This window comes from Spea bombifrons, chromosome 2 (genome assembly GCF_027358695.1).
Source record: "Spea bombifrons isolate aSpeBom1 chromosome 2, aSpeBom1.2.pri, whole genome shotgun sequence".
In the NCBI taxonomy this organism is placed as follows: Eukaryota; Metazoa; Chordata; class Amphibia; order Anura; family Pelobatidae; genus Spea; species Spea bombifrons.
Genome location: NC_071088.1, coordinates 119,449,542 through 119,521,287, shown reverse-complemented (window position 1 = coordinate 119,521,287; position 71,746 = coordinate 119,449,542). Strand labels below are relative to the sequence as shown.

At 39.7% G+C, this 71,746-nt stretch overlaps 4 protein-coding genes across 6 annotated transcripts; all 4 read right to left on the bottom strand.

The window, feature by feature from the left end:
* Nucleotides 1-5,033: 5,033 nt before the first annotated feature.
* On the bottom strand, nt 5,034-12,060 carry LOC128474021 (keratin, type II cytoskeletal cochleal-like). Its single transcript, XM_053456261.1, has 9 exons — nt 11,606-12,060; nt 10,762-10,970; nt 10,540-10,600; nt 7,967-8,062; nt 7,464-7,628; nt 6,967-7,092; nt 6,462-6,682; nt 6,082-6,116; nt 5,034-5,878 (listed from the first exon to the last, which is right to left on the bottom strand). Exons 1-9 carry the CDS (start codon nt 12,023-12,025, stop codon nt 5,760-5,762), a joined length of 1,452 nt encoding a protein of 483 aa, XP_053312236.1. The 5' UTR covers nt 12,026-12,060; the 3' UTR covers nt 5,034-5,759.
* A 6,137-nt stretch (nt 12,061-18,197) lies between these two features.
* Nucleotides 18,198-25,700, bottom strand: LOC128474023 (keratin, type II cytoskeletal cochleal-like). Its single transcript, XM_053456264.1, has 9 exons — nt 25,253-25,700; nt 24,200-24,408; nt 23,849-23,909; nt 23,673-23,768; nt 23,010-23,174; nt 22,500-22,625; nt 19,072-19,292; nt 18,777-18,811; nt 18,198-18,531 (listed from the first exon to the last, which is right to left on the bottom strand). The coding sequence occupies exons 1-9, from the start codon at nt 25,640-25,642 to the stop codon at nt 18,428-18,430; spliced, it is 1,407 nt and encodes a 468-aa protein (XP_053312239.1). The 5' UTR covers nt 25,643-25,700; the 3' UTR covers nt 18,198-18,427.
* A 4,195-nt stretch (nt 25,701-29,895) lies between these two features.
* Nucleotides 29,896-33,791, bottom strand: LOC128474011 (keratin, type II cytoskeletal cochleal-like). Its single transcript, XM_053456251.1, has 9 exons — nt 33,318-33,791; nt 32,941-33,149; nt 32,774-32,834; nt 32,594-32,689; nt 32,033-32,197; nt 31,793-31,918; nt 30,998-31,218; nt 30,242-30,276; nt 29,896-30,152 (listed from the first exon to the last, which is right to left on the bottom strand). Exons 1-9 carry the CDS (start codon nt 33,789-33,791, stop codon nt 29,896-29,898), a joined length of 1,644 nt encoding a protein of 547 aa, XP_053312226.1.
* A 4,245-nt stretch (nt 33,792-38,036) lies between these two features.
* On the bottom strand, nt 38,037-63,039 carry LOC128474009 (keratin, type II cytoskeletal 5-like). Of its 3 annotated transcripts, none has more exons than XM_053456247.1 (9): nt 62,469-63,039; nt 62,091-62,305; nt 60,971-61,031; nt 60,795-60,890; nt 60,071-60,235; nt 59,564-59,689; nt 59,053-59,273; nt 58,885-58,919; nt 38,037-38,602 (listed from the first exon to the last, which is right to left on the bottom strand). In XM_053456247.1, the coding sequence occupies exons 1-9, from the start codon at nt 62,961-62,963 to the stop codon at nt 38,352-38,354; spliced, it is 1,665 nt and encodes a 554-aa protein (XP_053312222.1). In that variant the 5' UTR covers nt 62,964-63,039; the 3' UTR covers nt 38,037-38,351. The 3 variants fall into 3 exon arrangements, with proteins under 3 accessions (XP_053312222.1, XP_053312224.1, XP_053312223.1); XM_053456249.1 differs by lacking the exons at nt 58,885-58,919; nt 59,053-59,273; nt 59,564-59,689; ... (3 more) ...; nt 62,091-62,305; nt 62,469-63,039 and adding exons at nt 38,695-38,729; nt 38,863-39,083; nt 40,106-40,231; ... (3 more) ...; nt 41,676-41,890; nt 42,075-42,547; XM_053456248.1 differs by lacking the exon at nt 38,037-38,602 and adding an exon at nt 58,190-58,783.
* Between the last annotated feature and the right edge of the window lie 8,707 nt (nt 63,040-71,746).

The following is a 71,746-nucleotide window of genomic DNA, read 5'->3' as shown; positions in this document are numbered from 1 at the left end:
AGGCAGAGGATGTAAATCCATTTACCTTTGCAGAATAGACTGAGTGATCACTTTGGACCTGTGTTTTTTTGGAGTTTTGTTATTATAGAAAGAATTATCTGCTCAGTAAATATTATTTATGAAATACATTTTTAATTTTAAAGTGTGGGGGTGTCACATATAGAATTAACCCCAGGTGCAAAATACTTTATTTAAGCCACTGTGCCCTCTGTCGCTGTGCCAAAAAGATTTTTTACCTTTAAATGGAACTCACACCTTCACCCAAGATGGTCTAGGGTGAAGGGATGGGCCCCCTGTCTCAGAAGACCCATCAACCCCCCTGAGCTTCCATGACCCCTCTGCAGACTCAATTCTTCGCTCAAGACAGTCCAAGGTATAGGGATGGGTCCCCACGGGAGTCATGGCAGATCAGGGAGTGATATGGCCGCAATGCAGTGGCGTCGGCAGGGGGGGGCCAGAGGGGGCCATGGCCCCCCTACATTATGCTGTGCCCCCCAGTGTGCCCCCCCAATTGAAATGCGATGCCGCTTTGACCCGGCCCACCGCCGGGAGACTGGGACATTTCCCGGTGTGCCGGCAGATTGAGCTGAAATTGCAGCCGATGCGGCTGACAGTTTCAAAGCGGTTTTAAAACCGAAGCGGTTTTAAAACCGCTTCGGTTTTACAGCCGCTTTGAAACTGTCAGCCGCATCGGCTGCAATTTCAGCTCAGACAGTTTCAAAGCGGCTGTAAAACCGCTTCGGTTTTAAAACCGCTTCGGTTTTAAAACCGCTTTGAAACTGTCAGCCGCATCGGCTGCAATTTCAGCTCAGACAGTTTCAAAGCGGTTGTAAAACCGAAGCGGTTTTAAAACCGAAGCGGTTTTACAGCCGCTTTGAAACTGTCTGAGCTGAAATTGCAGCCGATGCGGCTGACAGTTTCAAAGCGGTTTTAAAACCGAAGCGGTTTTAAAACCGAAACAAACTGTCAGCAGCCGGCCGTTTAATGGCTTGCCAATCGCTGAGGCTCTTCGTCCCGCCCATTTGAAGATGCACCGTGATGCTCAAGGGGACGGGCACTTTCGGAACTGATGCTCTATGACAGGGAGCACGCGGTAGGAGAGCAAGAGCAGCGGTGTTAAGGCGGAAAAACGAAGACTTCAAAAAAGTAATTATTTCATTTTATAAAAATAGTTGAGGGTCTTCAAATGTCATTTGAAATTAAAAGGAGAACCCCCATTAAATATGTTTGGGTTAAAAATGCCATTATTTAATATTTGTGTTATTTGCTCTAAGTCAGAGCAAGGAGCAGTGCACTAGAGCAAGTACACCAGATCTCACTGGAGGTGGCACATTAACAAGGGGGGGGGCTGCCTTGGGAAAATAAAATACATAAAGATGGTGGCTGGCAGGCTGGGGACATAATTACACATCAGGGGGGGTTAATACACATTTGTATGGGGGCCATTATAATAACCATTACAAGGGGTTGGTGCATCAATACACAAGGGAGGGGGGCAGGCTTGGGGCATCAAATAAATCAATACACAAGGGAGGGGGGCTGGCTGGGGGCATCAAATAAATCAATACACAAGGGAGGGGGGCTGGCTGGGGGCATCAAATAAATCAATACACAAGGGTGTATAGCAAAAATGCACAAAGGAGGGTGGCTGGGGGGGCACAAATACACAAGGGGCAATACACACAAACAGAGCAATGTGGAAAGCATTTTTATACTAGTAGTAGTATATACTTAATAATATTAGTAGGTTATCCCATCCTGATGTGGGGGTCCATGTGGCAGCAGAGCCTGCCCTGGGGTATGTGTTTGGGTGTCAGTGTGGCAGACCCTGTCCTGATATGTGTTTGGTCATCTGTTTCCTGGCACTTTACTTGCTGTAGAGGGTTAAATAGAACTTTGTAATTTGTATTTATCCAGATTTTGTGGTCACTTCAGAGGACAAAACTTTCTAGGCCTAGAAATCAGTGAGAGGAAAAGTAAAGGTTTTGTGTTATTTACTCTTATTTCAGTCTGAATATATTATTAAAAGGAAACGTAGATGTTGGTTCAGAGTTTGTGAAACTCAGTTCTTGATTTCATTATACAGGACGCTATTCCCCTTTGGTTTCACAGGCCTTCTCAGACCAAGTGCTACTCAGTTTAGTTATATGCAGCTGCATGCATTGTGTTATCTGTAATGAGGTGTTCATTTGTTCATTTGGTGACGCAGTGCTAAGATGGTTGTGATGCATTAATGCATTAATATTGTTAAGAATAATGCTATCACTGTTTTGTTGCGCTGAATAAAACTGGACTTTTTCATCTAAAATTTTTTGCAGTAGCAAATGTTTGATTCCATTATGTCTAATCTTAATTTATTTGGGCCTTTTAACTTTTTTGATTTCTGGGATTTTAATAATGTGATAAAAATGATTTATAGTTGTTTGGATGTCAAATAGTGTGTATAATTCTGTTGATCTGTATCTGCTATGTTTCCATACATTATTTATGTATACATGCAAATACAGGGTTTTTTTTGTCTAATTCAGTTGCATGTGTTGTTTCCATGTGTTGTTTATTTGATCTATACCTGAACTACAGGGTGTAAGTAAAAGAGCGGTATGGTTTAGTGAATGAGGGGACAAAGGGACTCTGGGGATGATTACAGGAGAGTGGACCTCTCACTGTCACGGTGCAGGACTGACTCTCACTGTCTTCTCCCGATCTGCAGTCAGTGTGGCAAATATATTTTTTTCGGTGTGGTAGCGGAGGGAGTGATTGCATGCAAGGGAGCGCTGAGCAGGACCCAAGGAAATGCTTGGGTAGGGTCCAATTTTTTCACTATAAAATATATTGGCAACAGGGTCTAATGTTTATATATATGTATATATATGTATTGGCAGCAGGGGCTAATATTTATTTATATATTGGCAGCAGGGTCTAATATTTATATATTGACAGCAGGGTTTAATATTTATATATATTGGCAGCAGGGGCTAATATTAATATATATCGGAAGCCGGGACTAATAATATATACCGGCAGCAGGGTCTAATATTAATATATATCAGCAGCAGGAGCTAATATTAATATATATCGGAAGCAGGGGGTAATAAGTGCATATTATGTAGTTAAAAATGCACGTCTAACGTGTATATATATATATATATATATATATATATATAGTGTATATGTACCATTTTAGAATTGGCCCCCCTACTTTGGTCCCTGGCCCCCCATGTGCCCCCCCTAAATATGAAAGCTGGAGACGCCACTGCCGCAATGGGGGGTCTAGGATGAGGTTCAGGGGTAATGGGCCTTCCAGTTGGTGTCTAAAATGCCTATCATAGCCCTGAGATGCCACAACCCCCCACAGCGCCATGCTTTCAGATGGAATGGGATGGGTACCCAATGGTTTGATGGCAGCTCATTTGAGTGATGTGCCCAGAAAATCGCTTGAGAGCCCTTCACCAACTGAGGCTTTCCAAGAGGAATCTGAAGTTGTTGTCCTACGGAAATGTCATCACCCCCTTGCATACCAATTCTTTTACTGGATTGTCTGGGGTGAAAGGATATATCGTTTAGAGGAGAGGAGGGTGGCATCTCTAGTTGTGTGGACGGGCCTCAAAGGGGTGTTGAGATAAAATCATCTTTACTGGTGTGAATGGATGCGTATGGGTCTTAAAGATGAAGACCTATGACCACATGAACCCATAGATATTCACTGTATTCAGGACAATTTAGCCCATTTACTCTGGGGACCCAGCTCTTTGCTCCTTCTGTAAATTGTAGGCCAAAACATTAGCCAAGTCAATCTAATGTTCTTCTCCTGTAAGTTTAGGGTAAACATTTATGTTTATTATAGTTGGTGAATTCGTATTTGGTAAAACATTTCTATTTGAGAAGACCTTTTTTGTGTCAAAATCTTAATGTGCTTTTGTACTTCCTAGTTTTTGTTCTTGTTTATAGTGACAGTAAATATATTATTTTGTTTTTCAGATTGAGTTTCTGTATTTATATATTTATGTATTTAATATTACTTGTGCAATATTGATGTATTTTGCAATTGCTGCCCATTTAATGATAATTATATTTTTGTAATGTTTTATGCAAACAACTAATTCATTTTTTTACACTGTTTAAAAAATATATTTTTTTATTACTACAAATGCCGAAAAATTTGAAATGTGAGGGTGTAACCACAAGGGTGGGCTTAACCAGGAAGAGACCTGGTCATCATAGTGCATGGTTAAGGGAGGAGAATTGCCATTAAGAGCCCATGACTTTTTGTTGCCTGGAGCCCTGAAGGGTTTCAGTCAACCTCTAAACATAAGTGTTTGATTTTGCGCAAATCACTTTTTTATTATTAATTTATTTATAAACCAGTTCATTCGTGTTTTGTTTTGGAACGTTGCTATAATTTTTTAGATAATGATAATAATCGAAATACAGCTACTAAGAAAAAATATGTTTTGAAAACACTTAAAACACGCTACTTATCAACCTCATTATTCATAAAAACTTAGGGTGTAGTGAGGCTAACCTGCAGTTTGTTTTGTTAATATATTCCTTTTTTTTAATTATTTCACCAAACTAAAGATTCTGTTTTGTATTTCATGTTGTTTTATCCAAATGTCTTTTAAGTCTCAGTTAATGCTACCAGCTCCTTTTTTTATTTAAAGAGAATTGAAAGGAGAAATTTGGCACCAAGACGGGTGTTTTAGGTACAGAGGGATGTTGGAGCAGAAAAGGCTTTCTGGTAGAGACCTATGCTCAAGCGAAGGGTATTGTAATTTTAGGATTTTCTGAAGTGCTGACGATCTTAAATGACATTAAAATAGCCATAGTTTTTTCCCAATAAAAAATCAATTCGTAGAGAACTATACAGGTATTGAAATAAAGCAGGATCTTACCAAGTCTAGTCTTTTAATTATGCTAGAGTTATATCACATATATATTGATATGGAAGCAGCACAATTCGTGGTGTACTGATTTGCTAAATGGAGTGAGATAGCCCCCAATATAGGCTTTGTAAACATGGCTGGTATCAAGTATTTAGATATGCCGCTTTTAATAGTCTTTAATTGTGCAAATAAAGTGTTAATTGTTGTTAGCATGAAACTAGTAGTTTATTGAAGTGGCAAAAAAAAATTAGTACACATGTACATCAGGTAGGATATTAAAAATTTTCTACATAGCTGACATGAAAAATCCAAGCAAATTCAAATTATAAACCTCATGTTTGGGATGCTTTTGTTAAGCAAGGTTTTGGTTTAATTTTGCTTTCTTAACAGCATTGTGATATTTCTTCAAACCATGGATAAAGTGATGTTTGAAGAAAATTAAAAATGTCCATTATAGGAAATTAATAAAAAAATAATTAATGAAGTCCAGAAACGCTGTGTACCAATCTCTATGCAATATGTCTTTTTTTCAGAGGGCACCCAGCAGCTGTTAACTATACTCCTATGACATTCAGTGTTTGGTTTATGAGATTCATGGACATTGTAGTTTAACAACAGATGAAGTTACTATGTGGGAAGGGTTTCTTGGGTGGCTTCAGATAATGACATATATATTCAAACTATTAGGAAAGGAACATGGAAACATAAATTAGCATAATCTGAAAGTAAACTAGAAGCTGCAGATTTAGTCTTGAATACCAACTAAATTAATCAAAGAATGTACTGTTACTTCTATTGAGTGCCAAACTGTCCACATCGCATGCACACAGCGAGCTTAACTACTTGGTTATGAGAAATAGCATTCACTAACACATTCTAGCAAGGGTGTCCATGGCCAGAGCTATATTTTCCCATCGAGATACTTCCAGAGCTAAATCCGCCTTTGTGGTGTCTGCTACCTCTGTGTGATCCTCCAGAACTGGAGTGCAGTACAGCTAGGGAGAAGAACAGTCACATATTTGTTATGAAGCATTTTAACATGGATATTTCCACAATATGTGTTTTTAGGTCAGTGTTTTCTTTCTCCTTCACTCTTATTCATTCATGTTTATTCTGTTTTAATGTCAAAAATAATGCATAGAATAAATAAATATCTATATATATATATATATATATATATATATATTATAATACTTACAAATGCTAACAGAGCCACTTCCCTCACCAGCCAACCTGTAAAAAGAAGATGTACTTTTGCAGTTACCAATGTACTATTCTTTTCTTTCTAGTGAAATAAATATGTCATGGTGCGGCTGTTATAATAGTTTATACTTGTAATTAAAATTGGGAGTTAAAAAGCGTGGAGAATTAGGAGACATGGACCCTACCTGTACTGTTATTGCAATGCTATACCTTTTTATTATATGTGGGGGATCAAAATTAATTTCAATTAACTCGCAGAAACACACACATGTTATATAGCAATGGATGGAGGCTGCTTTGCAAGTTGCAGCAAAGAAACATAACCTTAGTTGTGCCACTTAGTGAATAGACTCTATTAATGTCACATGTATCTACCTGCACTCCTCTCCTTCCAGCATCTTCCTGTAGGTGGCGATCTCAATATCCAGAGCCAGTTTCACATTCATCAGCTCCTGGTATTCTCTCAGTTGCCGAGCCATGTCCTGCTTGGCCTTCTGCAGAGCAGCTTCCAGCTCAGAGAGTTTGTTCTTGGCATCTCTGACAGCGGCTTCTCCGCGTTCCTCTGCCTCATTTATAGCGCCTTCCAGTTTAGCTCTCTGTTGAAAGGCAAAAATATACATCGTACTTATTGAGGAAAATGTGGAATTTCTGACATAGCAGTCATACCTGAGAAATTTTGGTTATGTTATCCAAGAGGACTCCGTATATGCCAAGGAAGGGCAGAACAGGTCTTAGGCCATGGGTGGAAGTAGACACACAATGTGGACGTTGGAAGTTAAACTCTCTACTTCCACATAGAGCTTAAAAGTACTGTTCCCCCCAGTTCCCATTTATGATAATGTAGTTGATTCATGAAAATTGTACTACAAACCAAATTTACCTGTTCTTTTACGCTTTCAATTTCTCCTTTGAGTCTTTGGATCACCCTGTTAAGCTCAGCAATCTCATGCTTAGTATTACGAAGATCATCTCCATGTCTGCCTGCAGTCATGCGTAGCTCCTCGTACTACAGAGAAAATATTAATAGAGTATGTAATAATATGTTTTTAAGCTCAAAGTGGGTTTCAGTAAAGGTCACTCATACATTTTGTAATAAACTGATGTAAAGCTAGAGAAGCTGTGTAGTTAATTAATTAATTAATGGTATTGCAATCATTTTTGATGTATCTGTTAGTAAAACACCACCTCCCTCCTAAGGTCCTACTTGGGCTGATGAAGACAGGCATTTTTCCTTGGGGTTCCATAAATTGAAATAATTCTAACCCAGTTCATTTCTTGTAAAGTTATTACAAATGTATGCATATGTCTTTCTATAGAGTTGTCTTTGCTTCATCTACATTAAAATGTATATGGTGAATCTCTTTCTATGCAACTCACTCTTGATTGGTAGAGGGACTCTGCTTCAGCTCTGCTCTTGTTAGCGATCTCCTCGTATTGAGCTTTGACTTCAGCAATAATTCCATCCAGGTCCAGATCCCGGCTGTTATCCATGGACACAACCACAGAGGTGTCTGAGATCTGAGCCTGAAGCTGGGCAATTTCCTGCACAATAACACACTCTTTTAATATAACATTGAGATAACCTGTTACTCTTGCTGTATCCTACATTATCATATCATTAATCTACAAGGAACTTATGAGGATGGCACAAAAGGGCATTTTTGTTTGTTAAGAAGAGTAGTGAATACTTACACATGTGACTTAGATGTGACTTAATGACAAATATACCCAAATGACTTGTGACATTTTAAACATATGTCAAGTAGCATTTTAAAACAAGAATAATAGGAAACAATTTTTGTCTGTGTCCTACATATAACATTGCTTTAAACAATATAAATTACTTGATTGTTACAATAATTTGTTATGAAACTATGTACCGCGTCAAATAGAGCTCTTAGGAAGTTGATCTCATCTGTTAGCGAATCCACTTTAGCTTGGAGTTCAGCTTTGTTCATGAAAGCAGCATCTACGTCCTATACAGAGGGTACGAATATGTTAGTTTATTTCATATGAAGCACTGGAATATTATTATCATTATTTATTGATTTACTTAGCCCCATGATATTCTACAACAGGACATAACAAGTAGTGTGTCACATAACAATTTGGAATTACAGAAAGAAAAGATGAGCACGGCTTTGCCCACATGAGATCTAAACTGTTTAGACTGCTGCCTATGCCCCAAATCAAATTATAGAATAATAGAAATATATGCATTTATGTATATCAAAAATCTAAATGTTACCTCAATCCAATGTCTTTTACTGAAGGCCCATGAAAAGCTAGGATTTCAGATGTATTATTACCGTATTTGCTCGATTATAAGACGACCCTGATTATAAGACGACCCCCAAATCTTAATATTAATTTAGGAAAAAAAGAAAAAGCCTGAATATAAGACGACCCTATAGGAAAAAAGTTTTACCAGTAAATGTTAATTCATTTAAACATTTTTTTTAATAAAAGCTATGCTTGAGAAAAATATTTTGGTTTTATTTCCTTCTATTTTCCAACCTGCCCCCCAGTTATGCACATCTGCCCCAGAAGTGCCTTATACCCCCTATATGCCACTGTGCCCCATGATATGCCTTTTAACCCTCTAAATGCCACTGTGCCCCATGATATGCCTTTTAACCCTATATGCCACTGTGCTCCATGATATGCCTTTTAACCCTATATGCCACTCTGGCACTTAGAGGGTTAAAAGGCATATTATGGGGAAGAGTGGCATATAGGGAGGTTTAAGGCATTTCAGGAGGCAGAGTGGCATTAAAGGGGTTAAAAGGCATTTCACAGAGCACTCTGCCTCCAGAAATGCCTTACACTCCCCATTTAACACTCCCTCCTCCAAACTTACCGGTGCTTCTGAGTTGGGGGGGGCGCATAACACAGGAGGGTCCAGGTCCCCTGCATCTGAGCCCCAGGTGCTTAATCCGGGCAGCATGTAGAGCTCCACGCGAATAGCGTAGAGCTCTACACGCTGCCTGGACTAAGCACTGGGGACTCAGAAGCACCGGTAAATTGGAGGGGGGGGCATAACACAGGAGGATGCAGGTCCCCTGCATCCTCCTGTGTTATGCCCCCCCTCCAACTTACCGGTGCATCTGAGTCCCCGGTGCTTAGTCCGGGCAGCGTGTAGAGTTCTATGCGATTGTATCGTGTAGAGCTCTACGCGATTGTATCGTGTAGAGCTCTACGCGATTGTATCGCGTAGAGCTCTACACACAGCCCGGACTAAGCACCGGTAAATTATGTCGGGGGTTAACACAGGAGGATCCAGGTCCCCTGCATCTGGGTCCCCAGTGCTTAGTCCGGGAAGCGTGTAGAGCTCTACACGCAGCCCGGACTAAGCACCGGGGACTCAGAAGCACCGGTAAGTTGGAGGGGGGGGGTTAACACAGGAGGATCCAGGTCCCCTGCATCGCTGCGGGGGATCTGGATCTTAGTCTCATAATCAGACCTATTTGAGGTCTGATTATAAGACGACCCTGATTATAAGACGAGGGTTATTTTTCAGAGCATTTGCTCTGGAAAAAACCTCGTCTTATAATCGAGCAAATACGGTATTAAGATTATAGATGTAAACAGCTTTGGAGCTCACGCACTTTTGGATATATATATATATATATATTGTGACAGTGTAAACCCCAGGGAGATGATTAGCATGGCATCTGGGTACAGCTGCTATGCAGATTATACATATGGGTCCCTGAGGTGGAGTAATTGGAGAGCAGGGTGGGCCAATGCTCCATTCCCCCATTTTGTGGAAATCCCATGCCAGGTTTTCCAGGAGGCAAGAAGTCTGCAGGATCCGGTCCGGGATTCCTATGAGGCCGGCATCAGGCACAGGTGCTTGGCATTAAAAACCCCTGGAGCCTGATATTCAGGGAGACTGTTGGGGGAAGAGGAAGTTTCCCTGCGCTCCCAGGGCAAGGAGAGGCCCTGAACAACACCATCCCTGAGCCAAGTGAGGCAATACCTGCCTGGACTCTTTTGTGTGCTGTCTGGAGGAGGTTTTCCAGAGTCTGGCGTAGCTGGGTCTGGCTGGGAGGTTGAGGTAGTGGGTGATTGGGCTGGTCAGTCTGCACCAACATAGTTCAGGTAGAGAGGCTCCAATTGGGAGCTAGGTTTTCTAGGTTAAGCAATTAAAATAAAGTGCTGTTCAAAGCTGGTGTTCCTGACTCTGATTGCCCTAGAGGACTGTGCTTTGGACCCCTAAAAGTGACATGTATGGCCCTCATGCAACAGGTTTTGTCACAATATATATATATATATATGTATATTTCTCTCAGTACAATTCATATGGGTAAAGTTGGGGGTCCATGCAATTGTCATTCCTTAGTATAAAATGTCTATGGATGAATTAAAATTAATCTTATTAATTGCCGTGGCCACTTGGCTTGGATCATCTATGAAAATTAGTCTAATATTGGTATGTATCTTTACTTACTCTCTTAAGGCTAACAAATTCATTCTCAGCCGCAGTGCGTCGGTTTAGTTCTTCTTCGTATCTATTGAATTGAAGTTAAAATTAATGTAAATGATACCCATTTTAATGAGTTGTCTTTCACTAATGTCAAGAAGAAAATTTGGTGACACAACATAGTTTCATGAAATATAAAATTGAATGTGTTACATTAATACTGAGTGCATATTATTATTAGTGCCTTACTTTCCCTTGAATTCCTCAACTGCGTCTTCCATACTCCTCCTTTCTGCTTCAAGACGAGCTCTATCACATCCCAGACTCTCTAGCTGTCTGCGGAGGTTGCTGATGAAAGCCTCAAATAAAGGTTCAATCTGACACCTGGCAGTTTTTTGATCTTGGAGAAGAGACCATTTAGTCTCCAACATTTTGTTCTGCTGCTCCAAAAATCTTACCTAAAATGCAATAAATCATATTGTCACCTGTGTAAATATTTACAGGCCCCAGATAAATCTTTTTTATGGCAGGCAACTTGGCCCTTGTTACCAGTCTTTGTTTGCTGTGCTCCCCCCTTGCCAGATTAGATAGATGGATAGATAGATAGATAGATAGATAGATAGATAGATAGATAGACAGACAATAGTCTGAATTTATTGGCTTATTGTTTGTGTGATAGAATATTCCATATTTGGACAGATTTTGTAAAGTTAGTTGAAATCTAGTTCTATGATAAATATGTGTGATAAATTCGACATTTTTGGAAGAAATACCCACATTTGAATTAACATACCTTATAGTAAAAATCAGGGTAATGTATTGTTAAAGTCACAAAGTGTATCATTATTATTTATTACGCAGCACTGTGCATTGGTAAATAGGACATTATAGAACAACATGGACTTGCAGGCAAAACATTTTAGGTGGTCAAACAAGCTTACATTTTAGAAGAATATCCTACACTCTAAAGCTCCATACATATTTGGAGGCGCATCAACATTCTTGCACATACCAATGGCAGAGGTTACAAATGTCATGGCTTTACTCCATTATTTCCCTCGCCCAATAGAAAGTGCGGTTTTGATTATCTCACCTTGTCGATGAAGGAAGCAAATTTGTTATTAAGGCCTTTGATTTGTTCTTTTTCATCTGTCCTCACTCTTTGGATGTTTGGGTCAATCTCCAGATTGAGAGGGGCCAGGAGACTTTGGTTCACGGTAACTGAGGTGATGCCTGGAGAGCATACCGATCCTCCAAAACCAGAGCCACCAAATCCATGACCAATACTAGATCCATATCCATGTCCACTTCTCGCTGGATAGCAACTTGCAACTGACATCTTATGCCCTCCTGATCCACCACTGTACACACTTTTGCTACCAAAACTTGGAAATGCTTTGTGGTTCTTTGTAGTGAAATAACTAACGCTGTGTTTGCTCAGAGCTGGTAAACAAGCTGAAGAAGAACTGAAATTCTTGTGTCCAGAACTGCCATGAGTGGATTGATGGGCCATGTTGCTTCAGATAAAGAAGGAAAGATCCAATTTTTTAGTTGTGGCTTTAGCTTTTGAGAACTTCCTCTGAGAACATAACAAAACCTACCCCTTTATATATTTGTATAGGACTGGGTTTGGCTACTTTGATGTATAATAAGACCCTTTAATTACTTCTTATGAGCTTGGATTCTTGACATTATTATAGCACAGTGTTTACGGTTTAATAGATAGTAAAGCTTCAACACACCTAAAATATTTAAGATGAAAAGCAATTTATGTATTTTTTAACTATAAAGCATCCTTTGAGCTTTAACTCCAAAATACTGGTTTCAGAATAATAAAATTCATCATTTTCAAAATAGGTCATCATCATACTTTTATGACAATTATATACCTTTAATATGTTAATGAAAATGGTATACTCCTTACTCAGCTAGATTACTATATTTCATTAGTTGACCGCTGCACTTGTTTTATTTTTTTTATTTTAATAACTAATTTACAGACAGATTTTAGTGAAAACTTAAGGATTGATTGTAGAGCTGAATGCATAGGACAAATAAAATGTTCTTTAAAAAAGAGATTGCAAGTAAATGTATAACAGTATTCGCCTATTGGTAGACAGACAGTTCATTTATTCATTGTTATAATGCTTTTAGTTCAACTGTGGAGAGTTATACACACTGAAATATATAATTTTAATATATATAGGGCAGCAGTTATACTAATTTACCAGTGAAGGTAACCACAGAATATAAGCATGATCTTATGAAAATTCCTTATGGGTGTCTTCATGTGCAAATGGTCCAAAAATGATTTGGACACATTTTTTCTTTGGAAATACATTTACTTTTCACACTCTCAATACCTTCTCTGATTACCACTTCTGTGATTTGCAGCTCCAGTTCCGTGTCCTGCATCTTCTTGGTTTCCTTTCTCCTCTCCTCTATCTTTTTTTCTTCTCTCTTGTTTCTTCTTCTGCATCTCTGCAGACATAACCTTCCAGTGAACTTCTGCCAAAATGGTGGAGCTTCCGGTGAGATCATCTAACCCGACACACCAATCATGGAGAAGCTCCATCATTTTGGCAGAAGTTGGGGGGGTCATGTCCGCAGAGACAAAAGGGTATCTAAGCACATGTCTAAGGACCTTCAAGTTCTGGGTGTCCACAGTCCTTTACTGCATAATCCAGGCAGACAGTGTCTATGCTACTGTGCCCAGAAGGCAGCACCAAGGGCATGTGTGTTGACCCTGCAATAAGATACCAGCAGCCCCGCTGTATGCTAGGAGAAGTGGAGCCCAGTGGCGTCAGCAGGGGGGGCAGAGAGGGCCATGGCACCCCCTACATCAGGCTGTGTCCCCTAATGTGCCCCCCAATTAAAACGCCATTCATTATTTTTTGTGCAGGGATGATTGATGCGGAGGAGAGAGAGGCACCAAGTGGTCGCTCATGAATAAGTTTTCAGCAACCGCTCGGCGCCCCTCAGTCTCCTTTGCGAGACCCCTGTCTTGGTCGAGGTGCGAATTGTGTGAATGAGTGAGAATTAATGAATTTGAGAGAATGTATTAATGAATACGTGTAAATGATTTGTGTGAATGAGTGAGAGAGTAAATGATCGTGTGAATTATTGTGTGTGTTTGTGTGTATGATAGATGTATAATCGATTTGTGGAAAGGCAAAAATGGCACAAGCAGGGTGTTTAAGCCTTGGGGACCAATGTGGCACAGGCAGGGTATTTGTGGGACAAAGGTGGCACAGGTAGCGTGTTTATGGGACAAAGATTGCACAGGGCCTGCTGTTTGGGGACAAAGTTGACTCATGCTGGGCTGTTTGGGGACAAAGATGGCATGTCCTATGTAAATGGGATGCTGGTCAGATTCTATGTTGGCAATGTGGATGCCAAGGCTGGCCTTTGGGCTGTGCAGTGCAACATGTGATCTATGCCTGTAATTTAGGGGGTTTTATCTATACCTTTAATGCTGAGTTTTTATGTGAATTCCAATTGATCTATACCTGCAATGCTGGGTTTGTGTGCTCTGTTGATCTATACCTGCAATGCTATGTTTCCATAGATTAGTTATGTATACCTGCAAATACAGGGTTTTTATGTCTTATTCAGTTGATCTATACATGCACATGCTGTTTACATGTGTTGTTTGTTTGATTTATACCTGAACTACAGGGAGTAAGTAAAAGAGAGGTGTGGCTTAGTGAATGAGGGGACAAAGGGACTCTAGGGATGATTACGGGGAGAGGACCTCTCAATGTCACGGTAGGGTCAGAAAGAGGGAAGACTGTGAGAGTCAGTGCAGTCTAATCTGCAGTCAGTGTGGCAAATATTATTGGTGTGGGAGCGGAGGGAGTGATTGCATCCTAGGGAGCGTGGAGAGGAGCCCAAAATTCTTTCCTTGGGTCCAATTTTTCAATATAAAATATATTGGAAACAGGGTCTAATATTAATATATTATGGCAGCAGGGGCTAATATTAGTATATATTGGCAGCAGGGGCTAATATATATATATATATATATATATATATATATATATATATATATATATATATATATATATATATCGGAAAAAAGGCTAATACTATTAAAAATGCATGTCTACAGTATTTATATATATATATATATATATATATATATATAGCATATGTAGCATTTTATAATGCTGACGTTAATGGGCGTTCCCGCTGACGTCGGCGGCGTTCCCGCTGACGTCGGGGGAGTTCCCGCTGACGGCAGCAGGAAACACCCCCATTTAAAGGAAAAATGTGTGGGGAGTGGGGCATGTCAAGACCCCGCTCCTGCCACCCAGAGGATTTGGGTCTTGGGAAGACACCAGCAGGTATACACATGCAGCTGCATGGTACATGACACTGAATTTCCCCCAAAATTGAAAAGAAATTTAAAGAATTGTTCCCTCAGAGAAAGGAAGGATATTGAGCCTCAGCAGCAGAGGCAGGGAAGGAGATAGGGCAGGCACAGGCAGACAGACAGACATGTCCAACCAATGGTACAAGACTGAATACCCCCCAATAATAGAAAAAAGAACTGATCCCACAACGTAAGGGAGGACATTGAGGTGCAGAAGCTGGGCTGGGAACAAGGCAGGCGCAGGTAGAATTGGTCCCCCAGAGTAAACAAGGACACTGAGGAGCAGGGCAGGGTACAGGGCATGCAGTGGAAGACACATACAGCTATATGCAGGGCCGGTTGGTCCATGGGCCGGAAGACCAACCTTCAAAATAGCCGCTGGGTGGCTGCGAGCAGGATTGAAAGCGCCACCTAATGAGGTTAAAGGGGCCGGTGTGCACACACCGCACCGGCCAATGGCAGTGCCTCAGCACTTCGTCCCACATCTTAAAAGGGGCGGGACGAAGAGCTGAGGCACGGCCATTGGGCGGCGCGGTGTGTGCACATCGGCCCCTTTAACTTCATGAATGCCAGCCTCCACCTGCTGCCCTCACCAGACACCAGAAGCAGTGGTAAGTCGGGGTGTGTGTGTGTGTGTGTTATATGGGGCTTAAGGCTTTTCTGGAGGCAGAGTGCCCCATGAAATGCCTTTTAACCCTCTTTATGCCACTCTGCCTCCAGAAATACCTTTTAACCCCCTATATGGTATTTGATGCATTTGCTCTGAAAAAACTTTGTCTTATAATCGAGGAAATATATATAAAACCACTCCATACTAGAGATGTGCAAATGGACCCGTATCACCACCTTTTATAACTTGACATCCAATCGACTGACAATTCATTGTAAGTTAACCTGTAAACAGACATGTTGCTCTACTTTTTACTGCCATTCGCCGCAAGTTGACAGTCAAGTTGACTTTAGTGAATAGACAGATTGTCCTTTAAGTTGGTCTGAGCAATGCAATCCGGCTCTCAGCTTGCAACAACCTAAGCCCTTTGTGAGTAGATCTTATAGATTTATTTGGCATGGATAATGTAAGAGATAACATGGATGTATATGATGGAAACTGACCCTGGTGTAGGAGACAAGTGTTTGTGACTTTGCCAATGTGAAACACCTATTTCCCTAATTCCCACAGCCCCATGTGCAACCACAGCCAGGAATGTTTGGTATGTTTATTGTCCCTGCTGTACAGCACATCTCTGTGTGGGAGAATGAGGTAGAGCCCTGCGCGGGACTACTTTTTTAATCCCGCTCCCGTCCGCTCCCGCGGATTTTAATCCCGCTCCTGCCCGCTCCCGCAATGTGGGTGGCCAATCCCGCCCGCTCCCGCCACATTTGTGGCCAATCATGCCCGCCTCCTTACCTGATTTCCCGCGCAGTCCCGCGCGGCTGCCCTCGAGTTGTTCCCTCACGGCGGTTCTTCTCTTGCTCCGCCCAGGAACAAGGCGGAGTCACAGGAAGTGACGTCACATCACGTGACTCCATTTTGTTCCTGGGCGGAGCAAGCTGGGAAACACTGTGAGGGAGCAGCAAGAAGGCAGCCTTGCGGGACTGCGCGGGATTACCGGGACCCGCAGGTACAGTGCCTGACCACCCGCTCCCGCCCGCAGCCCCAGCAAGACCACCCGCGCCCGCAAGTTATCCCAGTGCAGTCCTCTAGAATGAGGTCTGTTCATTAAAGACAGGGGTAGCAGAAGAGGTTGCAGGAGAGTTGTGGTCTCAAGTCTACCACTTTAACCCTTTGGGACCGAGGCTGTTTTAACACTTTTGCGGTGCTTGTGTTTAGATTTAATTTTCTCCTCACAAGTTATATGTTTTTTTTTCAAGACAAGAAGGGCTTTCTTCAGATACCATTTTTGATCATATTATCTAATTCCCCATAAAAAACGATATGATGAAAATTGAAGAAAAAACACATTTTCTGACTTTTACCTGAAAAATCTTTTACTCATCCAAAAAAGCTAATGAAAAAACCTGCTAAATAGATTCTACTATTTGTCCTGAGTTTAGAAATACCCAATGTTTTTATGTTTTTTTTGCTTTTTTCTGCAAGTTATTGGGCAATAACTACAAGTAGCGTTTTGCTATTTTAAAACCATTTTTTTCCAAAGCTGGTCATTCTGCCCCACGTGCTATTCTGTGTTTCTTTGAAGGTATTTCAAATGCTGGTATTTTAACCCTTTCCATGCACTAATTCTACTACCACCCTTTGTCAAACTTTGTGGTAGTAATTTATTTTGTGTTTTTTATCACTAAAATTGTGCTTCAGGTATGGATTTACAGGTCCTGGTAACGTCACTATCACACAACACCCCACTTTGTGTTCAGCAACATCTCCCGAGTACAGTGATACCCCCATGCGTGGGTTTGTCGGGTTGTTTGGGAGGTAAAACACCACATTTAGGAAGTGCGCATTTTTTAACTTGGAACTTTTACATCTGTTCCTAATGCCCCCATGTCCTAATAGGACCATCTTTGAAGCCGGCTAATTCAATTTACCCCATCAAACCATATGGAGCCAAACAACTAATTCTACTACCACCCTTTGTCAAACTTTGTGGTATTAATTTATTTTGTGTGTTTTTTTATCACAAAAATTGTGCTTCAGGTATGGATTTACAGGTCCTGGTATACATCACTATCACACAACACCCCAATGTGTGTTCAGCAACATCTCCCGAGTACAGTGATACCCCACATGCATGGATTTGTCTGGTGTTTTGAGAAGTGTGCTTTGTTTTCCCCATTTTGGTCAGTCTGTGCCTAGCTTTGAGCCCGGCCACTCCAATTTACCCCATCAAACCATTCATATTTTTTTAAATTAGACACCCATTGAGTATTTTAAATGCTTTTACTTTAAAACGGGCATCAGCCACCATTCAGTGTATGGCGGATGTTGACACGCACGGGGAGGGGCCAGACATGGACCATGATGTCAATCTTAAGCGAAGAAAGTGATCGTAAGCTTGTTTAATGGAATAACATCTCAATGGACGTTAAGGAGTTAATATTAATTATGAAGGGCCAATAATGTGTAGGTACACTAAACATGGTTGAGCAGGCAATCATGGTTGAGCAGAGATATCGTAAAAATGGCAAAAAAACTCTAGTCACTTGGGGTACCAATAAGTTTTACATACTAATTAAAGTTGAGTCTGAGTGGAACACCATCTATGACTAAATGAAAGAAGATGCGAAGAAGTTACACTTAATAATAAGGTCTAAACAGAGTGATATGTTATAAAATGAAGAGTACTTGAAACTATTATGATTTAAAATGCAATTTATTAATGAGACAGAAATAGGAAAATTTAGTGGAATAGCTAAAGAGCGGAGGTGTTTCAAATTTCTGAAACAATACATAGCAGGAAAAGGTAAAAACTAGGAGTTTACTTTTATATTATTCAACTATTAAATCTAATGTTGACGCTTGGCTGAGAATACATCTTGCTGTTATGTATTGAAGAGCCGGCGAAATCCTAAAGTGCTGTTGGTTTAACAGCTATGGCCGTGTTTTCCTTTGGAGCTGCTGGCTGAACTGAATCCACCCTTATGATGATAGCTACTTCCGCTGTGTGCTGATTTGTTGCTGATCACGGCTAGAATAAAAAAAAAAAAAGACATAAACAGATGAGTATGATCAATGATAGTTTAATGTAATTAATAATATAACATATAATTGGTGAGTATTTGGGTGAATGGGTATGGAGGGCCCTTGTATCCTTTAAATGTACAACTCTACCCACTTATGTAACAGAGCATATCATCATAAAACCCTTTATTCAATGTTTTTATTTGCAAATGCATTGGTATTATATTAATACATAAAATATTGCATACTTACAGATGCTAACAGAGTCATGTCCATCTCCTGCAAGTCTAAATATCAAAATGCATAGTTAGTATTGGATCATAATGTGCTCATCACTTCTAATTCAATGTATATTTAGGCAGCATTTATACATGAAAAAGACTGTTGCATAAAAGATACCAAAATGTACGCTGATTAATGCACCCCCCCTCCCTGTAAAAACAAATACTTGTGGAGCTAAGTATCTATCATCTATCTATATACTCATCTATTTTCAAATATTGTATGTAATGGCAAAATAACGTATTAATTATTTTTTTCATCACACCTGCACTCCTCTCCTTCCAGCATCTTCCTGTAGGTGGCGATCTCAATATCCAGAGCCAGTTTCACGTTCATCAGCTCCTGGTATTCTCTCAGTTGGCGAGCCATGTCCTGCTTGGCCTTCTGCAGAGCAGCTTCCAGCTCAGACAGTTTGTTCTTGGCATCCTTTACAGCAGCTTCTCCGCGTTCCTCAGCCTCTGCAATGGCAGCTTCCAGCTTACAGCGCTGTAATGTCATGGAAACATTTAGTAAAAAAAAATTTGTAAAACTGGTAAATAAATTATGGCAAATGTAATTTCAGCTCCATGTGTATGCTGATGTTTTATTGGTACAGCTGTATCTTTGATATATTAAAATAGATACAATGAAGATAAATATGAAAAACCAACAAAATTCTGTCTGATTTCCCAGAAGAGGGAAGGTGTAAGAAATCATTTTTATACTTTTATTTTGTTCTGCACATTTTAGGCCTGAATGCAACTTGAGTGCTAGAAACATATGTTATCAATTGGGTGACGTAGCTTAGAGGGTCTTCTGTGGAATGCCGGTGTATCCTATGACTGCTCAAATAGGATTCCTTAACGGATACCCTAACCAAATGTAAAGGGGTATAAATAGGCAAGGTCTCTTTCTACGCTCTTTCACCTTCATCTCACCAAGAATACTGAGCCTACAGTACCAAATACCACCATTTCCAGCAACCAGTACTGTATGTATTGATACTTTGTTATCGAATAAACCTGCTTAATAAGACATAGAAGCTGTGGTCTTGCTTGCTGTTTGGTCACTAGAGAAGTTTAGATATTCAAGACAAAGAATATTCTAACAGAAGGTTTTTAGCTAAGTCTCACCTAGAAGTCTCACCTATGTATTAAACATTCACCCAGTGAATCGAATTGCCAGGGATGCAGCATTACCTACGGTATGTCCGTGCTATTTACATGGGATTTTAGTGATTGAAACTGGAATTAAGTGTTTTGTATATTCAGACACTACAAATACTTCATGTGCTTTGTTCAGTTGACCTTAGGGGCAACCTCACCATATAAGTGGTCTAAGTGGCTGGATCCCTCATCTTTCATATGGGTGGCACTACAACAAGGTTTTCTCCTATTTTTGTAAGCACTTTCAATTAAGACCTACCAGAAACATTGCAATAGTCCTGTCTGCACTTCAAATTATGTTGGCACTGTAGAGGATCCTAAGAGTTAAAAATTTCTCTGGGACTCTCAGGTTCCTCTATTGGTCATCCCGTGCTATTTACACGTCTATATCCAGTAGTTGCTAATTGCTCGGCTTATTGTTAATTCAGAAAATATTTGTTTTGGTGAACATAATGCAGCATAATACACATTCGGTTTGCAAGGTTGGTTAAGGTTAATATTAGAAAAAGCTAATTTTGAAAGGACTCATTGCGCCGTCATCAATACTAACAAACAAGAAAAGAAATCAGACGTAATCATGGAGCTCCCCCTACAGGCCCAAAGAGAATAAAAAAAAACTGTATTGAAATAAAATACATTAGATTCCATAGATGCTTACATTAATCACAATCTTATCCCTTCAATCTACCGTATCTCCTATTTTAACTGAAAGATAGAAACTTGACTTCAAGAGTATGAAAATCTAGAAATATCTAGAGATACAACTCGGTATATCCACAGGGGGAATCCCAAGTGGAATCAGTATTTTTTCACCAGTCCAAATTGGAAAAAGACGATATGAAATGTTATTCCTATTGACATCGCTGGTTACACCTGTAGAATAAAACAATTGGAAGTGTGTATGATGTAACATATCTGTTAATTTAGTAACAGTGGGTTTTGTCTTAGATTCAGTATAGCCATACAGTGGGAGTAGCCCGTGTATGTTTAAAATCCTTCACTGTATTAGCCTCTACCGCCTCTGCTGGTGGGCTGATCCACTTATCTACAATGTGCTCAGTAAAATAAAGCTTCCATACATTACATTGAAGCTTCTGACCTACTAGTTTTAGATTATGGCCTTTTGTTGTAACATATCTTCCATGAAGCTTCCATTATGATTAACACGCTATAGACTAGCTGTGCATCACCGGAGTTGCAGTTCTACAAGTTCTGCAAGTTGCCTACTTCTCATGCAGAGTCACCTAAGCTCTCAAGACCTCAGAGATCACTTCTTAAGATATAAACTAAGGAAGGGAAATCTATGGTTTAAATGCTTATGTCACTCTACGTTAACTGAACAATGATCCACTTAAAGGAATTACCAGACTTTTTACATTGGTTCGCATTAATGTGAGTGTGATGGCTGTATGGTAAAAAAAAAAAAATTAGTCACCTATTTCAGGTAATTCAGTGTTTTTACAATATTCTTAATTACAGACCATAAAACCACCCATCCTTAATCTCATGCGTTTAACGCAATATTTTACATCCCATTCCGCAACTGTGGTGACAGACAGGTGAATCATAATTAAGAAATACTACATAGGCACAAGAGGTAACTTATATCAGCTTAAAATTGCAACCACCATAAAATGTCAATGTATTAGTCCTACAAGAATCTCCACACCCTAGCTAGCTAGTTTATCCCATTCCCTCCCTAAATATTTTGTTTAATCGCCTTTAAAAACAATTAGCTGACTGTGGAAAAAAAACACGGATATAAAAGATTATCTCTAATTAAAAAACCCATTAAAATAACTTTAACCGTAAAAAAATGTATGCAGTGAACAATATTTGATCTGGATTTGTTAGCTTATACATCAATCAAATATATTATTTTTTAATGGTTAAAAGTTGATCATCCTACTATACTTAACTAGGTTGTTAATTAAAATTCACAATGTAAGGGGTAGACAGGAATATATTACTAATTACATAATTTAAATGAATGTACCTGAAAGTATTTACTGTTTCGGCAGACAAATATTAGAACAGTAAGGTTTAAGAAATACATTAAACTAAAAGGACACTCCAGCCATCATATACATTACACATAAATGCATATGATAGCTGAGAGGTCCCTTTAAATGATGGTGGTGTCCCCCTTGCAAATGCAGAAAAAATCTTCTGGCACATGATATAATTACCTCCAGTTATGGATTAGTGAACGCTCCATGTAGGGGTCTGAGGGGACCCCGTACACATGTGTGATAAGTGCTCCCATTCATTTAAATGAAAGCATTTACCTGCTTTTGATTGGCAATGACTATATGTTAATGTTTGTTTTACAGAATTACATTATCAATATCTTCATTATTCTATGATTATTATGGGCTGTCTTTTTAAGACATTTTCGTGGTGCTTCCATAGGACATCTGTCTTGTTATCTTAAAATAGTAAAATACAAAACAAATAATTACGAATTAACAGTTTATATATATATATATATTTTTTTTTTTTTCACAATTTCTTAATAATTAAGAAAAAATTAAAATCTGCGTTTTACCTGAGCTTTTACACTCTCTATTTCTCCTTTGAGTCTCTGGATCAGTCTGTTAAGCTCAGCAATCTCATGCTTGGTGTTACGTAGGTCATCTCCATGTTTGCCCGCAGTCATGCACAGCTCCTCATACTGCAGAAAAGAATATTAACATCAGAGTTTATACAGTGTGATTATCAAACGGAGGAACATTTCGGGTCTACTACCCTCTCCATCCTTATATTGATTCTAGAAAGGGGCAGAGATGGGCTAGACATGTGGACAGCAGTAGGGAGCGTGGATATGTGCAGATGGGAGAAGAACAAATAGAACTGATGGGAGGTGAGTGGAACTGGTCAGGAGTGTGTAAACTCAAACACCATTCCCATAATCCCAAACCCAAAGGCTGCTGTACTGACAGGCTGGGTAAATTCCCAAGCATAAAAATTACCACATTAGTTTAATTTTATATATGTATAAATACATTTTATAGGAAACAGTTTAGATTTTGAGCAGCACTGCCTACGAGAGACTCACCCGTGACTGGTACATGGCCTCTGCTTCAGCTCGGCTCCTGTTAGCAATTTCCTCATATTGAGCTTTAACCTCAGCAATAATGCTGTCCAGGTTCAGATCCCGGCTGTTATCCATGGACACAACAACTGAGATATCGGAGATCTGAGCTTGAAGCTGAGCTATTTCCTAAAAAAAAAAACACATGAGAGTTCCATTATTCTAAAAAAGTGAACTACTGGAAATATGGGAAGGGGGTATATCTGGGAAGGGGATAAACGTAACCAAGTTCAAAGACTGAAGACAGTTGGAGACCCTAGCTGAAACTAATTCTCAGGTATGGTTATTTAAGTTCATGAACATACATGATTTATAATTATTTTAAGACCTTCACTTTATTAAATTTATTGCTATTTTATAACTTTGTCACTTCAAGTAGTGGATCTCACACACTGTCAACACTGTCCTATTTGTATACACTTGTTAATATTTTATCTACCGAGGGCAAACTGAGATACTGACTACAGTAATCCCCATCACGTGGTAGGTCAACGTATAAGTAAAAATGTAAACAAGTTCAGAAATATTGGTATTTACAAGGAATCATGACTGGTTTTATGTTAATACTAGACAGCTAGCACCTAAATCATTGGTTCTTAAACTTGACGGAGTGACTTTATGACTTACTGCATCATAGAGAGCTCTCAGGAAGTTGATCTCATCAGTCAAAGAGTCCACACTGGCTTGAAGTTCAGCTTTGTTAATAAAAGCAGCATCGACATCCTACAGAAAACATGTGTTATTATGATGTTCTGATTTATTAAATCTTCAGTTATTAAATTGTTTGACTTGGGATATCTTACCCTCTTTAGCCCAACAAATTCATTCTCTGCAGCAGTACGTCTGTTGACCTCTTCTTCATATCTGATGAGTGAGATGTGAAATAATTGAATTAGATAATATTTTTCCATATTTGTTATAATTGTAAAATATACATTGCAGAGTTGAGGAGTCCAATTCAGCATACCATATAAAAGTTCATTTTTTTGCACCTTTGCACCTAAGTCAAGAACTGAGTGTGTCCAGATGGAAGGTATTGTTTGTCCTAGGTCAATAGATTGACCCTGCATTGTCAAGAGCAAGAGGCTGTAGTTTTGAGTATAAACCTTAAACATATTAACACATTAAACTTCTCTCAATAAAATAACACATACTTTCTTTTGAATTCTTCTACTGCATCCTCCACATTTCTCCTTTCGGCCTCCAGATTTGCTCTCTCACATGCCAGATTTTCCAGCTGTCTCCTGAGGTTACTGATATAAGCCTCAAACAGGGGTTCAATGTGACTCTTGACAGCTTTTTTGTCTTGTAGTAAGGCCCACTTGGTCTCCAGCATCTTGTTCTGTTGTTCCAAAAATCTCACCTGCAGCAAAAAGTAAATCAAATAACTATGACTCTATTTGGGTGGTTGTAGAAATTCTTATAATTAATCAGCATTTTTGAAGCATTTGCATTGTTGTTAACAGAACGCACAGTTTTAATATTAGAGTCAGGGGATAACATTACAGATGTGATAAGCCTTTTGTGGTAACCAAAACAATCTATTACTGCTGTTGCTTGTCCAAATATAAAGACTGCTAAGTTATGAGAGTATTTAATCAATAAAAGGAACATTTTGGGAAAATATGGAGGATTCTTCTCCAGACTGTAACTTTAGGAAGATGACCATTCACTTAGACATGTACACACAGACACACAGAAGTTGCAATATTAACTGTACTAAATAGTCAGTACACAATAGATTCAAGTTATCTTCTTGCTATTTTAAACTGACAATAAAATAATAACATTATATTTAATTTAATTATAAGAACTGTTTTGTGTAAATTTAGGAAACCTGTCCTTTTCATAAAGATGGCGCTATACACATTAGTGCTGCTTGCCTATATTTTGATGATTTAAATCAATGTTACATTTAATGAACCTTCCATGCTTGAAAAGCTAACTAACTATGCTATGTTGGAATGGGACTTTTAATATTATGGTAGTTTATATCATGCTAGTATTGTTCTCAACATACTGCCCCATAAATGATTTCCTTATCTACCAAAGGTCTAAAAGAAATGAAGATACCCTAAGGTTTTCAGGCTACAGCAAATCATAAATGGCATGATCTTAAGCCCTCCGAAGTATCATGGAGTTTATAGATCACTAACAGCTAGAGTGCCACAGATTAACTGCCTCTGGTATACAACATGTTTTATTACCTTGTCAATAAAGGAAGCAAACTTGTTATTCAGGCCTTTGATTTGGTCTTTTTCATCTGTCCTCAGTCTCTGGATGCTTGGGTCAATTTCCAGGTTGAGAGGAGCCAGTAGACTCTTGTTGACAGTAACTTGGTTGATGCCCCCAAGGCATAATGATCCACCAAAGCCATGTCCGCGTTCACTTTTAAATGGTAGATAGCTTCCGGTTGATATCTTGTGTCCACCTGAGACAACACTGTACACGCTTTTGCTGCCAAAACTTGGAATCACTTTGTGACCAATGGACACTTTACTTGTAGTGAAGGAGCAAACACTGTGTTTGCTTGGAGAGGACAAGCAAGCTGAAGAAGAACTGAAATTCTTGTGCCCAGAGCTGGATTGATGAGACATGGTTGCTCTTTAGGAATCAAAGTGAAATAACGATATATGAACTGACTGCAAGGTGAGTTGCGAATGAGTCCCTCTAAGACAGCAGAGTTTTACCCCACTTATATACAAACTTAAGTGGGTTTGGCTACTTTGAAGCGTAATAAGTCCCTCTAATTGCTTCCCATGAGTTTGAAGGATTGGCGTTTTCACAACCCAATCTTAATAGTTTAATAAAATTTAATAGAATAGTTAAAAATATACAAGATAGCAACACACCTATAAAATTAGTTAAGATGAAAAGCACTTAATACTGATGAGTTTTCTCCAGTAACGGATTATACCTAATCTTCATTAAATTTCAGACCATGTATTATAGCTGATGTCATTACGAGTACTGGTCAATTTATCATTTATTCCATAGAACCTACTTACTGGGCCACCTGGACAAAGTCGGTGAACATCGAGACAAAGTAGAAGATGCCATAAAAAGCTAAGAGACTTAAGTCTTATTATGTTGACTGCTGACAGCAGCTACATAGACAAATACATGTACATATACATCATACACACGCACATATATATAGATATATATAGATATATATATATATATATATATATATATATAGTGATGGCAGAAAAGAAACAAATGGCCTATCTAGTCTTAAGTTTTGGAATATTTTTTATGTATGTTTATGTTCTACCAGCACAAGTAAGGATATGGTCACATTCTAAACGGATTTTACCATGTGGTAATAAAACATATATTGTTTCCAAATTTATATTTGAGGAACTCATATATCATGAGACCAGGATTAGATTAAATTTTTGTGTTTTCTTACAATAAATAAATGGCTTTTATGGAACTTTCTCAAATCGTCGAAATTCACATGTATCTTACATCTACCGGCTCCTACTTAGTACAATATCCATTGCAGGGATTATGGGTCTACTCACTCAATTTGTCTGGGCAATTTTCACACACACATTGAGGTCTTGGTTTTCCTTTCCTTAAGATTTCAATAACCAGTTTATCATTTTTCTTTATTGTCTGCCGCGCTGCCTGCTGGTTGGGGGGTTGTTTTTTTCCCCTTGTTTATCCTGTTTTTTTGCCGTATTTGTATTCATGCCGATCTACTTATTTGACAAGACGTTTTAATGAATATGTCTCGTTTGTGTTTTCTCCTGCTGTTCCTGATGGATTTATTTCCTTTCTTCTGTCCATTTTACCAGGATTATATTGTTACACATTATGGTGCTTTCATAATCTGATGAACTGTATCTTTAATTTTTCTGGAATATTCCTATTGTCATCTGATGAATCCTGTATGGTTTTGTAAAGCCTTTACATTTTGTAATGCTTTGATATCTCATATGTAATATCTCAAACATATTTTGCACCTTTGTTGAATTTTGTTTTGTACGGTACGCTGAGATTACACTGTATTTCTATTATTATAAATAAAGGTGGATTGAATAGCTTTTATGTTCTCATTTAACTCAATGGGAGACTGTCATATTAAAATTCCTCACCTGCAGTAACCCAACACAGGTCTAAATATTTTCTTTAAATGTTGTACTCTGTAGTTACGTTTTTTAAAGAGGGGCTGATAAATGTCATATAAACACAAATAAACTTGGCACTGAAAGAAAGAAATATAGTCAGGTTATTATTTTAATTTAAGTTGTTGAGTTTTGTATTTCTAGCTCAACTGTCATCGCTGCCTCCACAAAGTGGGTAGCCACGGCATTTCATGCAATATATCACTCATTTCCCATTAGTGAAACTTTAATGAACTTTGCACTGGCATTGTATTATGAAGTACGGGACTGTAAATGGGACTGTAAATGTTACCTCTTGTATTGTTTATACACACTTACACGCTCACCACAAATACATATCTATGTAGTTCACGTCTATAAAGAGGGGCATGCAAGAGAAAAGCCAGCACAGCATTACCTTAGATGTACACATTTGTCAAACAAAGAAACAGCTTTCTTTCAAAACAAAATAACTCCAAACTCTTTTGATAACTTTAGGTGTATCCCATTGAGTTGAATGGATTTGTCTGTTTTTACTTCTTCTTCCTCTAGAAACAATCCTATTTCACATGTCCCCCTAACAAGGGTCCATCACCTTCTGCTTCCTTTGTAGAAACAAAACAGTAGTGTTTATTTAAGCAGTCGGCTAGATCTTTATCCTCATTTAAATAACCCCCTTCATTTCTATTTGTATTCCATTAATTCCTGGTTTATGTTTTCTTCTCTCATTTATCCTTATCTAAAAAGGGGGTTTGTTAACCTGGCAATTGTCTCCTCTGTGGGTTTTTTTCAGCGCATTTAATAATGTGCTTTGCCTCCCTAAGCTTAGCTTTATATTTGCTCCCATCTTCCCAACTTTGAGTCTAAACTCAACTAACTAGCTTCTGTTTTTTTCAGTATATTTGGCTGTGGTTTCCTTTTTTCTTTTAGTCTTACTAACAACGTGTTGCTCCCTATAGCAGAGCATTTCTCCACTTCTCCTGGACTTCATCTAAGACCATCAGAGACTTGCCTACAAATCTCTTCTTTTAGAAAAAATCTTCCTATAATGCCATTTTTCAGTAACAGAAACATTTTAGGTGTGTAAAAGCTCCATTGGATATTCCAATCACTTGCCCTCAAATTTACAGAGGTTTCAGTGACACTGAGTGGGGTATATATTACATTATGTGACGGAGAAAATTATCAGAACCATAACATATTAACAAAGAGCTAAATCCCTTCTTCATATCTGTATACTTTCACAGCTATTTTCACGATAAAATAAAAATAATTATCTTAAGAAATTGTATGTGAAATATAATAAGAAAAGAACCAGAATAAGTCTTGTGGAGTGACCAAAGATACCGTATGTGTCATGCATCCAGACTGCAAAAACACTGCTCTGTAATTATACATAATGTTCTGAATACTTTTATGACTTGAAACATCTTTCAGGGAGTTAATGGATTTAGAGTGGTAAATACTCATTGATTAAATATGTGTCACGCCATTAAAGTATTCAAAAGTAACCATAGTCACTTAGAAGCCTCCACATTATAAATCATTAGAGATTAGGTACATCATTTCAGACACTGCCTTTTCACGGTACACACTGGGAAAATGAATGTTTCAAACAAAAATGTAGGGGTTTAAATAGCTCTGCTTGACACTGAATAGTAGGAAATAAAGATGCCTATGTGTTGTAACATTTTATAACACTTTTTAATGGCAGTATTGACATTTATGATAATTACTATGGTTCCTAACTGTTATGAGGCTTTGAATGTAAGGTAGTCATCTAAATTTCATTTAACCTGCTCTCTGCACCAATATATATAATTTTACTATGTTATGAAATGTACTTTATGTGTACTTCCCATCATACCTGGAAACTCTCTGGCTTTGACCTTTGAGTCCTGGTTAAGTACTGCTTATTTGGTTCTCCGGGCCACGGGACAGGGGTCTTAACACGCCCCACTCCTCGCCCATTCCCCCTGTGGGGGTGTTTCCTACGGTGTCAGCAGGAACACCCACTCACATCAGCAGGAACGCCCCTGACGTCAGTAGAACCGCCCACCAACGTCAGTAGAACCGCCCACCAATTTCAGCAGGGCCGCCCACTGATGGCTGCAGGAGAATTGATGAAGTAAATGTTATCTTGAAAACATATCTATTGCATACGTTTTTATTGGTCAGCTCAGTCCATCCCACAGGCTAGGGCCTTAATAATAATATAGTGTCCTCTTGGACATTTTTTTACATACTATAACAAACTAACTGAATTAACTAGATCAAAGACATGTTTTATGACACACAGACTGCAGTTTATTGAACAAATGAAGAAATCCCAAACAGTGCATTGAAATTAGAAAGCATACATTATATATTTAAGCAAGCAAGTCAGAATGTCTTGGTTATGTTATACAGTAACAGTCATTTTAACCATGATTATGTGATGGCTGCCACTTTCCATAGCTTTGTTTGAAGTACATATCCCTAATTAAAAGTAATTATCTTGGAAGCTCATCTCATTTACTACTGGGATAGTGGCAGCCGTATTACTCATTATAGATAGGTAGATAGATAGATAGATAGATCCGCATAAAGTCATAATTCAAGTGTTTTTGCCATCAGGAATAATATTTGATATTATTTTTTTATTTTTGCCATGCATATAAACTGATTTCTACTGATCAGCTGGAAAATGTAATAGCTAGCTTTTTTATCCAATGATTCTTATCAAATGTAAGATTCTACATCTTTTTTGAACTTGATGTTTTTGAAGATGAAGTAATACTGTAGCTGCTACCGGAGGTGTATGCAGGGCCAGAACTATAACCTCCTTTGGAAACATAGCCTCCACTAGAGCCATAGCCGCTTCCGCTGCTGAATCTGTGTCCACTTGCTGCTCCACTGCCACTGCTCATCCCACCATCGCTGTAGAAGTTTCCTCCAGCTCCCATAGATCCTCCGCTATTGCATGCTCCTCCAACAGTGGAACTTACTACAGCTTTAAAAAAAAGTTATGCATTATTTACAGTAATTTAGTGTGTACATTGTTATGAACTATGTGAATGCTATAAATGATGTGGTACTCACATATCTTAACAGATCCAGCTCCTTCTCCAGCAAGCCTAGAAATAAAGGCACATTTTTAAGAAGCTGGATGAATTGTTGCCTATTGATTTTAACCAATAACATCAATTATGGTTTAAATCAAGCCCAGTCCATCTAGAATATATGCCACAAACAAATGTAACCGTATATGCCATGTATTTTTTTATGTGTGCCATCCATGTTGGAATTGGCCCTGCCATGTGCTGATTTCATAACCTGTTCACAAAATGGAAGGGGGCACTAGACCATTGCTGCCAGGTCCCTCACTATTGAGAGCCTGGGGCAGTGGCTGTTTTGCCCCATGGAAGTTTTGGCACTGCTCCTTGCATACATTCAGTATAACTATCATTTTCCAACTCAAATTACTTAAGAATACATGTTCCAATTTAAGTCTGAGCATAATAGACTCTAACATGCTTTAAAACACTAACTTGGGACAGGCGTGTCAATTTAGGGTCTTTCAGATAAACACATGGATATCTGATCATTCTATTTTTCGTTCTATATTGATTAATGTGAAGGTTATTTTAGCTAACACTTGAAAATAACACAATTTATTATTAATAATAACTATATTATATGTGGGGGTAGAATATAGGTGGAACAGAAGCTGAGTGATGGGACTGGAATTGATTAACATCATCATATCTATTGTCTGCAAAACCCCCAAAAAGATTGGAGCTCTATGGCAGTGCAGTGTGTGCCTTCTGAGAAGCCAGTTGTGTGCGATAACCGGACCTGCACTCCTCTCCTTCCAGCAGTTTTCTGTAGGTGGCAATCTCAACGTCTAAGGCCAGTTTCACGTTCATCAGATCCTGGTATTCTTTCAGTTGGCGAGCCATGTCCTGCTTGGCCTTCTGCAGGGCATCCTCCAGGTCAGACAGTTTCTTCTTGGCATCCCTGACAGTGGCTTCTCCGCGTTCTTCAGCTTCTGTAACAGCAGCTTCAAGTCTGGCACGCTGTTTAGGAAGTTATGCAAAAATTCTCATTACATTTCCAATTTGCTGGCTTTTAATGTTAAACACATCTAGTATGATATAGTGGCATCATAACTCTATGTGATTTCTTTAAATATGGCTTTCTGTAAAACTGTTCTTCTTGTTCCAATAATGAATGAATCCATGTTCTTTAAGTTTAAACATTGGTTTTACCTTAAAAGCACAACACAAGTATTAGTCTTCTAAATGCTATATTTCTCTAGAAAAGTAGGGAATGACAATTCAGCATTCTGTTTGTGGTGAACATGCTTACCTAATTCACAAACATTTAGAAGTTAATGTCTGAATACATACGCAAAGGATATTTTTCTATTATGCTAGTATTTAGCCATGTTCTCATAATATTTACATGTATATCATCTGAAAAACTAATGCCGCATTGACAGGATATACATTTTACTTTAATACATATTTAATTATTAATTAAAATGTATTTTTTATGTATTCAAATAAGAGAGGCATCAGTTTTGTTATAAGCCAAGTGTTTGATTAAACAGGAATCATTTTTTTTATGTCAAAAATAGGCTCGTTTTACCTGTGCTTTTGCATTATCGATCTCCCCCTTAAGTCTGTTAATAGCACGGTTCATGTCAGCAATCTCATTCTTGGTGTTCCGTAGATCATCTCCGTGTCTACATGCAGTAACTTTAAGCTCCTCATACTGTAACAAATTCACAGTATGGTTATGACAATCAAATCGACCTAGGATATTAGTATTAACATAAAACATCACCTTTTGATAAAGTAAAGTTAGTCATTTGGTGTGTGAACTTACTTTTGATTGGTACCAACACTCTGCTTCAGCTCTGCTCCTGTTAGCTATCTCCTCATATTGGGCTTTAACCTCAGCAATGATTCCATCCATATCTAATTCCCGGTTGTTATCCATGGACACAATTACAGAGGTGTCTGTGATCTGTGCTTGAAGCTGGCATATTTCCTGAAAATTAAAAGTAATTGGTATTCACAAACGATATATATATATATATTCAGAAAGCACCAGAATATAATATTGGGCAGGACACATGTTATGATATGTTAATAAGATTCATGGAGGTCTGTTGGGGACCATATAAACAAGGAGTTGAATAATAACTCATAGTTAAACTAAAGATGCTAAACTAAACGGAAGAAGGAAAAAATTTTTTTATATTTTTTTTGTATTAGGTTTCCCATCAATACGGAGCCATACAAGTGTCTTATTAGCAAGATCAATTAATACATCTAAATTCTTTACAACAATTCCAGTTGATGCCGTTTGTATATATAAATATCTTTTTCCATAGTGTCCCGATTTTGTTGCCTCTTCTCCTAAATATTTTAGTTAACTTCTTACCGCCTCATACACAGAATTAAGGAATCTGATCTCGTCGACCAAAGAGTCCACCTTCGCTTGCAATTCAGTTTTATTGAGAAACGCAGCATCAACATCCTGCAAGAGAAGGAAATCTGTTACAACATTTACTTGCTATACTGTTTTTTTTATTTATTGTACTTACTCTTCTCTGAAAATTACCTTTTTGAGTACTACAAATTCATTTTCGGCACATGTACGCTTGTTAAGTTCCTCTTCATACCTGTTGTAGTAGATGGTAATGAATATGGTTGGTTATATATCTCTATATTCTTTAGGTTTTTATACCATTTTTGTGCATGTTTAAAACAAAACCAAAAGAACCATACTTTCGCTTGAATTCTTCTACTAAATCTTCCACAGTTTTACGTTCCCCTTCCAGGCGAGCCTTCTCACATCCCAAGTTCTCTAGCTCTCTCTTCAAGCTGCTAATATAAGCCTCAAACATTGGCTCAATGTGACTTTTGACAGTTTTTTGGTCCTGCAGAAAAGCCCACTTTGTCTCAAGCATCTTGTTCTGTTGCTCCAAGAATCGTACCTAGGGTTAAAAAAAATTAAATATTTTTGAAATAATGCATTTCCATATTGCCTGTACTTCACATTTCTTTTCAAATCAAACATAAGGTTGTAAAATGCAGCAACACAACGCTAAGTATTCTAGAACACTTTAACTTGTTTAGGACAGAGCCTATTACCTGGTTCTTACCTTGTCAATGAAAGAAGCAAATTTATTATTTAGAGTCTTGATTTGTTCCTTCTCCTCTTTCCGAACTCTCTGGATATTTGGGTCAACCTCCAAGTTGAGGGGTGTTAAGAGACTCTGGTTGACGGTGACAGGTGTTATGCATCCACTTACAAATCCTCCACCAATGCCATAAGAAGGTCCACCAATTCCGTATCCTATACCAGACCCCATACCCGCTCCAATACTTGACATACCAAATCCGTATCCACACCTCCCAGGTTGATAACCTCCAACTGAGATTTTACAGATGCTTCCTGAACCAATGTTAGAGGCACTTCGGCTGCTGAAGCTTGGGTGCAATCGGGCACTAGAACCAGCTCCTCTTCTTGATGAAACAGAGCTTACGCTGTATCTTGTCACATTTTTTGGCAAGCACGCGGAAGTCGAGCTAAAATTTTTGTAGCCGGAGCTCCTGCGGTAAGACTGTTGAGACATGATGTTTCGTAGTAGGTACAATTAGGATAGATCTGACCGCAACCCAAGCTCAAAATAAGTCCTACTGAATCCTAGCCACCATCTCTTTATATATTTAGATAAATGGGCATGGCAGTTCATTAGAATTTAAAAAAGGACCCTATGATTGGGTTTTACAAGCAGAAAATGCTGGCAACGCATTCCTTACTGGATTTTAAGACACAGACTGCAACACACCTATGAAGTTACAAAAGATGATAACTACTAACAGTGGTTATTTTCTCATCTATAAAACAACATTTTTATATATTTAATGTGCAGTGATAGTTCCAAGGAATAATTAAAATAAATAATTTAAGATTTCATCATTCTGCTCATCATATCTCTTGACAGGTGCTGGCTGAAACTTTTTTTTTTAATGTTCTTTTCGGCTTACATAAATTATTTGCATTACATACGTTATGGTGGGTAAAAGTGCAGGAAAACCCTTCCACTTAAAATGAAGGGGGTAGTAGAAGTATTATTAAACACTCATCTACAGACACCAGACAAATCAGAAGGCTTGTTTTTACCTCAGAAATCTCATGGTGCTGCCACAACCACAAGGGATTCTGGGTAGGCGCATGCAAATAAGGTCATCAATAATCACCTTGCGGGTTGTCTGGTGTCTGTAGATAAGTGTTCAATAATGCTTCTACTACCCCCATAACTTATTTACAAATGTATTAAACATCTTCTGTAAATGTGTATTTTTAGAAACACTTTAGTCTTTGGCTGTGTTTGAGTAAACAATGTTTATTGCATGAGAACAGCTTGCATGACGTAGGCTACTTTACGTAAAGTGTGTAATTAATATGTAACTAAAATAACTTATATAAAGCCTTGTATTCACCAATCTTGGAATGCAGCTCTGGTGCTAATAAGCATCTAATAGGCGTCTATTTATTACTGTCATGCGTCCTTTCTAACATTCTTTTAACATGTGCCCTCATGTTGCAAGATAATGTCTTTGCATGGATTAATACATTAATACAAAATTAAATTATAGATCAGGAGCTTATTCTGCAGAAATTTCATCAGGACTAGAATTTAGCGCATTTTTATATATGCTATTTATTTAAAATCTATGCCACAAAGAACGGCAAAGTTTAATGTATTTTTCCAACTTTTGTCTGTTAGAAGTGATCTATCGGTTGGTAATATGCCCATGTCACCAATATCATATTGCCCCCATGCCTATGAAAAAGCAGTTACTTAAGAGCTAGTGAATAATCAGTTATGCAGCCCTAGTACAAGTAAATACATTCTAATATTAAATTGATCACCTATGTGGCCTGGGGTAAGATTTTAAGTATTGTTATGTCACAGCTGCCTGGACATCATCATCTAGAGTTGGAAGCAAATATTTCAGAAACAGGTTACAGCTTATTTAAATAAAACAATGGCTTTTGGCCTCCAGATTTTGTTGCTTTAAGGAAAAACTGGGCTACAATTTTCTCCCAACTAACAATGGATTGGCCAAATAACCCAGTTCCCAGTAAAAAAAACAACAGAGCTGGTCAAATACCAACAACTTGGCAACCATGACTGCGAAGGTATGATTTAAGACTTTATGTCTTGGAGCTTGTGGATGTTTTTTTACTAACAATGGATTGGCTAAATAATTCAGTTCCCAGTAAAAAAAGAAAAAAAACACAGAGCTGGTCAAATAACAACCCCTTGGCAACCCTATGTGTGGCACCATGACTGTGAAGTGGGGTGGGATGGTTCTGTTACTATTATACCCTTTTAAGGCCATTTCGTTCAGTATTGAATTTGACAGTCCTATGTGCAACTAAGGGCAGGCAGGGACTGATGTGTTAACTATGATTATTTTATAAAGTAATGCAAAGACCAAATACGTATTGCATCTTGATCGTGCAAAGAGGTTTTCCTACCTTCTCAAATATAAAAAGATAGAATTTGCAGCAGATAAGAACCATTTTAACTCAACTTGTCTGCCCATTTTTCATGATGTAAAGACCTTGGCCATGATTTAGATTAAGGATAGCTTTAAGTTTGTCTCATGCATTGTGACAGAACCCTCCGTCACTGGGGCCACTGGAGAGGCCTGACTGCCAGCCTCCTCCCTATTGACTATGGGCCCTGGGTTTGTAAAGACTTCTGTGGCTACCCCCAGCAGTATATCATCTCATCACTTGCTGAGGGGATTATCTCCAGCAGACAGCCAGGATCTGCAAGCAGGGAGTGACCGCCATTGTTTTAATTTAATATCAGACCCCTCCACCCCATGGTGCATTATTATGTTGTATAAATCAGTCCCCCCCCCCTATAGTATTGTTAATACCGTTACTGCCCCTGTTGTCTCTGGGAGGCAGATTAAGGGGGCGGTTTGTATCCCAATATCTTGTTTTATGTAAATGTCTGTTTTACTGGATATATCCAGCCCTGTGTGTCTAAAATAAATCAGTCTTTGTTTGGTTTTACCCAACACTGAGTCTCGGCTAGTGACTGGGGAACTGGGGGAAGTTTGTGTCCCAGGCTAAGGGAGCACAAGTAAGCGGAGGTAGTCAGTCGGACTAGCCAGCTCCATGACATGCATATTTAACTCCCCTTAGCCTCTATTACTTCTGCTAGGAGGCTGTTCTTTCCTGAAATTTTGTGTCATGCAAGCTATTCACCATTATAGTAGACCTCCTCTGAATTCTCTCTGGAATGTCCATACCTTATTAAAGATATGCTCTGTTGTCACTGACAGAACAGTGCCCCAAATTATATATTTTGCTTTGGGATTTTTACCCAAAAAGATATATCTTACTTTTGAGACCCTTTATAATATCACTGATACAAATATTACAAAGTACGGGTCCCAGTACTGATCCCTAAGGTACCCCATTAGTAACAAGAAATTACCCCATTAACTATAACCTTCTGTCTCCTGTCACTCAACTATTGCCTAGCCATTCGACTATTTTAACATTCAAATATAAGAATGCAATTTAGGAGGGACAGTGTCAAATGCCTTACTAAAATCCTGATAGGCTATATCTACTGCGCCTCCCTGGTTTATTATTTCTGCAGTAAAGCCTTTCTGTTTCTGATGTTACAAACCAGTTACATTACAATACTTTCCTTTAGAATGGTTTCCATTAATTTTCTAACTACTCATATAATACTTATTGATCTGTAGTTGTCCCCCATGATACTTTTTTGTAACACGGAACTAATATGTTGTACTTCTTACAGACAATTTACTTTTAAGGTATGATGCAATTATCTCAAGTGCTTATCAGTAGGAACACAAGAGATCTGGCCTTCTACATACTATGAAGACAGGAGGAAGTGGAGCTGTCAATTTTGTGACACAAGGGCATTTCCAACTTCTCCATGAAGTTGTAGTATGGTGTTTAGCACTGGTAATTTGTTTTGTTTTTAAATATGGTTGATGTTCATGTCTTTCTGACTAGTATATACAGACATAAGGTATCCCTATTTAAACCTATATACATAGTGGCCACCAATGTGTTTTTTAAGCTGACTTTAATAATGTTTTTCTTTTTTTAAACATGTATTCTTGGTGAGATATATAAAATCCTATTTTCTTTCTTATGACAGGTACTTGGTTTAACATCCTGACCATTTTGTTTTGGTTTAGTGACACTGTGTTTCAGTTAGGACTTACCTCTCATGGGATTTCCTCGACATGGCAAGTAAGCTTATGTGCTTTGGCCAAAACACAGTACTAAAGCTATTCATAGTAGGAATTTGTAAGTTTGGATTTGAGTTCTGGCCATGCATTTTTCTTTACTTAGGTTCCTGCAGCCATATATCAATTACCCTATACTCACAACTTAAATGTTATTTCTTGATACAAATTAGCATAGTAAAACAATGCATTGCTCGTATACATTAATTTTAACAGTGAAAAATTGGAATGCATGTCTTGAGTAAAAACAATGTGCTTCAGGGATTTTTGGTATGGTCCATTATACGTACTTGTATTTTTCTGCTGTAACTATCTGAAGTTAATATATTTCAAGATCCATTATTGTTGGTCAATTACTACAGTGAACTTGCTACTTATGAAAAGTCTGTTATTTCTTTTGCAAACAATTTATGGATAATGTCTGTGATACATTTTTATAAGGATCATGCGTAGGAAATGATGCAGTTTTAGAAAGTCAAACATTAAGTAGGAAGATGAATTGAGGTGGTAGTTTTCAGGTGTCTGAAATATGTCTTGAATTAAATGTAAGCGACAGCATATTTTTATGATGATTGCAGTTTATTAAAGGATTATCAGAAAAACATATTGAGAGAAAAAATATTAAACCAGGAAACAAGGCAGCCCATTTGCCACAACATAAAACTATTTCTGAACAAACATATGTGTAAGTGCTTAGCCTTTTAATTCTAGGTGACATTGGTTGTTGGGATGATAATTGCTGAAATTAAAATGGTTTTTTTTACATCAACCAAATAGATCAACAAAACGTATAATCAGGTACATTTTAAGCCATATAATATGTTACCACAGAATTGAGGACCACAGCCCCTCACAGCAAGGTATGATTTAAGACTTTAATATCTCTTGGTGCTTGTGGATGTTTTTGACACAACTTTTATACTTGAGCTGCTGCCACCTGAGGAGCCGAAGCTTGCAACCTTTCCACTGTTTGCACTGAAGCTTCCACCTCCTACACCGTATCCTCCACCAATTCCATGTCCAATAGCAGAACCGAATCCACTTCCACCGCTAGTGCAGCTGCCACCGCCAACTCCATATCCATGACCAACTGCACTGCTGCCACCGTAGCTTGAACTCACAACAGCTATTAATGAAAATAATAAAATATATATTTAGTTGTCATGATGGAACACTCCAGGTAAATTAATTCACATTAAAATCAGAAATGGAACTTACTGATGTTTACAGCTCCCACTCCTTCTCCTGCCAACCTATATTAAAGAAAAAACATGTGTTGAATGTGGCACATTCCTTTGTGACCAGTGTTATGACAAACAACATGATAATTTACATTTTGTTCTTCATTATCACGGATCCACTAACATGTATTAGGGGTTAACTTACCTGCACTCCTCTCCTTCCAGGAGCTTCCTGTAGGTGGCGATCTCAATATCCAGAGCCAATTTCACGTTCATCAGCTCCTGGTATTCGTGCAGCTGGCGAGCCATGTCCTGCTTGGCCTTCTGTAGAGCAGCTTCCAACTCAGCCAACTTTTGTTTGGCATCCTTCAATGCAAGCTCTCCACGATTCTCAGCCTCAGCAATTGCACTCTGAAGCTTGGCACACTAGATGCACAAAGAATGACTTAAGACTGATTACATAGTTACATAGTTACATAGTTACATAGGTTGAAAAAAGACATGCATCTATCAAGTTCAGCCTTTCCTATATCTGTTAATTGCTGTTGACTAGGGAAAAAATTCCTTCTTGACCCCAGAATGGCAGTCAGATCTCTTCTTGGATCAAGCTTTTCTCCATAATTTAATCCAGTTGCAGTTTAAAAACTACCTCTGCAGGCAGAGAATTCCACATCCTTATTATCCTTACTGTAAAAAACCCTTTCCTTTGCCTTAGACTGAATCTCTTTCTTTCAGTCCAAATGCGTGCCCACGTGTCCTATGCATAGTCCTGTTTACGAATAGGCTTCCAGACAATGGTTTGTATTGGCCCCGAATATATTTATATAATGCTATCATATCCCCTCTGAGGCGCCATTTTTCTAAACTAAACAGATTTAAATTAGTTAACCTTTCTTCATAACTAAAGTGTTCCATTCCTTTTATTAATTTTGTAGCTCGCCTCCGCACCTTTTCCACTGCTATAATATCCTTCTTTAGAATAGGTGCCCAAAATTGCACAGGATATTCAAGGTGTGGTCTTACCATTGATTTATACAGAGGCAAAATTATATTTTTGTCCCGCGAATTGATGCCCCTTTTTATACATGACAATACCTTACTGGCCTTAGCAACTGCTGACTGACATTGCACATTGTTGCCTAGTTTGTTTCCCAAATTCCCAAATCCTTCTCATTTGTTGTTATCCCTAATTGATGAATGTATTTTTTATGGTTTAATGTTTTTCGGAAATGTTATTAATATTGCATTGCTATAAACTGGTTAGCATCATTAAAATATATTGACGTTTACCTTGTAAAGACATGTTATGCTCATTTGAACATATCCTAGTTCAACTTTACAACTAGTTTTCCAAAGTGACAAAGTATTTGTCTTTGTCACATAAAAAATAACTTATTTTATTAGTCCAAAAGAAAAAATACTACCCCAAAGATAGAACATAAAAGTACCTGTTTCTTAACACTGTCTATTTCTGAACGTAGTCTGTTGATTATACGATTAAGCTCAGAGATTTCAGCCTTTGTATTTTTCAGATCATCACCATGTCTTCCAGCAGAAACTTGTAGCTCTTCGTACTTGAAACAGAAATAGGTTTGATTATGATAAGCGTATATGAAAGTGTATAAAAATATTAACAATGTGATTTACAAACTAAAATTACAAAGGAAAAGGTCCATATACCCTGCGCTGATCTGTAATATTACTTTATGCATTGTAAGAACACTCACTTTTGATTGATACCAGGACTCTGCTTCTGCCCGGCTTTTGTTGGCAATATCTTCATACTGAGCTTTAACTTCAGCAATGATACCGTCCAGGTCCAGAGCTCTGTTGTTGTCCATGGACAAAACGACTGAAGTATCTGAGATCTGTGCCTGCATCTGGCTGAGCTCCTAAAATAACAAAGCACAAATATTGCTTGACCTTCTACAATAGGAAAGGGTAAAATCATATGTGCATTAACTATACAGTACATTTCATCCAAATTACTCATCTCATCCTGGAGGTCACTTTTAAAACATTGACACTACACTTCAAGACACAGTTATCCTTAAAGGCACATTAGGTAAATACTACACTTTGAATTGCAGAATGCCAAATTAAGTGTGTTACAACTAGTTGCACCTAGGAGGATTTTGATGCTATATTTGCTGAGATATCATGTGAAATGCCATTAATTTGGAAGGGGCAGGCTCAATGTAAAATGAAAGTCTTAATAACATTAAAAGTGGAGCATTAAAAAAAGTAGCTTGGCATAAAGTTTTCAAAGCTGAATAGAGCTATGGTTTTATCTTTATTCCTCTTTGAAATGCGTTGAATGTTGCTTATTGGAAGACATTTTTTCATTATTATTAATAGTTTACTATCATTTGCTGTTATATTATCATTGAACTCATGTGAGGATTACAACCAGGCTAGGTATAATATCCCTGGGCTAGACAATTTTTATACTGTAAACTTTGTTATGGACACATTTACAAAGTTGCATGAATTGTAGAATGCATTAATGTAATTACCGCTTCATAGAGAGCTCTTAAAAAGTTGATTTCATCTTTCAGAGCATCCACCTTAGCCTCCAGCTCCACCTTGTTCATGTAAGCAGCATCCACATCCTGCAGATACAAAACGGCATAGAGGTCTTATTGTACAGATTGATGGACTAATAAACCATGAAACATGTATTGGATGATATCTCACCTTTTTCAGCACAACAAATTCATTTTCCGCAGCTGTGCGCTTGTTGATTTCTTCTTCATACCTATCAAAAAATCAGCCATGTTTTCTATATGTAATAATTAATTACTATGCAGTTACAATGAGCATTGAGCAATATAGCAAAATACCTTTACTGTCTCTATTTGCTCAAATCCATGTTAACTGTTTAAAATGAACAAAAACAAAACTAATATATCATAAAAAAAGGATTGCTAATTTCCAATGTTGACACAAACTACAACATACATTTTAATGGCATATAAGCAATGTATTTAGAAATATAGTAAGTCATTGATCACTTACTTGGCCTTAAAATCCTCAACAGCATCCTGCATTTGTCTCAGTTCAGAATCCAAACGGGCTTTGTCATTTCCCAGACCATCCAGTTGTCTCCTTAGGGTGTTAATATAAGCTTCAAATAAGGGTTGTATGTTTTTTTTCACTGTTTTGACACCCTGCTCTTGTAAGAGTCTCCATTTGGTTTCCAGTACTTGGTTCTGTTGCTCTAAGAATCGGACCTGAGTGGCAAAAAATATTCATAGTATCTATAAAATAGGCATTGAGCAAAGAGTATGTGGTAATAGGTCTAGAAAGTATCTTCAACTATACAACACAATCCACAAACCCATATGTTCACAACAACTACTGGAATATAGTCAATAAAACCAAAACTAAAAAAAAATAAAATAACAATAACGTTACCTTGTCAATGAAGGAGGCAAATTTATTGTTAAGAGTTTTAATTTGCTCCCTTTCTTCTGTGCGAACTCTTTGAATGTTTGAGTCAATTTCCAAATTCAGAGGAGCTAAGAGGCTCTGGTTAATAGTAACTTCTTGGATTCCTCCAGGAGGGCACACTGGAAACCCAGGACCACCACTGAATCCAAAGCCAATCCCACTACCAGCACCATACCCAGAACCATGACGGGACTGAGAACTGATGGAAATTCTTTTGCTCCCTCCTAAATTGTGAAGACTTCTGCTGCCAAAGCCACCATAACTAGCATGGCCAGAGTTGGCACCTCCACAACCAGAGCGGCTGACAGAGTGAGTGCTGAAGCTGGTGCGGGCAGCCCCTGATGGGACAGCAGAAGCAGCACTGAAACCTTTTTTGGTTCCTCCAACAGAATATGTTGTTTGGCGAGAAACCGACATGGTTCTTTTAGACATGTAAAGATTTGATACTGAAAATGAGCAGCAACAAGATAGAGTGAATTTCTTATGAATGAAACTCCCCTATTTATCTGTCTCAGTGTATGGGTTTGGTCACAGGGATGAGTATGCATCACCTCACATCATTAATGGGTTTGGCATGCGTCAATATGTTGAGGTCATCTTCACATCTATTTTACCCACTGTGAAATGTTTGGTTTCTAGGTGAATCCTCTTTTTAGACAATTCTCAGTATGAAACTAGATGTTCACCTATCATCCACACAGTGTAAAACTTTGTTTATGAGAAAAATGACACAAATACAGTGACGTTAACACAGCCAATAAGAAATGCATTAATAGATTGTAAGAAGCTTAAAACTTGTCAAGGAAAAAGGTGGAGCGTAATGAAAAGAATGGTACATAAAAAAATGAACGTAACTATTTACATATAAAGGATATCAGATGCAAACTTATATATATATATGTATATATATATATATTTCCTGTATGACAAAAGCAAAATTCTGATATAGCACTCCCCAAAATGCATGGATTCCTAAAAATAAATATATCCAACTTTTGAAAGATTTTAAAATATAAAGGAAATTCATTACTGTCAGATGTACAGCTTGTGAATGCATGGGGCTTAGCATTGATTTAACATGGGATTTCAAAATTATTATTAAGCATGGATTACAAGGCTAGTCCTCCACACCTATCTATCTAAAACTGACTATTGTTGTACTTGAGAGTATGAAGTCAGGAATGTGCTGAGCACCGCAGTTTTCAAAATAATCTTTAATAGTCTACAACTGAGATCTCATATAAAATCATGAAAATTACCTAAGACTACACTAAGAGCTATTAGGATTTAATAGTTTATTCATTGAAACAAAAAAATGTACTCAAATATACTGGCACAGATAGAATATAGATAGTCTATAAGTTTTTTCTATTTCAGAATTTTCACCTAAGACATCCCTGTAAATGTCTTCACATAAGCTGTCTTTGTGTTATACTGTTTCCCCCCCTGAAAGTTAGTGAAAAGTAACACTATGCCTCAGTTATGCAGCAGAGCAGCTGTTGCCCCTACACCTGCCACTCTAGGTCAGGCCATCTTACCAGCACTGTAGGTCTTGGGCAAAGCAATGCCCCTCGCATTGCGGACAGATTCCCATAGGCATCTTTGTCACTAAACATGGGACTATGGGAAGCTATTTAGTGACAAAGATGCCTATAGGAAATTGGGGACAGAGTTTGCCTTTGCCCCCAGTCTCCCAAGCATGCCCCCGGTTACTTCAACTTACCTGACCGAAGACCCCGATGTGCACATCTGTGCGATGCAGACAACCCCGCTGCTGCTGCCGGTGGCTCCACCCACCCTCCTCATTGAAGGGGGCTGGCACCGCCCACAAAGGTCATTGAGCAGCGCTGGTGCCGCCCACAAAAGTTATTGAGCGCCGCCGGCTGACTCACTTCTATTTCAAATTGACAGGGGTGGCATTTTAAGAAGCCGTCCCCTTTGATCCGAAATAGAATTGAGTCACCTGGCCAGCGCAACTCAGTGACCTTTGTGGGCGGTGACAGCCCCGTTCAGTGAGGAGGGTGGGTGGAGCCGCCGGTAGCAGCGGGGTTGTCTGCATCGCACAGATGTCCGCTGTTGCCGGAAAGGAGGATCCAAGTCCACTGCAACGCCGCGAGGGATCTGGATCCTAAACCCAATTATAGGCTGCACAAGCACTTTAAGTGGGGGGAATAGTGCGGCCTATTTAAAATATTTTTTAAGAAACGGTTCGCGCAAACCGGTGCGACGCGGCTGAATCCCACCACTGCTTATACACACACACATATATATATATATATATATATATATACACACATATACACACTCCCGTATTCAGGATTTTACCCCTCCTGTGGAATTCCCTTTCCCTCAGACTTTCGGCCTCGCACGCAACTTTCAAAACCTCTCTGAAAACCCACCTGTTCAGGGAAACGTACAATGTTCCTTCCCAGTACTCCCAACCATCATCATAACCAAGCCATCTGAATAATCAACAGCTTCCACACATCATCGGAACCAAATCAACTCATCCCCATCCAAGCAGTCCTCTCCTATTGTCTTACTTCCCCCTCAACCACCGACTAATATTGTAAGCAGGGCCTTCTTCTCCTTTGCATCAGTTTGTTATTGTATGTGTTATTCTGTTCTTCTGACTGTAACAGATCTGCGGAATCTGTCAGCGCTTTATAAATAAATGTAATGTAATGTAATATGCACTGCCCGTATATACTGCCCTTACACTCGTCTGCCCATGCATACACTGCCCTTACACACACATATACATATACACTACTTTTACACACGCCTGTCCATAGACTTACAATGTTTGCTCGTACTACTTGTAGTACACTGGAAATCTATTTCATGTATCACTGTTCTGTAAAGTATTACTCCAGCAATTTTAACCTAACCTTAAATTATGTCTATTAGTCCTTATCAGTTGTCACATAAACTAGAAGGATTATTATCCCTATTTAGTGTCAGTGCCTCATTGTAATTAGCGATAGCTATGTGTCACTCACAAATGGTGATTTCACTAATATGTCTGCCCCTTTTAGTGCTTACGAGCCTTTAGCAACAGTAAGCCGCACACAGGGCAAGCCTTAAGTGTTCTCATGCCCTGTGCCCTCCTCCCCATTACCAGCCCCGGTCAGGGCCGGCCTTTGGGGTGTGCGAGCTGTGCGGCCACACAGGGCACCATGGCAGCAGGGGTGCCACTAGGTGACCACATGTCCCGGATTGCCTGGGTCCCGTGCAGCCTAATTGAAACACCGTTTTTTTTTTTTATTGACATGGAGGAGAGAGAGAGAGCAGTCGCTCAGTTTTTAGCCACTCGGTGCCCCTCTGTCTCCTCCGCAAGGCAACTAGCTCGGTTGCGGTGCCGACATGTCATGCTGAGCGCCGGAATATGACGTCATGCTCAGCAGTGAAGCAGTGTGCATTGCGGCAGAGCAAGGAGACAGAGGCCTTGTGATCTCACCGCTGGATGTCTGGAAGGTAAGTGAACTAAGGGAGGAGAGGAGTCAGATAGAAAGTGGGGAGAGGGTGTAGATAGTCAGAAAGGGGGGAGGTAGATAGTGACAAAGAGTGTAGTAAGAATGAGTGAGAGAATGAATGAATTAGTGTGTGGATGAACTGTGTGAATGAGTGAGAGAAAATATATCGGCAGCAGGGTCTAATATTTATATATTGGCAGCAGGGGTTAATATTTATATTTATATATCGGCAGCAGGGGCAGAGATCTTTGACAGTCTGGACTCCCCCCTGATAGCAGAAGCCAGCGTTGCCGGCTCGAACGCCAGAAAACTGTTACATTTTTAAATGCACAATTGCATGATTAGGCATTCCAGGACTGCTGGAAGGTAAGTGAAGTACAAAGTGGAGGGGATAGGGTAGATAATAGGGTGGGAGGGGGTAGATAATTGGGTGGGAGGGGGTAGATTGTGAGATGTTAGGAAGGGAGAGGGGTAGATGAGAAGGGAGGGAGAGGGGGTAGGTTATGGGGAGGGAGGGAGGTCGAGAGTGAGATTTGAGTGAGAGAATACATGAATTAGTGTGTGGATGAATTGTCTGAATGAGGGAGTATGAATTAATGTGTGGATGAATTGTCTGAATGAGGGAGATAATTAATTTGTGAGAATGCATTGATGAATATGTGTAAATGATTTGGGTGAGTGAGAGAATAAACGTGAGAATTATGTGAATGAAAGTGTGAATTAGTGGGTGACTGTAAAAGTGTATCATAGATGGATTTGTGGAAGATGGCACAGGCAGGGTGTTTCTGTGACAAAGATGGCACAGGCCGGGCTGTGTGGTGACAAGTCCACTCATGCTGGGCTGTTTGGGGATGGCAGGTCCTATGTGTGTTATCTGGGTGCTTGTCAGGTTCTATGTGGACAGTGTGGACGCCAGGGCTGGCTTTTTGGTGTGCAACCTGTGATCTGTGCCTGTAATTTAGGGGGTTTTACCTTTATTACTGAGTTTTTATGCAAATTCCAATTGATCTATACCTGCAAAGCTGGGTTTTGTGTGTTAATGTGTTGATCTATCCCTGCTATGCAATGTTCCCATACATTATTTATGTATGTAGTTGTGTAGGTTTGTGTCTTATTCAGTTGATCTATACATGAATGTGCTGTTTTATGTGTTGTTTATTTGATCTATACCTATTTTGAGGTGCTGGAGTGATTTCATGCTAAGGAGCGTGAAGCGGGGCCCAAGGAAATGCTTGCGTAGGGTTCGATTTTCTTCACTATAAAATGTATTGGCAGCAAGGTCTAATATATATATTGTAACTGAACGTCCTTTGAAACACAAGGAGTTAGTCAAAGATCTTCCAGAGTCACTTGTCTTCTAGTGTAAAAAGCCAATTCCAGATCCAGATAGAATTTAAATATTTATTTTCTTCAAATCCAAACACGCCAAACAAACAAAATAAATCCAGCAGCTCTCCTGGCTGGCAATAAGAAGAGAGTGAATTGAACCAAGCTGGGCTTTTTAAACCCTCCTGATTAGACCAGGTGAGCTATACTTGGTCACCTGTAAACAGGGCCGGACTGGCCCACCGGGATACCGGGAAATTTCCCGGTGGGCCGGAAGGTCCGTGGGCTGGGCGGCCGGCAGACTAACCATGAAGACAGCCGCTGAGCGGCTGCAAATGGCATTGAACGCCTCCCTCGGTGCCAGGGGCGGGCTGGGCAGGGGGGCAATTGCCCCCCAGGATGCCTGAAATCTAATCAAAGCGGCCGCTGGGTGCTGATGCGGCCGGCCAGCATCAGCACCCAGCAGCCGTGTGCGATGGCCGTCTAGTGATGGGAGCAGTGTGAGAGCTGAAAGCTCCGCCCCCTCGCACTGACCTTTCACCCCTCACGCTGCTTCCATCACTATGCGGCCATCAGATTGCCGGAAATGTAATCTAAACGGCCGGTGCGTGCTGATGCTGCCGGCTGCCTCTGCTTTAATACTTTTTTTTTTTACTTTATATGGCAAGCCAATCCAGCTTACCATATAAATAAAAAAAAAAGTGTTAAAGTAGCTCCGGCCGGCGGCATCAGCACGCACCGGTCGTTTAGATTACAATCCCAGCAGTCTGATGGCTGCATAGTGATGGGAGCAGCGTGAGGTGGAAGCTCCGCCCCCTCGCACTCAGACTGCTGCAGCACCGGATGTCAGGTCAGTGGCATCCTGTCAGCATAGAGGAGAACAGTGTGCAGCTACCAGGAAGTCAAGAGAAGTAGAAGGTGAGTAAAATAATGTATTTTTTGTACTGTATAATGTTTTTTGTATTTGTTAAAAACAAAAAAATCGGCATGTGTGTGTATGTAAGTGTGTCCCCCTATATGCCTCCAGAAATGCCTTATACCCCCCTATATGCCACTCTGTCCCATGATATGCCTTTTAACCCCCTATATGCCAGAGTTGCATATAGGGGTATGCATTTCTGGATGCAGAGTGACATATAGGGGGTCAAAAGGCATATCTGGAGGCAGAGTGGCATAAAGGGGGTTAAAAGGTATATCATGGGGCAGAGGAGCATATAGGAGGGTATAAAGCATATCTGGGAGGCAGAGTGTCATATAGGGGGCTAAGGCTTTTCTGGAGGCAGAGTGCCCCATGATATGCCTTTTAACCCCCTTCATGTGGCATATAGGGGGTTAGAAGGCATATCATGGGACAGAGTGGCATATAGGGGGTATAAGACATTTCTGGAGGCAGAGTGGCATATAGGGGGTTAGAAGGCATATCAGGGGGGCAGAGTGGCAGGCCTGGGGGCAGAGCTGCATAACTCGGGGGTAGGTTATCAAATGAAAGGAAATAAAAACCAAACATGTCTCAGTCATAGCTTTTATTAAATATGGGAAAAAAAATAGTCTACATGAATTAATAAAGAAAGAAAAGTTTCTTACCAGAATATCGTGAAGAATAATGTGATCAGTGTTTTGTTCCACTGAATAAAATGGAACTCTTTCATCTAAAAATGTTCGCAGTAGTAAATGTTTTGATCCCATTATGTGTAATGTGTTTCATTTATTAGGGCCTTTTAAAACTTTTGCTTTCTGGCATTTTAATACAAATAATGAGATAAAAAGAATGGCACATAGTGTGACTCGGGTGTGTATAAGGGGTGCGTGTGGGTATAAGAGCTTCACCGTGAGATAAACTATATGGGGCTGGTCTCCAAATTTTTCCAGGGCTGCTTTTCAGTCCCAGTCCAGCCCTGCCTGTAAATCCTGGTCTGGATTTTAAAAGCTGTTGGAGCACCAGCCCACCCTGCTCTTCTGGAGACTCCACCCCAGGGACCCATTACACAATTTACAAGTCACTTCCTATATTGTAGTTTTTTTATTGTGCTTCTCTTTCCCTGGGGCTTTAATTTTACACATAAGGACACACAAAATTAGCCAAAGTAGGGCGTATATACCGCCCATCCACTACTGTACCGGCCTTTCTGTCACAATATATATATATATATATATATATATATTGGCAGCAGGTTCTAATATTGATACATATTGTCAGCAGAGGCTAATATATATATATATATATATATATATATCTATATATATATTGGCAGCAGGGGCCAATATATATTTATATATATATATATATATATATATATATATATATATATATATATATATATATATATACCGTATTTGCTCAATTATAAGACGACCCTGATTATAAGACGACCCCCCAAAATCTAAATATTAACTTAGGAAAAAAAGAAAAAGCCTGAATATAAGACGACCCCAAAGGAAAAAAGTTTTACCAGTAAATGTTAATTCATGTAAACCATTTTTTTTAATAAAAGCTATGATTGAGAAAAATATTTTTTTTGTTTTTATTTCCTTGTATTTTCCAACCTGTCCCCCAGTTACGCACATCTGCCCCCAGGCTTGCCACACCAATATGGCACTGTGGCCCATGATATGCCTTTTAACCCTCTATATGCCACTGTGCCCCATGGTATGCCTTTTGACCCCCTATGTGCCACTCTGCCTCCAGAAATACCTTATACCCCTATATCCCATTCTGGCATTTAGGGGGTTAAAATGCATATTATGGGGCAGAGTGGCATACAGGGAGGTATAAGGCATTCCAGGAGGCAGAGTGGCATTAAGGGAGTTAAAAGGCATTGTATAGAGCACTCTGCCTCCAGAAATGCCTTATACCCCTATATCCCATTCTGGCATTTAGGGGGTTAAAAGGCATATTATGGGGCAGAGTGCTCTATTAAATGCCCCCTTAACGCCACTCTGCCTCCTGAAATGTCTTATACCTCCCTATATGCCACTCTGCCCCATAATATGCCTTTTAACCCCCTAAGTGCCAGAGTGGCACATAGGGGTATAAGGCATTCCAGAAATGCCCTATGCCCCCATTTAACACACACACACACACACACACTTACTTACTTACTTACCGGTGACTCCAATTTCCTGCTGTATTGCCGGGGCAGCGGGTTGACATCTCCTTCCCCTGCAGCCGGAAGGAGGTGGAGTTGGCAGCGAGGGTTTGTCTGCGTCCATCGCATATACCTTCCCCGGCTGTCAGAGATCAGAGTTCCTTGCACGGGGGGACGTCAACCCGCTGCCCCGGCAATACAGCAGGAAGCACCGGTAAGTGTGTGGGGGGGGGAGACAGGAGGATCCTGGTCCCCTGCAGCGGTGCGGGGGATCTGGATCTTAGTCTCATAATCAGACCTCTATTTGAGGTCTGATTAGAAGACGACCCTGATTAGAAGACGAGGGGTATTTTTCAGAGCATTTGCTCTGAAATAAACCTTGTCTTATAATCGAGCAAATACGGTATATTGGCAGCAGGGGCCAATATTTCTCTCTCTCTTTCTCCGTTTCTCTTTTCATTATCTTTTCATTTTCTTGTTATCTCTGCCCTCTATCTTTGTCTCTCCATTTTTTTACTATCTATTCTATACAATCTTTCCCCTCTCTTTCCAGATTTTAGCTTTCTGAAGTCCTGTGGTGGGAGTGTGAGGTCTATGCATACCAACCTCTGTTTCAGTGCTTTATCAGCATCAATAGCCACACGCATATTTAAGAAAGCTCCTTCAGTGGCAGGTAGTCCGGCCCGCCTCTGGAAAGAGCTGCCTGGTTTCCAGCTGCCTGCTTGCCCCCACAGAGAGAGGACATGTTGAGGTGAGGTGTCCGGGCCGCACAAGACTGAAAGAACAAGAGCTCTGCCTTTCTCTATACTTTAAAGACAAGAGAAAGTGTAGCTCTCAATTTTGTGACATTTGGGCATTTCCAATTTCTCCATGAATTTGATTTTGGATTTCAGCATTGGTAATTTATTCTTCCTTGTTTTTTTACGTGGCTGATTTTCAAGTTTTGCTGCCACCTAGTAACGTCAGTGCAGACATAAGGGATCCCTGTTTTTAACTTTTTAAACAAATTTAGCAGTCATCGGTTAGCAGCCACCAACCTCATATTTTTTTGACATTCAAATATAATAACTTTTATTAGTTCCAAGAATAAGAAAGATTGATATCATTACATATGAGTTGGAATGATTAATCAAACATAGTCATAGATTATGCCAACACATGTATTTGATCATACCTTTTGTACAGCTTGAGAACATAGTTAGGTTATACATTCCTAACTCTGTAAGTTAATCCTTTCCTCCAAGTTTGATTTTAAGGCTTCATGATATAGCCACTCCCTTTTGTTGATGTGACTCTTATTAGGTTTACTAAAAGTAGAGTTTTGGATATCAACTCAATAAAGTATGTATAAGAAAATATAGATAGAAAGAAAGAGGGAATCTCTGTGACAGCTCATTTCCAATATATATAGGGAGTCAACTCAGAAGTACTAGAGAAACAAACCAAACAGATTGCCAACTAACCAGCAAGGAAAAAGAAGACTATTGGATCACTTAAGAAGAACCGAGACATTACAATTAAGCAAGCAGACAATGGGGTGCTACGGTTCTTATGAACACTAAAGGTTACATAAAAGAAGCACACAGACAAATCTGGTGACTGTCATCAGGCAACAGGTGGAAGGTCTGGCGCCAATGGACCCCAAAGTGGGCTGCTTCTATATACTCCCCAAAATACACAAAGAGGGAAACCCTGGGAGAACCATAATTTCAGGAGTTGGAACACTTACGGAAAACAAATCTTAAACCCTTAGGAAAGGGATCACCCAGTTACCTCCAAGACACCACCAATCTCTTAAACAAACTTGCCAGCATTGGCACAGTTCCTGATGGCACCATTCTTGCTACCATGCATGTAGAATCCCTCTACACAGTAGCGTCGGCAAGAGGGGGCCATGGCCCCCCCTACATCATGCTTTTCCCCCCGGTGTGCCCCCCCAATTGAAATGCCGTCTTTTTTTTTTTTTTAATAGACCCGGCGGAGAGAGTGAGAGGCGTCGAGTGGTTGCTGAGGAATAAGTTCTCAGCAACCGTTCGACGCCTCTCACTCTTCTCCGCGACCGCGAGGCCTATGCCTTGTTCGCAGTGCCGGCATTTCAAGCCGAGCGCCGGTATATGATGTCATATCCGGCGCCCAGCAGTGAAGCCGGCAGAACCAGGGATACAGAGACCTCGCGATCTCACCGCTGGACAAGCCCAAGGTAAGTGAACCTCAAAGGGGGGGGGTAGAGAGTTAGGAGGGGGTTAGAGAGTCAGAAGAGGTAGATAGGAAGTGAGAAGGGGTATATAGGGCTGGATTGGGATGGAGAGGGGATAGATTGGGAGGGAGAGGGGATAGATTGGGAGGGAGAGGGGGTAGATAGGATAGATTGGGAGGGAGAGGGGATAGTTAGGATAGATTGGGAGGGAGAGGGGATAGATTGGGAGGGAGAGGGGGTAGATAGGATAGATTGGGAGGGAGAGGGGGTAGATAGGATAGATTGGGAGGGAGAGGGGGTAGATAGGAGAGATTGTGAGGGAGAGGGGTAGATAGGATAGATTGGGAGGGAGAGGGGATAGATAGGATAGATTGGGAGGGAGAGGGGATAGATAGGATAGATTGGGAGGGAGAGGGGATAGATAGGATAGATTGGGAGGGAGAGGGGGTACATAGGATAGATAGGGAAGCAGATGTGGTAGATAGGGAGGCAGATGTGGTAGATAGGGAGGGAGAGGTGTTTATGGGACAAACATGGCGTACGTTCAGCTGTTAGGGCACAAAGTTGACACAATGTGTAATTTGGGTGCTGGTCAGGTTCTATGTGGGCAGTGTGGACACCAGGGCTGGCTTTGGGGTGTGTGACCAGTGATCTATGCCTGTAATTTAGGGGGTTTTATCTATACCTTTAATGCAGAGTTTATATGTAATTTCCAATTGATTTATATCTGCAAAGCTGGGTTTTGTGGCATTCTGTTCATCTGTATCGGCTATATTTCCATACATTATTTATGTTTACCTGCAAATATAGGATTTGCATGTCTTATTCAGTTGATCAATACCTGGAGTGCTGTTTCCATGTGTTGATTATTTGATCTAAACCTTCAGTGCTGAGTGTACATGTGATTTCCAGTTCATATATACCTGCAATGCTGGGTTTGTGTGTTCTGTTGGTTTATACCTGCAATGCTATGTTTCCATACATTATTTATGTATACCTGCAAATACAAGTTTTTTTTTTAAATCTCATTCAGTTGCATGTGCTGTTGTTTATTTGATCTATACCTGAACTACAGGGTGTAAGTAAAAGAGCGCTATGGTTTAGTGAATGAGGGGATAAAGGGACTCTGGGGATGATTACAGGAGAGAGGACCTCTCAATGTAACGGTGCAGGACTGACTCTCACTGTCTTCCCCTGATCTGCAGTCAGTGTGGGAAATTTGCATGTGATTGCATGTAAGGAAGCATTGAGCGGGGCCCAAGGAAATGCTTGGGTAGGGTCCAATTTTTTCACTATAAAATATATTGGCAGCAGGGTCTAATATTTATATATATATATTGGCAGCAGGGGCAAATATTAATATATATTGGCTGCAGGGGCTAATATTAATATATATAGGAAGCAGGGACTAATACTATATATATCGGCAGCAGGGTCTAATATTAATATCTATCGGCAGCAGGGTCCAATATTAATATATATCAGCAGCAGGGGCTAATATTAATATATATCGACAGCAGGGGCTAATATATATTGGCAGCAGGAGCTAATATTAACATATATTGGCAGCAGGGGCTAATATTAATATTTATTGGCAGCAGGGTCTAGTATTTATATTCATATTGGCAGCAGGGTCTCGTATTTATATATATATATCGGCAGCAGGGGCTAATATTAATATATATTGGCTGCAGGGACTAATAATATATATTGGCAGTAGGGGCTAATATTAATATATACTGGTAGCAGGGTCAAATATTAACATATATTGGCAGCAGGGGCTAATATTAATATTTATTGGCACCAGGGTCTAGTATTTATATTCATATTGGCAGCAGGGTCTAGTATTTATATATATATATATCGGCAGCAGGGGCTAATATTAATATATATTGGCTGCAGGGGCTAATTTTATATATATTGGCTGCAGGGACAAATAATATATATTGGCAGTAGGGGCTAATATTAATATATACTGGTAGCAGGGTCAAATATGAATATATATCGGCAGCAGGGTATCATTTTTATGTATATCGGCAGCAGGGTATAATATAAGTATATATTCGCAGCAGGGGCTAATATCAATATATATCCACAGCAGGGGTTAATATTAACATATATCAGAAGCAGGGTGTAATATTTCTATATATCGGCAGCAGGTTCTAATATTTATATATATTGTCAGCAGGGGCTAATATTAAAGAATGAGAAATAACTGCCAGTTTAGCTGTTATTTTGAAATCATATTTCAATCACGGTCTTTACTTCAAAGAGATAAGTGCATATTATGTAGTTAAAAATGCACGTCTAAAGTGTGTGTGTGTGTATATATATATATATATATATATATATATATATATATATATATATAGTGTATATGTACTGTTTTTTAATTTGCCCCCCTACTTTGGTCCCTGGCCCCCCATGTGCCCCCCCTAAATATGAAAGCTGGAGACGCCACTGCCTCTACACCAATATTCCCCATTGTGACGGTATAGCAGCATGCTGCAAATCCCCTGGAACAGGAGACCCTAGAAATGGAACCCATAACACGACTAATTGTAAGGGACCAGGAACCAGATAGATACAAAAGGTAAAATATAATAACATGTTTAATAAGGCAAATGCAAAGTACAGAATCGCAGTCCAAAATGTATTCAAAAGACACGCCGGGTTCGGTAGCCAGGACAGGTAGTCAGATGAGCCGGTTCAGGAACACGAAGATCAGAAAGTCAGTATGCAATACCCAGGAATCAGGAGCCAGGAGAGAAGTCAGACGAAGCCAGGTCATACACAGTAATACAGGATACAAAATAATGCACTTGGAAACTGGAACAGACACAAGGGCAAAGAGGAAGCTTAAATAGCCTGAAAGGAAATTCCTGATAGCAGCCAGGTGGGTAACTCTGGTACTTAAGAGGCAGTTAGTTAGCAATCAGCTGATTCAGCCTGACACAGAGAGGAAAGGCTTCTCATTTAAAATCAACATTGAACCGTGACACTAATACAGTTTATACTCAACCACAACTACTTCATATTTGGACAGGACTTTTATCTCCAAGAATGGGAATGACAATGAGCACACAAATGGCACAACAATATGCTAATTTGTTCATGGCCAAACTGGAGGAAAACTACATCTCCACTTGCCACACCAAACCACTGGTATATCTCCGCCACATAGAAGATATCCTTATCATCTGGACTGGTAGCGAAGAGGAACGCCTCAAATTTCATGAAGAATACAATGCCTTCCATCCCAACATAAAATTGAAACTGAGCTACCCCCACACAAACATCCAATTCCTAGACACTACAATTTACAGTTCATCCAGACTTTACTCTACCTCAAACCAACAGATAAACCAACTTACCTAAAACACAACATCTCAGACATACCAAAAACTCAATCATCTACAGTTAAGCCATAAGATATAACCGCATATGTTCGAATTCTACAGACCAAGATAAACTTCTTCAGAATCTCAGGAAGGAGTTCATCAGCCATGGATACAGTGTAAAAATCACAGACTCTCAAATACAGAAAGCCAGGTATATCCCCAGAGAAAACCTTCTGATATATCAGCAACCACAAAAGAGAGATCAAGTGCCATTAGTGGTAACCTACAATCCACAAATTGAAGCCCTACACAAGATCTTGAGGGAACTACAACAATCCTACACACTGATGAAAGACATTGTACAATATTCCCACACACCCCACTACTTTCATTCAAACAACTTCCCAACTTCAAAGCGTGCATTGTGAGAAGCACCCTTCACAGACAAACAGCAAATGGTATCTCTACATGCCAACACATCCCCAACACAGATAAAATACTAATACCTGGCTCACCCTTGCACCACAAAATCAATGGCTGTTTTACATGCAAATCATCTAACGTGGTGTACCTCACATATTGCACATGTGAAATGTATGGGATGTATGTGGGGGAAACAGGCCAAGCATTAGAAAATTGGTTTCATTCCCACAGACATGCTATCAATCAGAAAAAATAGATACACCTGTTGGAGAGCATTTCTGTCGGCCTGGGAACAGCATACAGGATGTAAAGTACTGGTGGGAGCGTTCTGATCAAAGATGCTCTGACTGAACTGTATCTGTCTATTAGATCACTGTTAGTCCGGCTAATTTACTGCTGAGGGAATTCTCCAATACCGATGTGTTTATTTTACCTTTTTGTTAACGTGTGATCTGTGCTTTTGCATTTAGAAAATTCTGTTTCACTTTAATGCCTAAGAAAGGGACATAACAACTTGGTCTTCAAAGCTAGCAATTAAACTTTCAGTTAGCCAATAAAATAGTATCATCTTAACTATCTTTTCTTCTATCTTGCCTTATTGTGAAGCCTTGCAGTTTGGACTCACGTTTATCGATAGTAGGAATTTATAAGTTTGGATTTGAGTTCTGGCCATGTATTTTTCTTTATTGAAGTTCCTGCAGCCATATATCAATCACCCTACACTCACCTCTGTTTTGATAACTTTTAAGTTCTTACTTGATACACATTAACATAGTAAGAAAAGGCATTGTTCTTACAAAATAGCATGTATTTTAACATAATAAAAATTGGAATGTATGTCTTGGATTCAATAACGTGTTTCATTTATTATAATATTATAAATTAAAATATATTTTTTTATTGTTTCATTTAAAATAATATGTTTCATTTTTTAGTTTGGGCCATTATATGTACTGCTGTAACTAATGAAATTAATATGTTTTGTCAATTACTACAGTGAACTTACTACTTATGAAACTGTTTCTTTTGCAATCTACATAAGAATTATAGATAAAACCTGTAATACTATTTCATAAGGATCATATGTAGGAAATGATGCCCTTTTAGAAAGTCAAAAGTTAATTATGAATATGCATTATAGCAGGGCTCGACAAATCCCAGGCGCCAGGTCGCCATGGCGACAGAGAATTTTGTCCTGGTGCCTAGGTTTTGTCAGCCTCTTACATCCAGAAAAAATTGTGGATGTAAGAGGCTGAGTCACCACACGGGGGCGCTGGTGCTGTCTGCCCAGAAGTCTGGGCAGACAGCACAGCCACTCCGAGCCCGCCCCCGAGCCTGAGATCACTCCCACGGAGTGATCCTGTAGGCTGAAAACGCGGTTGCTGGAAAAGCAGCAATCGTGTTTTCAGCTGCCACAGGCAGCCTCAGGGAAGGGGTTTGTGTGTTGATTGGGTCCCCACACAAGTCTGGGGACCTGACACAACACCCCCCAGCTGCCTGATCGCTCCATGGGAGCGACAGCGCAGCGTTAACCCCTTCAATGCCACGATCGCGGCATTTAGGGGTTAATTCCCGTTTTGGGGGCTTTGCTGCTGGTGGTCTGCCTGGAAGCCCAGGCAGAGCAGCAACAGCAAAAAAAAACGAGCCCCCACAAGCCCTTTGATGATTCCTGTAGGCATAGAAGCCTACAGCAGTCATCATAGACTCCCCCCTGCAGTGGCTGGTCTTCAGGGACAGGGTGAGAGGGTTCTTTGGTCTCGCCATGAGTGTGGAGACCAGCCCCAACACTCCCCTGCTGCCTGATCACTCCATGAGAGCGACAGTGCAGCGTTAACCCCTTCAATGCCACAATTGTGTATGAAACATTCGTGGCATTGCAGGGGTTAACATTTGTTCCCACAAGCTTGTGGGGACTAAATATCTGTCAATGCTGTGCTCCAATGGAACATCAGCATCGAAAGAGTTACAAAAATGAAAAAAATGTATTTAAAAAAAAAACCAAACAGCACTGACCTGAAAGTCCAGGGTGCTTCCAGGTCAAACGCTGTGAGTTTAGTAAGTGGGCTGATGATGATCGGATCCCTCCTGACCAACTGTTAGTTTAAAAAAAATCCTGGCTCCTAACGTTTTTACCTGGCGCCTAGATTCACAACAAATTTGTCAAGCCCTGCATTATAGTTGTTGGTTTTGGTGTCTGAATTTTGTCTTGAATTTACTATAAGACAGAATATTTTTATAATGATTGCAGTTTATTGAAGGATTATTAGAAAGACATATTGGCAGAAAAATCCATAGCCTCTTTTCACTAGCAGGAAACATTTCAGCCCATTTGCAAAAAAACATGTAAAACCATTTTCATACCATGTGTAGAAAAGCGTATGCAATAACTAGACATGCTTAGTCTTTTCATACTAGGTGACAATTGTAGGGGTGAAAAATTGCTGACTTTAAAACAGTTTTTACATCAAGCAAATAGATACAGAGAATGTGTGGTGGAAAACATATAATCATATAATAAAGTACATTTTAAGCCACATGTTACCACAGTATCGAGGATTGCAGCTGCTCACAACATAGCATGAGTAAAGACTTTAATATCTCTTGGAGCTTGTGGATGTTTTCGACACAACTTTTATACTTGAGCTGCTGCCACCTGAGGAGCCGAAGCTTGCAACCTTTCCACTGTTTGCACTGAAGCTTCCACCTCCTACACTGTATCCTCCACCAATTCCGTGTCCAATACCGGAACCGTATCCACTTCCACCGCCAACTCCATATCCATGACCAGCTCCACTGCTGCCACCGTAGCTTGAGCTCACAACAGCTATTGGTGAAAATGATAACAAAATATATACAGTATTTAGTTATCATGATTGAACCCTCCAAGTAAATAAATGCACATTGAAAATCAGAAATGGAACTTACAGATGTTTACAGGTCCCACTCCTTCTCCTGCCAACCTATATTAAACAAAAAATACATGTTTAATGTGGCACATTCCTTTGTGACCAGTGTTATGACAAACAACATGATAATTTACATTTTGTTCTTCATTATCACGGATCCACTAACATGTAATAGGGGTTAACTTACCTGCACTCCTCTCCTTCCAGGAGCTTCCTGTAGGTGGCGATCTCAATATCCAGAGCCAATTTCACGTTCATCAGCTCCTGGTATTCGTGCAGCTGGCGAGCCATGTCCTGCTTGGCCTTCTGTAGAGCAGCTTCCAACTCAGCCAACTTGTTTTTGGCATCCTTCAATGCAAGCTCTCCACGATTCTCAGCCTCAGCAATTGCACTCTGAAGGTTGGCACACTAGGTGCATAAAGAATGACTTTAGACTGATGTATGTGTTTTTAATGTTTAAATGTGTTTTTAGAAACACTATTAATATTGCTATCACTTGATTAACATAGTCAAACTATATAGAAGTTAGCCTTTTAAAGACATGTGATACTCATTTGAACATATCCTAGTTCAGTTTTACAGTTAGATTGCTAAAGAAGCAAATGGTTAAATTCTATTTTTAGGCAGTAGTTGTCTTTGTTACATGTTATTCTTCTTACTAGTCCTAAGAATCACCCAACCCTGAAAAGTAAAAGTACCTGTTTCTTAACACTTTCAATTTCAGAACGTAGTCTGTTGATTATACGATTAAGCTCAGAGATTTCAGCCTTGGTATTTTTCAGGTCATCACCGTGTCTTCCAGCAGAAACTTGCAGTTCTTCGTACTGTAATTAGAGGTAGAAATAGCGAAATTAACGCTATTCAAATTTCATACATCAGTGTGCAATACTAATTATGATAAACGTACACATTTTTTAATATTTACATTTCAAAATACTATGAATGAATGTCTGTAAAATGATACGTTGAAAATAATTTTAAAATCTATTTGTGTCTGGTTTACCCACATTGGCCCTGCAGCTTCAGCTACTCCTGTATATCTCCAAATTCACTTTTGGCAAACATACTATGATATAAAATGTCAATACCTCGATCTGATGATGATGTGAATCACAAACTAAAAATAGCTGGAATATGTCAGGATGCCCTGCACTGATCTGTGATGTTACTCAGAACATTACTTTATGCATTGTAAGAACACTCACTTTTGATTGATACAAGGACTCTGCTTCTGCCCGGCTTCTGTTGGCAATATCTTCATACTGAGCTTTAACTTCAGCAATGATACTGTCCATGTCCAGAGCTCTGTTGTTGTCCATGGACAAAATGACTGAAGTATCCGAGATCTGTGCCTGCATCTGGCTAAGCTCCTAAAATAACAAAGCACAAATATTGCTTGACCTTCTACAATAGGAAAGGATACAATCATATGTGCATTAACTATACAGTACATTTCATCCAAATTACTGATCTGACCCTGGAGGTGAGTTTTAAAACATAGGTATTATACTTCAAGACACAGTTATTCTATAAGATGCTTACGGTAAAACTATACTTTTTATTGTAGTATACCAAATTAAGTGTGTTGTAACTTCTCACACCTTAAATGCCATATTGGCTGAGGTATCATGGGAAATCAAGCACCTTTCAAGGGCAGCATTTAAAAAATAACTTGACATACAGATTTCAAAGTTAAATTCAGCTATGGTTTTATCTCCATTCCTCTTTGAAATATGGAGAGTGTTGCTTATTAAAACACAATATTTATTATATATTATTATTATTATTATTATTACACATTGAACTCATGTGAGGATTAGAATCAGGCCAGGTATAATATCTCTGGGCCAGAGGATTATTATACACTATTTCCAAATTGTTATGGACAAATTCACAACGTTGAATTGTAGAATGCATTAACGTAATTACCGCATCAAAGACAGCTCTTAAGAAGTTGATTTCATCTTTCAGAGCATCCGCCTTAGCTTCCAGTTCCACCTTGTTCAGGAAGGCACCATCCACATCCTTTAGATACAAAATGACATATATGTCTTATTGTATGAATAAATGGTCTAATGCAACATGCATATTGGATGATGCCTCACCTTTTTCAGCACAACAAATTCATTTTCTGCAGCTGTGCGCTTGTTAATTTCTTCTTCATACCTATTTAAAAGAAAATGTAGTCCATGTTTTCTGTATGTAATAATTACCATGCAATTGCAATGGGCATGATGTTGCAGCAGCACTGTGTAGAAACGTACACAGAAATGTAGAATAGAATGACTTTTTTTTAATTCTTTATTGGTTTTTACAGGGATTCACACTGGGAAAAAATGCCTCAAATACATACAAGCTACAAAAAATAGAAAGATATTTAAACTTCAAAGCTTCATTTTAAAAAAGGGACAATCATTCAATCAAACAATCATATGAACATAGTCGATTGTCATCAGTGGTCGTCAGAAAAAAGCGCAAGCATATAATAAAGGTTAAAAAAGGATTTGGAGGGATATGAATTATATTAAAATTGTTAGGTATCAAATTTCAACCATACACCTTACCATTTGAGTGCTGAGTCTCTGCTTTTTTATTTTGTATTTATTGAAAGACTTGGTGGTATCCTGGCTCGAGCACCATCTCACAACTAAGTGTTGTATTCCAACCTTTGTTTCTGTGCATGCCATTTCACCTCATAGTTATTACACTTGACAGATTAGTGGTGGAATTTGTATAGGCCAAGGAAGGGTCTACCATCCATGGAGAATTTTATTTGGGTTTTCCTGTATATCTAAGCAGTGAATTGCTCTTTCCCATCTTAAAAAGACATTTAACCATATTTTTGGTTAATTTGAGTGTAAGTTTGAGTGTTTGGGACATAAGATTTTTTTTTGATGTTTGTCAATAAAGTCATCCAAAATAGAGTTTTGAGCAATTGAATTATATCTCAAAAAAGTTCCCGCTTGTTTAATTAGGTCTTCTCAGTACCCCTATCTGGTCTGTCTATGTTAAAATAATTGAGCTCTATAGCAAAATACCATTACCTCACTATATTTACGCTAATTTTCATGTTAACTGTTTAAAATGAACAAAAATATAACTAATAGCATCATTACATGCAACCCAAATAAAACTATTGCTAATTATCCAGACCGTATTTAACGCAAATTATTTTTTGCATCTAAATAATCTATTTGGAAATATAGCAAGTCATTATTCACTTACTTGGCCTTAAAATCTTCAACAGCATCTTGCATTTGTCTCAGCTCAGAATCCAAACGGGCTTTGTCATTTCCCAGACCATCCAGTTGTCTCCTTAGGGTGTTAATATAAGCTTCAAACATGGGTTCCAAGGATTTTTTCACTGTTTTGACACCCTGCTCTTGTAAGAGTCTCCATTTGGTTTCCAGTACTTGGTTCTGTTGCTCTAAGAATCGGACCTGAGTGACAAAAAATATTCATAGTATCTATAAAATAGGCATTGAGCAGAGATTATGTGGTAATAGGTCTAGAAAGTATCCGCAACATAACCCACAAACCCATATGTTCCCAGCAGCTACTAGATTATAGTCAATAAAACCAAAACAAAATAAAATTACTTACTTTGTCAATGAAGGAGGCAAATTTGTTATTAAGGGTCTTAATTTGTTCCCTTTCTTCTGTACGAACTCTTTGAATGTTTGGGTCAATTTCCAAATTCAGAGGAGCTAAGAGGCTCTGGTTAATAGTAACTTCTTGGATTCCTCCAGGAGGGCACACTGGAAACCCAGGGCCACCGCCAAATCCTTGTCCGACACCAAATCCAGATCCCAGTCCTCCACCAAAGCCAGCTCCACTACCAGCACCATACCCAGAACCGTATCCATGACGAGACTGAGAACTGATGGAAATTCTTTTGCTCCCTCCTAAATTGTGAAGACTTCTGCTGCCAAAGCCACCATAACTAGCACGGCCAGAGGTGGCACCTCCACAACCAGAGCGGCTGACAGAGTGAGTGCTGAAGCTGGTGCGGGCAGCCCCTGATGGGACAGCAGAAGCAGCACTGAAACCTTTTTTGGTTCCTCCAACAGAGTATGTTGTTTGGCGAGAAACTGACATGGTCCTATTAGATGTGTAAAGATTTGGTGCTGAGAATGAGCAGCAACAAGATAGAGTGAATTTCTCATGAACGAAACTCCCCTATTTATCTGTCTCAGTGTATGGGTTTGGTCACAGGTATGATTATGCATCATCTTACATCATTAATGGGTTTGGCATGCCTGCCAGCAATCTGTATGTTGAGCATCGCATCTGACTAATTCACATCAATATTACCTGATGTGCAAAGTTTGGTTTCTAGATGAATCCTCTTTTTTGGCAACTCTCAGTATACAACTAGATGTTCGCCTCTCATCCATATCGTGTAGAACTTTGTTAATGATTAAAATAACACATTTCTTACAATACAATGAATACATTGTAAGAAGTTTCAAATGAAAAACCTCTGAATGAAAAAGTTGGAGTGTAATTAAAACCAAGTTACATAAAAATGAAAACAAACTTAAACATACCATTATGTAATAACAAGAAACCATAATTAAAAATCAAATGTTTGTGTATGTAATAAAATGCCCATAGTTGCTAGTTGTGCAGAATAAAGTGTCATATTTCAGACAAAGTGGGAGTGCAAAGGATTATAGCCTTGTAAATGTTCCAGAACTCAACATAAATTGCAGTACAGAGAAATTAATATAAATATTCACATAGAATTATATGGAGTTGAAACAGATGATATTTTACATTTTCCTGTGTAACAAAAGCCACATTTTGAGCACTCCGCGACATGCAGATTCCCTTAAAATAGATAATGCAATTATATCGATCTTTCAAGGATTTGAAAAAGAAAATATATAAAATTGCCTTCCTATGTATGTCAGTTCATGAGACTTAACATTGATATACGGTAAATGAAGTTTCAAAATGAGTCCCAAACATGGATTACATTAATCCTCCACACCTATCTATCTAAAACTAGTTATTGTTGTACTTGATAGTATGACGTCAGGAATGTGCTGAATACTGCAGTTTTCAAAATAATATTTAATAGTCAATATCTACAACTGAGATTTTATGTAAGCGCATGAAAATATACTAAAGAGTACAGTAAGAGCTATTAGGATTAATACAGGTTATTTATTAAAACAAATAATCCATACTCACATACAATGACACAAATATATGTGTTGTTATAGAATATGCATAATCTTGACATTTCTGTAAATGTCTTTACATAAGGTACCTTTGTTACACTTTGTCCCTAATATGCCCCCCTGATTATTTACTAGACTTGTGCATTCGTCTTCGGGCGAACATGAAAACGAGCACGAAGAGGCCGTTTTTTTGTTCGTTCCGAAGGAACGTAGAACAGAATACAGTGCCGGCAAACCGTAGGCGAAGACGAAGACTCACAATCACGAAGAATCGAAGATTCTTCGTGATCGTCTTCGTTTTTGCCGCGCAACCGCCAAAATTTCAAACAGGAGTGAGCTGATCCTCGTCTGTCCAATCAGCTCACTCTTGTGACGTAACGCTAAGGGTCTCGTCCAATGCCTGTGCTGCTGTTTTTTGAATTCTGAAGGCGCCTTTATAAGACCAGAGCTTGCCTGAGAGATCCATTCATTTTTCGCTGTGACTGCTTTGGCAACACTGCTGTGCTGCATCCGAGCGTTACAGAGAGAGATTGTTCTGTTCTGTGTGAGACTGGTAAGCCTTTCTCACAGTGTACTTCATCCTCACTTCAGTGCTACTTAATATAATTAATTTAATAATAATAATTTGATTAATTTAATTTTTTTAAAATTAATTTGTCATCAACTTTAGTGTAAGTGCTGTTGAGTTGACAGTGCACCCAGTGCCTCAGTGGCACTGGGGTGCCCTTGCCCTGGGCTGGCACTAGTGCCTATTGCCTGTCCTGCTTAAATAAATTAAATAGAATTTATAAATTACAATTTAATAGAATCTATAATTTAATAGTTCATTATAATATATATATATATATATTTGTCAGTCATATATATATATATACTATAGTATACTAGTGTAGAGTGTACTGTAGACATTCATCTACTAGTGTCTAATTTAAAATCAGTAATATTAATTAATATAATTAATAATTGAATTCATTATAAAATATATATATTTGTCAGTTATAGTTAGTAATAGTATACTAGTGTAGAGTGTACTGTAGACATTCAGAACATCTACTAGTGTCTAATCTAAAATCAGTAATATCAATAATTCTCTAATTCTTTCTTATCTTAATAGTTAATTAAATTAGCTATAAATAAAAGTAATAATATTAATTAATTACTACTAGCGTATAGTTCAGCTAATCTTATTAGTACTGGTGCTGCAGCTCTATAGTTTGTGCTTTGTTTTAGCAACAGTAAGAGACCAAGTCAATTTTTCTTAATTAATCTTTCATTTTATTTCATTTGTTTTGCTCACCTCAGTCCATCAGTGAAGTGAACTTGTTGGGCTAGTGAGTGCAGCCGCATAAGTGCTGTGTTTTTTTTTGATCAGCAAGCAGTGACGTTAACTGTTTTGCAAAGATTTTCTCATTTATTTTACATTTTATTTCAATTTTATTAAAAGTACCCTTAGTGTTTTGCTCACCTCAGTCCATCAGTGAAGTGAACTTGTTGGGCTAGTGAGTGCAGCAAGCAGTGAAGATAACTGTTTTGCTGTGACATTTTATTTTATTTCTAATTCTTTTCAAGAAAAATTGACTGTGACGAGCTGTACTAAGCAAAGCTTCAAGCTACTAGCTGTAGTACTAAAATAATTCTAATCTTCTTTAATCTTAATCTATAATATATTATAAATAATAATATTCTAATTCATAATCTATAATATAAGTAATTCTAATTCTAAATTCTAATTCATAATCTATATTCTTCTATCTATAATACATAATATATAAGTAAATTAGTTCTAATCTATTAATATTATATAACTTAATATTAATTAATAAATCATATACTGAATCTGATTTAACCTCACTTTAGCTTAGTGGGTTTGAGAGCGTCTGCCTAGAGGTAGACTTATAGTAAGGAAATATAGCTTTAGGCTAGCATAGTAGTAGGCTAAGCTCTTAGGCCCGTGTAAATTCAAATTAAAAATAAAATACTGCTAGTTATTAAATAGTTAATCTTGAGTTAATAATTTAAATAACTTTAGGATTTTGGCAGATTGCACACAGCACAGTGCAGTAGTGCATAGTTTTACTTTTTAAGCAGTAGCACTGAAGAGAACTTCCTCTAATTTTTTTGTCTTTAATTCGTTTTTCCTTTTTTTTATTTTTATTTTTTTATTTTTTTTTTATAGTTTTTTAAACACTACACTACACTACACTACACTACACTACACACACAACACAAAATTTGAAATGGATCCTCCTTTTGGGACTAAGGAGGGACAAGCTCCATCTACCACCACCACCACCAGCACCACCACCAGCACCACCACCAGTTCTAAGATGCAGCCTTTGCGTCAGTCTAGTCGGCCAAGTAGGCCAAGCTCTCGCTTATCATTTGGGGAAGCATTGCTTGAAGGATCATCAAGTAAAGGAAAGGCACCAAAAGCAGGCAGTAGTAGTGCGGCTAGGCCCACAAGCTCTATGGTTTTTTACGGAAAGCCTAAAGCACCAGAAGCACGTTCAAAGTTAAAGGGTAGCACAAGTAGTACCAGCCCAGTGACTAAAAAGAAGTGCCTTTTGCCCCAAGCAGCATCTTCCCCATCCACCAGCAGCATGCAAGGTACCAAGCAGAGCCAAATTAGCAGCAAGACTCAGAGGGGTCCCAAACCAAAGCGATCTCATTCCTTTGTAGGGAAAACCACCACCACCACCCCCACCTCTACCGCCTCTACCACCACTAGTGCTGCGCCTACTGTTCCCACTGGTACCGCCACGCCATGTCCTCCTAGTACCTCTAGCAAGCCACCAAGTCCTTACAAAATTTTTGTAAAGACAGTTAGAGAGAGGGCTACACATAGTGGAACTCCACCTAGCGAGGTAGCAGAGGAGCCTGAGACTGAGAGGCCAAGTGCAGAGTCTATTCTTCCTGCTCGCACTACTACTAGTCACGAGTCTCACGACGATATCAGTCTTAGCTCCAGCCTAGCAGGAATTCCATTCGATCTGGCTAATGAAGAGCTAGACTATGAGCCAGAGGAAGTAGAGGAGATGAGTGGTCAGGAATCAGATTCCTCAGGGAGCAGTGTCCAAATGACTAGTGCACAATTTTCCCCTGAGCCTCCACCTTCTCCGCTACGATCATCACCATCACCACCACCAGCAGCAGCAGCAAAACCTAGCAAATCTAAAGCAATTAGCAGTCCCACTATGGCCAGTACTGTTACCACCAGTCCCACCACCACTAGTTCTGCCTCTGTTCATCCACCCCGAGCAGTAAGAGCAGCACCCAAGGCACACTCCAAGGCTATGCGCGCCCCAATTTGGGAGCACTTTGAAAATGTTGAAGAAGGGCGCTATGGAAAGTGCAAACATTGTGGGAAGCTAATAAGCAGAGGGAAAGTGTCTGGCCATTTTACCAGTGCTAGCATGAAGCATCACCTCAGCACTCAACACAACGCTGTGCTATTGGGGAAAGATGCAGAGGTAAAACTTAGTGCAGGCAGCATAGCTGGTGGCCGTGGAAAAACCCCAACAGCTTCTTCTTCTGAGCCAATAGCAGCAGCAGCAGCAGCAGCAGCAACTAGTGCTGGCAGCCAGAGACCAAGGCAGGTTGGAGCACTGCATGCCCAGCCCACCCTGGAAGAATTTGGGGCATTCCACTCCAAGAGAACGATGCCCAAACAGCAGGCCAATAAAGTAACGCGACTTATTGGTCAGTTCATTGCTGTTGGAGGGGCATCCTTCTCCATGATTGAAGGGGAGCCTTTCAAACAATTGATGGCGGCTGTGGCTCCACAATACACAGTTCCGTCACGTTCCACTTTCAGCAGGAACATTGTCCCCTCGCTGTATCGGTCCTGTGTTGCAGCAGTGAAAGAGGAGCTTTCCAAGGCTGCTGGTCAGTGTGTTCATTTCACTACAGATTTGTGGAGTGCACCTAGCGCCCAGCATGCCTTTCTTTCTTTGACAGCACACTGGTGGCAGCCCGGTGTGTCTAAGGAAGTTGCTGCAGCAGGCTACCGATCATTCCTTCTCCATGCAGAAGTGATGGATGAAAAGCACACTTCCCAAAATATTCTGCATGCGATTAGGAAAATGTTTAGCCTTTGGGTGGGAGCAGAGGCGGGCACCAATGTTGAAGTTGGTTTTGTGGTAACTGACGGAGGTGCCAATATGGTGAAAGCGCTGCGAGATGGTCATATTGTTGGTGTGCGCTGTGCAGCCCACATCATCCATCTTGTAGTGAAGGCAGCAATGTCAGAAGGAACTAATGTGGCAGCAGTAGTTCTGTCCCGCTGCAGAAAGATCGCTGGGCACTTTCACCATAGTGTTAAGGCTAGCCAACTTTTGAGGGAAGAGCAAGAGAGGTCAGGTCTTCCCGTACACTGCCTACGTCAGGATGTCAGTACACGGTGGAACTCCACGTTAGACATGCTAGAGAGGATTTTGGAGCAGCAGAGGGCAATCCATAATCTTGCCTCAGAGCACAATATAGGGATTACCTCTCCATTGAATAGGGAGGATTGGACAGTGATCGCCCAGCTAGTGGCAGTCCTTAAACCATTCAGGGATGCCACAGAAAATTTAAGCTCAAACACTGCCAGTCTGGCCCAGGTAATCCCAGTGTTCTCCCATCTAGGCAGCAAGATGGATGTGTTCCTTGGAAACCGTGAGGCTGTTCAAGGTGGCACTCTACATCCTGACGTAGCAGCCATAGTCAGGAAGCTGAAGGATCTGCTAAAAGTACACCTTCGCAAGCGAATGGAAGAGAGTCCCGAAATGATGCTAGCGTGCCTTTGTGATCCAAGAATTAAGGGAAAGCTAGCTTTGAAATTCAATGTTCTCAGTAGCTACCGGGAGCAATTGGTCAACAAGGTGCGTGACTGGCAGCGTAAAATGGGAATGCTGTCCGAGGAGGGTGAGGTGCAGGAGGAGGAAGAGATGATGTGGTCTGCTACCCCTAGCAGCAGCATCAGCAGCAGTGCCACAAGCAGCACAACACAGCTGAGTGGAGCAGCTGCGTTTTGGGAAGAGGCACTTGGCAGTATAGTTGGACCATCTGACAGAGCTAGCAGCAGAAAGGAGAGTAGTGCTGCTGAAATGGTCAAACTTTACCTCTGTGAAGTTCCTTCTGCTCCTAATGTTGATCCTCTTAGCTACTGGGATGAAAAGAAGAGTGTGTGGCCTGCACTCTCATGGGTTGCGCAGCAGCTTCTATCATGTCCGCCAACCACTGTTCAAAGTGAGCGCGTGTTTTCTATGACTGGAAACATACTGAGTCCACAGCGCTCACGCATGGCACCTCATCTGATGGAGCAGATTGCCTTTCTTAAATTCAATCTGCCCAAATTGGGTTACCCAGCTCTTAGCTTGGAAAGTTAAATTTTTTCTCTCTAATGTTTAAGGTAGTTTCTCCCCCTGGTTGCACTTGCTGCGGTGTGGCAATGCCTGCTACCTCCGCTGGTGTAGCCAATTTACGCTAGGGCCTAGTGTCTGAGCTCTGTAAGTCCGCTCCCAAACGCCTAGGACTGACAGTCTTTGGATGCTTTGCCCTGGGGTGAAACAGGTGAGTGGGTCGTCAATTGCCCACTCATTCACCTTTTTCCGTTTCCAACGCTGCTGCTGGTGGTGGTGCCAGTATCTTTTGCCAGTTCGCTTCCTGGCTGAAATCATGCCTCAGATGTCCCTAATGGAAAGGGTAGTTTCTCCCCCCTGGTTGCACTTGCTGCGGTGTGGCAACGCCTGCTACCTCCGCCGGTGTAGCTAGCTTATGCTAGGGCCTTGTGTCTGAGTTCTGTAGGTCTGCTCCCAAACGCCAAGGACTGACAGTGCTTGGATGCTTTGCCCTGGGGTGAAACAGGTGAGCGGGTCGTCAATTGCCCACTCATTCGCCTTTCCCAATTCTGCTGCTGCTGGTGGTGGTGCCAGTGTCTCTCTTCAATGCCAGTTCGCTTCCTGGCTAGTGTCATGCCTCGAATGTCCCTGATGGTAAGGGTAGTTTCTCCCCCCTGGTTGCACTTGCTGCGGTGTGGCAACGCCTGCTACCTCCGCCGGTGTAGCCAGCTTACGCTAGGGCCTTGTGTCTGAGTTCTGTAGGTCTGCTCCCAAACGCCAAGGACTGACAGTGCTTGGATGCTTTGCCCTGGGGTGAAACAGGTGAGTGGGTCGCCAATTGCCCACTCATTCGCCTTTTCAATGCTGCTGCTGGTGGTGGTGCCAGCATCTCTTCTCTGCCAGTTCGCTTCCTGGCTAGAGTCATGCCCAAAATGTCCCTAATGGTAAGGGCAGTTTCTCCCCCCTGGCTGCCTCTGTTTGCGGTGTGGCAACGCCTGCTACCTCCGCCGGAGTGGCCAGCTTACGCTAGGGCCTTGTGTCTGAGCTCTGGAAGTCTGCTGCCAAACGTCTAAGACTGACAGTGTTTGGGTGCTTTGCCCTGGGGTGAAACAGGTGAGCGGGTCGCCAATTGCCCACTCATTTGCCTTTCCCATTTCCTTTTCCATTTCATTATTTTCCTTCTGATACACAACCAACCAAACATAACACACACAATAACACATATAACACATATAACACACAGTGACATCACACATAACACACATACACACACACTTACAATGCACAAAACACAAGGACGTTTTCCTTGTTATTTGCCCTGGCCTTCACTCACTAATAGCATTACATTAACACTATAACTCACACTTCACCCTATAACATTTTTCCATCCACATACCTGCCAACAGACCCAACTTTTTCAGGGACAGTCCTGCTTTTTTCCAGTCCTGTCCCATCTAATTTAGCTAAACTAGGTATGCAAAATGCAAATACACATAGGTAGTTATAGCTTGGTAGGTAACGCTACTATAAACATTTAATAAATATAATCAAGTACTAAATAATAAATCTAACTTTAAAATACATTTAAATAAACCCCTATTTTTTTTTAAAAAAAAAACATTAAAATTAAATTATTATTATTTAGACATAATCCATCTTTAACCAAACCAGTGCACTGCTACTAATCTTAAACATAACCGTACATTAACCCTAAGCTATTTTTTAGTTCTTGTCCAACATTTTTCCATCAGCATACCTGCCAACACACCCAAGATTTTGGTGGACAGTCCTGCTATTTTCCAGTCCTGTCCAATAAGTAAGTTGGGTTGTTGCAAAGTATGCCATTGTAAATAGGTAGCAAATGTTAGGCATGTAAAGTGGTCCAAAATCAATTTAAAAATGTAAAATATTCCCTATTCTTTTATTAAACATCTATGGACAGTACACCTCGGTATGTGTGTGCAACTCTATTGGTCGTTTCGGCAGGGGGCTCGCCTGCCATCAACGAATGAAGTGCATTCTGCAGTTCTGCAATTCACTCGTTGATGCCAGACCAGCCCCCTGCCGAAACGACCAATAGAGCTGCACACACGTACCTTCACGGCAGCTGCTGCTGCTGTGATGTGTTATTAACCCCGTATTAACCCCTGCTAGGCAACCAGGAGGAAAACGAAGATTAAACGAGCACGAAGAATGTCCGCGAATATTCGCCCGAAGAGAAGACAGGAACGGGCGAATATTCGCGGAATACGAAGATTTTTTTTTCCCCGAAGACGAGCACGAAGACGAACACGAAGAGCCCCCTGGTGCCCAAGTCTATTATTTACCAAAGCAGCTGTCGCCCTCTAGACCTGCCACACAAAGTCTAGGT

What these genes read in the sequence shown, in the direction of transcription:
- LOC128474021 (XM_053456261.1), bottom strand. Translation starts at nt 12,025, where the DNA reads ATGGCCCATCAATCCACTCATGGCAGTTCTGGACACAAGAATTTCAGT. An exon ending in AGTCCCTCTACCAATCAAGA is followed by an intron (nt 7,093 to 7,463) that starts GTGAGTTGCATA and finishes TTTTCTCTGTAG; the next exon opens with TACGAGGAGCTACGCATGAC. An exon ending in AAGTGGCTCTGTTAGCATTT is followed by an intron (nt 5,879 to 6,081) that starts GTAAGTATTATA and finishes TCTTCTCCCTAG; the next exon opens with CTGTACTGCACTCCAGTTCT.
- LOC128474023 (XM_053456264.1), bottom strand. Translation starts at nt 25,642, where the DNA reads ATGTCTCATCAATCCAGCTCTGGGCACAAGAATTTCAGTTCTTCTTCA. An exon ending in GTAGAAGAATTCAAAAGAAA is followed by an intron (nt 23,910 to 24,199) that starts GTATGTGTTATT and finishes CTCACTCATCAG; the next exon opens with ATATGAAGAAGAGGTCAACA. An exon ending in TAGAGAGTGTAAAAGCTCAG is followed by an intron (nt 19,293 to 22,499) that starts GTAAAACGCAGA and finishes ATGACATTACAG; the next exon opens with CGCTGTAAGCTGGAAGCTGC.
- LOC128474011 (XM_053456251.1), bottom strand. Translation starts at nt 33,791, where the DNA reads ATGTCTCAACAGTCTTACCGCAGGAGCTCCGGCTACAAAAATTTTAGC. An exon ending in GTAGAAGAATTCAAGCGAAA is followed by an intron (nt 32,835 to 32,940) that starts GTATGGTTCTTT and finishes CTACTACAACAG; the next exon opens with GTATGAAGAGGAACTTAACA. An exon ending in TCGATAATGCAAAAGCACAG is followed by an intron (nt 31,219 to 31,792) that starts GTAAAACGAGCC and finishes CTTCCTAAACAG; the next exon opens with CGTGCCAGACTTGAAGCTGC.
- LOC128474009 (XM_053456247.1), bottom strand. Translation starts at nt 62,963, where the DNA reads ATGTCAGTTTCTCGCCAAACAACATACTCTGTTGGAGGAACCAAAAAA. An exon ending in GTTGAAGATTTTAAGGCCAA is followed by an intron (nt 61,032 to 62,090) that starts GTAAGTGAATAA and finishes TCTTTTAAATAG; the next exon opens with GTATGAAGAAGAAATTAACA. An exon ending in AATTTGTTGTGCTGAAAAAG is followed by an intron (nt 60,891 to 60,970) that starts GTGAGGCATCAT and finishes TTGTATCTAAAG; the next exon opens with GATGTGGATGGTGCCTTCCT.